A 71,668-nucleotide genomic window follows, 5' to 3' on the forward strand; every position below is an offset into this window, starting at 1 on the left:
ATTAAACACACACGCGCGCGCGCACACACACGCGCACACACACACATATACAAACATACACACAGTCATACACACACACGTACACACACACACCGTCTCACACACACACACACACACACAAACACACACACACGCACACACACCGTCACACACACACACACCGTCACACACACACACACACCGTCACACACACACAAACACACACACACACACACACACACACACACACATACACAAACACAAACATACATACAGTCATACACACACACACACACACCTGCTGCTCTGGTCGATCAAACCCAGTGAACACGATTCCACGCCGCACTTTTGCCAACTCTCACTTCCATACATTCCTTTAATGAAAACCACGTGCCCTGGAGATCCAATAATGGTCAAGATGTGTGTGGGCTCTCTTATATACAATATACAATAGACAATAGACAGTAGACAATAGGTATAGGAGTAGGCCATTCGACCCTTCGAGCCAGCACCGCCATTCAATGTGATCATGGCTGATCATCCACAATCAGTACCCCGTTCTTGCCCTCTCCCCATACCCCCTATCTCCCCTATCATTGAATTCTATCTAACTATCTATTGAAAGCATCCAGAGAATTGGCCTCCACTGCCTTCTGAGGCAGAGAATTCCATAGATTTACAACACTGAGTGAAATTATTTTCCTCATCTTCGTTCTAAATGGCCTACCCTTTATTCTTAAACTGTTGCCCCTGGTTCTGGACTCCCCCAACATTAGGAACATGTTGGATATTAATCAGAGATTTTTGCAATTTTATCGATTTTTGCGATTTTTGTTATTCATCAAAAATAACAGATAGCTCTGCGCAGATGCAAAACCTTTTGCAGGAATGTAACCTCCCTGGTTTGAATGTGAGTGACTGGGCGCAGAAATAACTATGAAAGACGTTGAAGAGACCATTAAATCCATGAAAAATGGGAAGACTCCTGGCCCTGACGGCTTAAATAATGAATTTTATAAAAAATGTAGTGATTTGATCTCTCCACGTTTGCAAACTGTATATAGTTACGCCTTTAAACAACAGAGATTACCACAAACTCTGACTGAATCAACAATAATACTTATTCCTAAAAAAGATAAGGATTCTCAAGACCCTGGTTCGTATAGAGCGATAGCTCTTTTAAATACTGATCAGAAAATATTAGCGAAAATCTTAGCTCATAGATTAAGTCTAGTTATAGATAAATTGATACACCCCGATCAATCAGGCTTTATAGCTAAACGATATTCATTTTTCAATTTGAGACGCTTGTTCAATATAATATATTCAAATAGACTATTGAACGAAGATTTAGCAATCATTTCGCTAGATGCTGAAAAAGCATTTGATCAAGTAGAATGGCCCTATCTTTTCTCAGTGATGGAAAAATTTCAATTAGGTGAAAATGTTTGTTCATGGGTGAAACTTTTATACACATCCCCAACAGCCAGAATATTAACTAATCAAATGCTGTCATCCAAATTTCATTTATTTAGGGGTTGTAGACAAGGATGCCCACTATCTACGCTTCTAATTGCCCTCGTTATAGAACCACTTGCTGAGAGTATTAGATCAAATTCAGATATTCATGGTTATAACACTAAACATACAACCAATAAAATTTCTTTATATGCGGATGATGTATTAATATACATTACAAAGCCAGAAATTAGCATTCCGAATTTATTAAATCTCATAATTCAATTTGGTCATTTTCAGGTTATAGAATTAACTGGTACAAAAGTGAAATTATGCCAATAATGGAGCATAATCCGGCCATACTTCAACAATTTCCTTTTAAAATTGCCTATGAAAAGTTTAAATATCTTGGAATTTACGTGACTAGGAAATATACCACACACACACACACACACACACACACACACACACACACACACACACACAGATATTGTAAGAAAATAACTGCAGATGCTGGTACAAATCAAAGGTATTTATTCACAAAATGCTGGAGTAACTCACCAGATCAGGCAGCATCTCAGGAGAGAAGGAATGGGTGAGTTTTCGGGTCGAGACCCTTAAGAAGTGTCTGCTGAGTTAATAAACACACACAGATGTTAGTCGATAGTCTATCTCCTGTGATGGAGACGGTGTGATCAAGAAATGGTGTGAGTGTGTGTGAACTGTGTGTTTCTGTGAAGTGTGTGTGTGTGGGTGTGGGTGTCTGTGTGAAGTGTGTGTGTGTGAGTGTGAAGTGTGTGTGTGTGTGAGTGTGAAGTGTGAAAATGGACAAGGGAGAGCCAGTGGATCCAGTGCACCTGGACTTTCAGAAACCCATTGATAAGGATTAGTGGGCAAGATTAGAGCACATGGTATTGGGGGTAAGGTGCTGACATGGATAGAAATTTGGTTGGCAGACAGGAAACAAAGAGTCGGGATTAACGGGTCCCTTTCAGAATGACAGGCAGTGACTAGTGGGGTACCGCAAGGCTCGGTGCTGGGACCGCAGCTATTTACAATATACATTAATGACTTAAGCACGGGGCAAATAGCAAATGCTACTTTTGCTACTATGTTAATCCGGCCCTGTCCTGGGGTCAGATTGTCATCTCAGCTTCACCCCGTAACACTGGCACATTGTTAACATCCCGCTTTCCGCTTCAATCTTTCAAGGTCAGTTTATTGCCACATGAACCAATTAAGTTCCAATGAAATTCGGAATAGTCGCTTCCCAACCGTTTGGTCAATAGTCTGAAAATACTTCAGCTTCACAACAGGTGGTATTTCATTCCAGTTTGATCAAACCGTATATTCCATTACAAAAATGTCCACGTTGCCTGCAGGAGAGCGAGGAGCCGCGGAGATCTGGGCTTGTGCTCAGCTTCTGCCTTGCTGACGTTCTCCGGGCGTCTCCGAGTCGCTCTTTTATCTCTCAACGCACAAACATACGTGACTGCAGGGTGTGTGTTAACAGTAATTGGAATGGCATATGTTACGTGATGCTATTAGCAAACACAAAACTAGCTGATAGAACTACACACAGATTACATGGAGCACATTGAACTATTGTTAATCCGACTTTACTGGACTTTACCTTCCTCTAAACGTTATTCCTTTATCATGTAGAAGAGAAAAAGACTAGTTAAGACAAATGTAGGTCCCTTGCAGTCGGAAACAGGTGAATTGATCATAGGGAACAAGGAGATGGCAGACCAATTGAACAACTACTTTGGTTCTGTCTTCACTAAGGAAGACATAAACAATCTACCGGAAAGAGCAGGGGACCAGGGGTCTAATGAGATGGAGGAACTGAGGGTAATCCAGGTTAGTCGGGAAGTGGTGTTAGGTAAATTAAATGGATTAAAGACCGATAAATCCCCAGGGCCAGATAGGCTGCATCCCAGAGGGCTTAAGGAAGTAGCCCCAGAAATAGTGGATGCATTAGTGATAATTTTTCAAAACTCTTTAGATTCTGGAGTACTTCCCGAGGATTGGAGGGTAGCTAATGTAACCCCACTTTTTAAAAAGGGAGGGAGAGAGAAAACGGGGAATTATAGGCCAGTTAGCCTAACATCGGTAGTGGGGAAAATGCTAGAGTCAGTTATTAAATATGTGACTTGGACAGGTTGTGTGAGTGGGCGGATGCATGGCAGATGCAGTTTAATGTAGATAAGTTTGAGGTTATCCACTTTGGTGGTAAGAATAGGAAGGCAGATTATTATCTGAATGGTGTCAAGTTAGGAAAAGGGGACGCACAGCGTGATCTGGGTGTCTTAGTGCATCAGTCACTGAAAGGAAGCATGCAGGTACAGCAGGCAGTGAAGAAAGCCAATGGAATGTTGGCCTTCATAACAAGAGGAGTTGAGTATAGGAGCAAAGAGGTCCTTCTGCAGTTGTACAGGGCCCTAGTGAGACCACACCTGGAGTACTGTGTGCAGTTTTGATCTCCAAATTTGAGGAAGGATATTCTTGCTATTGAGGGCGTGCAGCGTAGGTTTACTAGGTTAATTCCCGGAATGGCGGGACTGTCATATGTTGAAAGACTGGAGCGACTAGGCTTGTATACACTGGAATTTAGAAGGATGAGAGGAGATCTTATCGAAACGTATAAGATTATTAAGGGGTTGGACACGTTAGAGGCAGGAAACATGTTCCCAATGTTGGGGGAGTCCAGAACAAGGGGCCACAGTTTAAGAATAAGGGGTAGGACATTTAGAACTGAGATGAGGAAAAACTTTTTCAGTCAGAGAGTTGTGAATCTGTGGAATTCTCTGCCTCAGAAGGCAGTGGATGCCAATTCTCTGAATGCATTCAAGAGAGAGCTAGATGGAGCTCTTAAGGATAGCGGAATCAGGGGGTATGGGGAGAAGGCAGGAACGGGGTACTGATTGAGAATGATCAGCCATGATCACATTGAATGGCGGTGCTGGCTCGAAGGGCCGAATGGCCTCCTTCTGCACCTATTGTCTATTGTCTATAGTCGCTCCAGTCTTTCAACATACGGCAGTCCCGCCATTCCGGGAATTAACCTAGTAAACCTAGCAGCTAGCTGGATCAGAGATAATAAGTAAACCAGATTGACGGCTAAAAATCATGAGACAAGAAAGGGTACTTTTCCACCCAAACACAAGGGAGAATAGTTTAATGATTAAGAGGGAACAGAATGTTGAAAAGTGAACGCCAAAAATCATTTTAAAATGTAATATCTCCATGATGAGGTTTGTAAGAAGGAACTACAGATGCAGGTTTAAACCGAAGATAGACCCAAGAAGCTGGAGTAACTCAGCGGGACAGGCAACATCTCTGGAGAGAAGGAATGGGTGACGTTCGGGAATGATCCAGACCCGAAATGTCTCCCATTCCTTCTCTCCAGAGATCCTGCCTGTCCCGTTGAGTTACTCCAGCTTCTTGTGTCTATCCCAAGATGAGGTGCTCCATACCAGGACATCCGAGATGTCCTCATTCTTTAGGGAACGGGGATTCCCCTCTTCCATTAGAGCTGAAGCCCTCACTCGTGACTCTTCGATACCCTGCAGCCCCGCTCTTGCTCCCATTCCCCCAAGTCGCAACCGTGTCCCCCTTGTCCTCACCTTCCACCCCATCAGCCGTCGCAAACAACACATAACCCTCCGGCATTTTCCCCACCTCCAATGAGATCGCACTACGAGCCACATCTTCCCATCCCCGCTACGCTTTGATTCAAACAGTGACCGTTTCCCCCACAACTCCCTGGTTAACTCGTCCCTTCCCACCCAAACTACTCCCTCCCCGGGTACCTTCCCCTGTGGGATGTCTATGGACCCTGAATTGTCGGCCTCCCCATCAGGGCCTTGGCGTTGGCTGCAGCGAGCTCCAGTGCGACCCTCAGCACCGACCCCTGCAGTCTGGAGCGGGCCAGGGAACAGCCTTCAATAGCCACAAGGCCCCCAATTATAGGGGTGCATATGCGGAAGGTCAGGGTCACCCCCCATCCATCTCAAGTGTGTCTGCCTTTTGACCCCTGGTTGAGGTGGGATGGACTGTTGGCAGTCAGGTGTTACCTTGCTGTGAGGGTTAGGGTTATTATTGTCACGCGGCCCGAGGTACAGTGAAAAGCTGACTTTTCCGTGCTGACAAAACAGGTCAGATATACCACACGTGGAAAATAGTTCAAACTGAAGTACAACAGGTAGAGCAGACGGGGCTATTACCGGCACCTGTACCAACTGACATCAGTGTGAAGAAGGGTCTCGACCCGAAACGTCACCCATTCCTTCTCTCCAGAGATGCTGCCTGACCCGCTGAGTTACTCCAGCATTTTGTGATCAAAATGTGCACCGGCATCTGCAGTTATTTTCCTACACAACTGCAGTGAATACTCTGTTACGCTGAAGATAGACACGAACTGCTGGAGTAACTCAGCGGGACAGGCAGCATCTGTGGAGAAGGAATTGGTGATGTTTCGGGTCGAGACATTTCTTCCTTCGCTACTGCGCTGTCTTCAAACTCTGCGTCAGTGAGAGTTGCAGTGCCGCCCCCTTCTCGGAAAAGGCTGGGTTTCACTTTCAGTCGAGCTGTTTGTTCCACGACACGTTCCCGCAGTGAGCGAGGCGGCGCTGAAACAGCCTGATCCCGGATCGGGACGGCAGCGCAGTCGGTGAGTTGCAAGGTGCCCCGCCATCAGGTGAGTGTGTGGGCCCCGCTGCCGCTCCCCTCCCGCCCCGCTGATCGCCCCGCTCCTGGTCGCTGCGTTGGCCCGTGTTGCTGATTCGCATTGCTCAGTGCTGGGGGGGGGGAGGTGAGAGGCGGTTGATAGTCTAATTTCATACAGAGAAATGTGAGGTGTTGCGTTTTGGAAAATCTAACATGGGCAGGACCTACACAGTGAATGGTGGGGCTCTGGGGAATCTTGGAGTGCAGGTACATAGTTCCTTGAAGGTGGAGTCGCAGGTAGATAAGGTGATCAGAAAGGCTTTTAGCGCATTGGCCTTCATCATTCAGCGTGTTGAGTATAGACGTGGGGAGGTCTTGTTGCAGTCATATAAGATGTTGGCGAGGCCACATTCAGAGTATTGTGTTCAGTTCTTGGCACGTTGTTACAGGATAGACGTCAAGTTGGAAAGGGTACAGAGAAGATTTACGAGGATGTTGCCAGTACTCGAGGGTGTGAGCTATAGAGAGGGGTTGAGTCGGCTGGCACTCTATTCCTTGGAGCACAGGAGGATGAGGGTGATCTTATTGAGGTGTATAAAATCATGAAAGGAATAGATTGGATAGACACAGAGTCTCTTGCCCAGAGTAGGGGAATCAGGAACCAGAGAATATAGGTTTAATGTGAAGGGGGAAAGATTTAATAGGAATCTGAGGGGTAACCTTTTAACAGCAAGGGTGGTCGAGGGTGTATGGAATGAGCTACATAGAAGGTAGTTGAGGCAGGGACTACTGCAACAGGTATATGGATAGTCTAAGAAGTACCTGCAGTTGCTGGTTTAAACCGCAGATAGACACAAAAAGCTGGAGTAACTCAGCGGGACAGGCAGCATCTCTGGAGAGAAGGAATGGGTGACGTTTTGGGTCTGAAGAAGGGTCTCGACCCGAAACGTCACCCATTCCTTCTCTCCAAAGATGCTGCATGTCCCGCTGCGTTACTCCAGCATTTTATGTTTATCTTAGGTACATGGATAGGACAGGTTTAGGGGATATGGGCGAAACGCAGGCCGGTGGGACCTGTGTAGATAGGACATGTTGGTCAATGTGGGCAAGTTGGGCCGAAAGGCCAGATTCCATACTGGATGACTTTAAGACTATGACTATCAACCTTTCCTATCCATGTATTTTAAATGCAGTTATAGTGCCTGCCTCAACGACCTCCTCTGGCAACTCGTTCCATGCACCCACCGCCCTCTGTGTGGAAAAAGTTGCCCTTCAGGTTCCTATTAAATCTTTTCCCTCTCACCTTGAACCTACGTCCTCTGGGTTTTGATTTTCCTACTCTGGGTAAAGTTGTGCAGTTACCGTATCTATTCCTCGCGTGACTGTGTACACCTGGAGAAGATCACCTCTCGTCATCCTGCTCTCCAAGGAGTAAACTAGCCTTCCCCAACCACTCCCGGTAGCTCAGGCCCTTTAGGCCTGGCAACAATCTCATGAATCTTAACAGCGCGTTTCCCAGATTATGTCCTTATTTGTGCGTCTATCCCCCGAGGAATAACATGGCCCAGTCAGTCCTGTCCAAGTACTTCAGCGCGGCGGATGTGAGGAGCCTGCAGACCGAGTACAGTAACGGAGAGCTGGTGTCAGTGATGCTGCGGATAAAGAGGGCGGAGGATCCGGGCAATGTGCCGATAAGCATCGCAGTGTTGGGAGAGGGGGGGTCCGGCAAATCCACCTTCATCAACGCCATGAGGGGTGTTCGCAGTGTTGACCAGGGAGCGGCTCCGGTGGGGGGCTATGAAGCCGGCGTGAAGCCAGTGGGATATCCCTATACTCCTCTGTCCAATGTCCAGCTCTGGGACCTGCCCGCATCCAACTCACTCGGCTTTGAGATGAGCCGTTACCTGCAGCAGGTGCAGTTTGAAAGCTATGACTTTTACATCATCGTGTCCCAGTCCCGCTTCAGAGAGAGTGACGGGGAGCTCAGCAAAAAGGTCCAACAACAGGGGAAAGGCTTCTACTACATCCGCTCCAAGATCGACAACGACGCCTATTCCATGCAGATGCAGGGCACTGACTTCGGGGAAGGACAGCGACAGATCCGCCAGGATTGTCTCAACAACTTCCACCGGGTCGTCGTTGAGCCGCCGGCCATGTTCATGATCTCCGGGTTGGAGGTGACAGGATATGATTTCCCCAAATTACAATCTGCCCTCGCCAGTGATATCCAGAAGATAAAATCAACCGCCTTCCGCCTGGCAACGCCAAGGATGATGCAGGAGCTACAAAGGCCCAGACGCCAGATGCTGATGTGGTGCATCGTGCTCTGGGCCTTGCTCGCCGGGGCACTGGGAGTGTTGCAACTGCCGACCTTTCCTCTCCTCACTGCCGCTCTGTGCGTGGTGTCCGGGTGGATGTATCTCCGGAGACAGCTGGGCGTCAGTGAGCGGGAGCTGGCAACGCTGTCCGGGGCCGTGGCCAAGCCCGTGTCAGTGCTGAAAGCCGACATGGACCGGCCTTTGCCTCGCAAACTTCACCTATTGGTTCCAAAGGCGTTGTTGTTCATTGTCATTGTGGCCCTGACTGTAGTTGGGTTCACGGGCACCTTCCCCCCAGTGCTGCTCATTGTCTGTGGCGCAGTGTCCTCTCTTGCTTTTACCTTGCTGGTTCTGATGGATTGTCTGGATGACCGGTTGCAATCTGTACGGAACCTGACAGGTGCGCTCTTCGACGAGACGGTGGTGACGGTGTTTCGGTCGGTGGCTCTCAGTACAGCTTGATCACGGGTAAGAGTGCATTATCCTGGCAGGGCCAACACTAGTGTGTTCTGGCGCTCTATCCCACAGCTTCACACTTTGTAAAGTATAACCATTCACAATCACTTTCACAATCATACTTTATTAGCCAAGTATGTTTTGCAACATACGAGTAATTTCATTTCACGTAGAAATAGCTGCGTGTGAACTATTAGAAACATAGAAACAAAGAAAATAGGCGCAGGAGGAGGCCATTCGGCCCTTCGAGCCAGCACCGTCATTCATTGGGTGATCGTCCACAATCAATAACCCGTGCCTGCCTTCTCCCCATATCCTTTGATTCCACTTTTGATTCTTTGATTCCTTTGATTCCACTAGCCCCAGGAGCTCTATCCAACACTCTCTGAAATCCATCCAGTGATTTGGCCTCCACTGCCCTCTGTGACAGAGAATTCCACAAATTCACAAATCTCTGGGTGAAAAAGTACCTTCTCACCTCAGTTTTAAATGGCCTCCTCTTTATTCTTAGACTGTGGTCCTGGTTCTGGACTCCCCAACATTGGGAACATTTTTCCTGCTTCTAGCTTGTCCAGCCCTTTTTATACATTTATATGTTTCTATAAGATCCCCTCTCATCCTTCTAAACTTCAGTGAATACAAGCCTAGTCTTTTCAATCTTTCCTCATGTGACAGTCCCGCCATCCCAGAGATCAACCATGTGAACCTACACTGCACTGCCTCAATTACAAGGAGGTCCTTCCTCACATTAGGAGACCAAAATTGTACACAATACTCCAGATGTGGTCTTACTGCAGAATAACCTCTTTACTCCTATACTGAAATCCTCTTGTTATGAAGGCCAACATGCCATTAAGCTTTCTTCACTGCCTGCTGCACCTGTACCTCACTTTCAGTGACTGGTGTAGAAGGACACCCAGGTCTCGCTGCACCTCCCCCTTACCAAACCTAACATCATTGTGATAATAATCTGCCTCCTTGCTTTTGCCGCCAAAGTGGATAACCTCACATTTATCTATATTATACTGCATCTGCCACACATCTGCCCACTCACCCAACCTGTCCAGGTCACCCTGCAACCTCCTAACATCCTCTTCACAGTTCACACTGCCACCCAGCTTTGTGTCAACCGCAAACTTGCTAGTGTTGCTTCTAATTCTCTCTTCCAAATCATTAATATATATGGTAAACAGTTGCGGCCCCAACACCGAGCCTTGCGGCACTCCACTCGCCACTGCCTGCCATTTTCAAAAGGACCCGTTTACTCCTACTCTTTGCTTCCTGTCTGCCAACCAATTTTCTGTCCATGTCAACACCCTACCCCCAATACCATGTGCTCTAATTTTCCTCACCAATCTCCCGTGTGGGACCTTATCAAAGGCTTTCTGAGTCTAGATACACTACATCCACTTGCTCCCCTTCATCCATTTTACTTGTCACATCCTCAAAACATTCCAGAAGATTAGTCAAGCATGATTTCCATTTCATAAATCCATGCTGACTTTGACTTATCCCTTTACCGCTAACCAAATGCACAGTTATCACCTCTTTAATAATTGACTCCAACATCTTCCCCACCACCGATGTCAGACTAACTAGTCTGTAATTCCCCGTTTTCTCTCTCGCTCCTTTCTTGAAAAGTGTAATAACATTAGCTATCCTCCAATCCACAGGAACTGATCCTAAATCTATTGAACATTGGAAAATGATCACCAATGCGTCCATTATTTCTAGAGCCACCTCCCTGAGAACCCTGGGACGCAGACCATCAGGCCCAGGGGAACATCAACCTTCAGACGCATCAGTCTACCCAATACTATTTCTCGCCAAATGCAAATTTCTTTCAGTTCCTCTACCCCCTAGATCCTCTGTCCTCTAGTACCTCTGGGAGACTGTTTGTGTCTTCCTTAGTGAAGACAGATCCGAAGTATCTGTTCAACTCTTCTGCCATTTCCTTGGTACCCATAATAATTTCACCCGTGTCTGCCTTTAAGGGACCCACATTTGACTTTGCTACTCTTTTTCTTGTAACATATCGAAAGAAGCTTTTACTGTCCTTCTTTATATTCTTGGCCTCGTACTTCATCTTTTCAGCCCATATTGCCCGTTTTGTTACCTTCTGTTGTCCTATGAAAGTTTCTCCTTCTCAAATTGCAGATTAAAACTAATCATGTTATGATCACTACCTCCAAGTGGTTCCTTTACCTCGAGTTCTCTTATCAAATCTGGTTCATTGGACAACACTAAATCCACAATTGCCTTTCGTCTGGTAGGCTCCATTACAAGCTGCTCTAATCATCTATCTCGGAGGCACTCAACAAACTCTCTTTCTTGGGGACCAGAACCAACCTGATTTTCCCAGTCTAGCTGCATATTGGTAATGCTCGATATCTCACTCCCATTCACCGCTACCTGCTGCTCCGTGACACGGGCTATTCTAGGCTTCACCCTCTGCTGGAACATTTGCCGAAATTAAATGGCCCGAGGTATGTCTTAATTGAACACACGGGTACCTGTGGTCGGTAGAACTCTGTGCTCCACGGTTTACCACGAGTGATTTCCAAGAGCTGTACCCCAATGTATGTTCATTTTCATTGTTTGCTCTTCTAAATACATACATTTCATCTTACATCTCAGTGTTGTCATCTGTTGAATCCAGCGGCTTCTATTAACCTCCAACATCCCTTCCACCATGTTCAACTATCCCGCTCTGTCCCCAGCGATCAGGTGGGGGATGAGGGAAAGGTGGGTCCCAACAGGAAAGGGCCCCGGAAGAGGGCTGAGACGGGACCGTCTACGTGCAGCGCCAGATGTGGCCCGGAGCCCGGGATGACCTTCTGTGAACGGTGTCCAAAAACATCTGACCACATCAGTGACTGGTCACTTTCAGTAGCGGGCGCAGTGACTGGCGTTGGGACCGCTGGTGATCCAGTGAGACAAAGTCTGATACTGACCAGTCCCCCTTCCCCGGCTGCAGTCACTGCCCCAGTGGTCAACCTGCTGAGATCTCTGGCCATTGACCAGTGCTCCTATCTCTGACTACAGTGCCCGCGTGGCTGGCCGTTCCAACCTTGCAGGTAAGACCCGCTGTCCTAAACAACTGCACCTCTACCTTTCCCTTTCACACTTGCACACGTTCCTTTCTTTCTCATGTGTTGGTGTCTGTATCTGATAAAATCTTTACACTTTAATTGTGAATTACGTCCAAAATGGTTAAAAATCACCTCCTCTAGTTGCAGTGTGTGTGGTTATGTGGGAAGGTAGAACAGTACAGGAATAGGCCCTTCGGCCCACCATGGCTGCACGGATATTGATGCTGATCCAACTCATTCCATCCATTGAGTCATGGAGTCATACAGTGTGGAAACAAACACGTCCGCCCAACTTCAGTCGTTGAACACCTCCGCTCAGTCCGCCTTAACCTACCTGATGTCCCGGTTGCTCAGTACTTTAACTCCCCCTCCCATTCCCAATCTGACCTTTCTGTCCTGGGCCTCCTACATTGTCAGAGTGAGGCCCAGCACAAATCAAAAGTGTCAGTGTTGCAGTTGAACAAAGGGAACAATGAAGGCATGAGAGAGGAGCTGGGCAAGGTGGACTGGAAAAGGATCCCAGCGGGTATGACAGTAGAATTTCTGGGCATAATCCAGAAGATGCACGATCATTTCATTCCAAAGAGGAAGAAAGATTCTAAAGGGGGTAAGAGGCAACCGTTGCGGACAAGGGAAGCTAGGGATGGAATTTTAAAAAAAAGAAAAGGTGTATAACATAGTATACTGGACTCGCCGAATGTCCCTATCCGGCTATCTAGCAAGCTAAACAATTGATCCAATAAAGACCAGGAGAGATGAGCTGTCGTTTGATGCTTTACTGAATTCAAATGTGAAACTGTAAATTTTTAGGCACAAAAAGAAATAACATAGGGTTTAGTTACATTATACGTTTAGTATAGGAACATATAAAGATGATGTCACTAAACATAATTACTTACAGACATTGCGTCTAACAAACTCTGTGAGGAAGGATGGCAGCAGATTACACACAAGTGAATTACACTGTCTACACCATGAGGTTATCCCTTTCCGAGCTGCACTTCCTGTTTATGACAGCTTCCTGTCTATTAGGGGATTAAACTTAAAGCTGCTGTTCCAGAACTTCCAGCAGTTAACAAGAATGCATTTAAACAAAATACAGTCCAGTACACATAGCAAAGAGTAGTGGGAAGCCAGAGGATTGGTAAACTTTCAAGGAACAACAGAATGCAACAAAAAAGGCAATACATGGTGAAAGGATGAAGTACGAGGGTAAGCTCGCCAAGAATACAAAGAAGGATAGTAAAAGCTTATTTAGGTATGTTATGAGAAAATGATTGGTAAAGCCAAATGTGGGTCCCTTGAAGGCAGAAACAGGTGAAATTAATATGGAGAACAAGGAAATGGCAGAAGAGTTGCACAGGTACTTTAGTTCTGTCTTCATTAAGGAAGACACAAGCAATCTCCCAGATGTACTCGAGGACAGAAGATCTAGGGAGACAGAGGAACTGAAATAAATTTGCATTAGACGAGACCATCAGGCACTGGGGATCTATCAGCCTTCAGTCCCATCTGGGTAGACTGATGGGACTGAAGGCTGATAAATCCCCAGGGTCTGATGGTCTGTATCCCAGGGTACTCAAGGAGGTGGCTCTAGAAATCGTGGACGCATTAGTGATCATTTCCCAATGTTCTATAGATTCAGGATCCTGTGGATTGGAGGGTAGCTAATGTTATCCCACTTTTCAACAAAGGGGCGAGAGAGAAAACGAGGAATTATAGACCAGTTACCCTGACATCGGTGGTGGGGAAGATGCTGGAGTCAATTATTAAAGAAGGAATAACGGTGCATTTGGATACTGGTAAAGGGTTTGGTCCAAGTTAGCCTGGATTTATGAAGGGGAAATCCTGCTTGACTAATCTTCTGGAATTTTTTGAGGATGTGATAATTAAAATGGATGAAGGAGAGCCAGTGGATGTAGTGTATCTGGACTTTTGGAAAGCCTTTGATATGGTCCCACACAGGATATTAGTGGGTAAAATTAGAGTACATGGTATTGGGATGGGGTTTTGACATGGATAGAGAATTGGTTGACAGACAGGAAACAAAGAGTAGGAATAAACGGGTCCCTGTCAGAATGGCAGGCAGTGGCGAGTGGAGTGCGGCAAAGCTCGGTACTGGAGCCACTGCTTTTTACAGTATACATTAATGATTTAGATCGAAGATATTTATTCACAAAATGCTGGAATAACTCAGCAGGTCAGGCAGCATCTCAGGAGAGAAGGAATGGGTGAAGTTTCGGGTCGAGACCCTTCTTCAGTCTCGACCCGAAACGTCACCCATTCCTTCTCTCCTGAGATGCTGCCTGACCTGCTGAGTTACTCCAGCATTTTGTGAATAAATACCTTCGATTTGTACCAGCATCCGCAGTTATTTTCTTACACGTAATGATTTAGATGATGGAATTAAAAGTAACACGAGCAAATTTGCAGATGACACAAAGCTGGGACGCAGTGTGAGTTACGAAGAGGATGTTAGGAGTTTACTGGGTGACCTGGACAGGTTGAGAGAGTGGGCAGATGCGTGGCAGATGCAGTATGATGTAGATAAATGTGAGGTTATCCACTTTGGTGGCAAGAACAAGGAGGCAGATTATTATCTCAATGGTTTATTCACAAAATGCTGGAGTAACTCAGCAGGTCAGGCAGCATCTCGGGAGAGAAGGAATGCGTGACTTTTCGGGTCGAGACCCTTCATCAGACTGATGTTAGGGGAGCGGGACAAAGGAAGGATATAGGTGGAGACAGGAGATAGAGGGAGATCTGGGAAGGAGGAGGGGAAGGGAGGGACAGAGGAACTATCTAAAGTTGGGGAAGTCGACGTTCATACCACTGGGCTGCAAACTGCCCAGGCGAAATATGACGTGCTGTTCCTCCAATTTCCGGTGGGCCTCACAATGGCACTGGAGGAGGCCCATGACAGAAAGGTCAGACTGGGAATGGGAGGGGGAGTTGAAGTGCTCGGCCACCGGGAGATCAGTTTTGTTAATGCGGACCGAGCGCAGGTGTTCAGCGAAGCGATCGCCGTGCCTGCGCTTGGTTTCGCCGATGTAAATAAGTTGACATCTAGAGCAGCAGATGCAATAGATGAGGTTGGAGGAGGTGCAGGTGAACCATGGTCTCACCTGGAAAGACTGTTTGGGTCCTTGGATGGAGTTGAGGGGGAGGTAAAGGGACAGGTTTTGCATCTCGTGCGGTTGCAGGGGAAAGTGCCTGGGGTTGGGGTGGTTTTGGTAGGAAGGCACGAGTGGATCAGGGAGTTATGGAGGGAACGGTCTCTGCGGAACGCAGAGAGGGGAGGGGGTGGGAAGATATGGCCAGTGGTGGGGTCCCGTTGTAGGTGACGGAAATGTTGGTGGATGATATGTTGGATCCGCTGGCTGGTGGGGTGGAAGGTGAGAACGAGGGGGATTATGTCCTTGTTGCGAGTGGGGGGATGGGGAGCAAGAGCGGAGCTGCGGGATGTAGAAGAGACCCTAGTGAGAGCCTGATCTATAATGGAGGAGGGGAAGCCCCGTTTCCTGAAGAACGAGGACATCTCGGAAGCCCTAGTGTGAAACACCTCATCCCGGGCGCAGATGCGGCGTAGACGGAGGAATTGGGAGTAGGGGATAGACTTTTTGCAGGGGACCGGGTGGGAAGAAGTGTAGTCCAGATAGCTGTGCCAGTCAGTGGGTTTATTGTAAATGTCCGTCACCAATCTGTCTCCTGTGATGGAGATGGTGAGGTCCAGAAACGGGAGGGAGATGTCGGAGATAGTCCAGGTATATTTAAGGGCAGGATGGAAATGGTGTCTCAATGGTGTCAGGTTAGGAAAAAGGGAAGTGCAACAATACCTGGGTGTCCTTGTCCACCCCTCACTGAAAGTAAGCGTGCAGGTACAGCAGGCAGTGAAGAAAGCTAATGGCATGTTGGCCTTCATATTGAGAAGATTTCAGTGTAAGAGTAAAGAGGCCCTTCTGCAGTTGTACAAGGCCCTGGTGAGACCACATCTGGAGTATTGTGTGCCGGTTTGATCTCCTAATTTGAGGAAGGACATCCTTGCTATTGAGGCAGTGCAGCGTAGGTTCACGAGGTTAATCCCCAGGATGGCAGGACTGTCATACGGGGAAAGATTGGAAAAACTGGGCTTGTATTCACTGGAATTTGGAAGGATTAAAGGGGATCTTATAGAAATGTATAAAATTATAAAAGGACTGGACAAGCTAGATACAGGAAACATTTTCCCAAGTTGGGGGAGTCCAGAACCAGGGGGCACAGTCTAAAAATAAAGGGGAGTCCATTTAAAACTGAGATGAGAAAAAAACGTTTTCACTCAGAGATATGTGAATTTGTGGAATTCTCTACCACAGAAGGCGGTGGAGGCCAATTCACTGGATGACTTAAAAAGAGAGTTAAATAGAGCTCTAGGGGCTAGTGGAATCAAGGGTTATGGGGAGAAGGCAGGCACGGGTTACTGATTGTGGATGATCAGCCATGATCACAATGAATGGCGGTGCTGGCTCGAAGGGCCAAATGGCCTTCTCCTGCACCTATTTTCTATGTTTCTATCAAATGGGCTGAATACTTGCTCACGTTTTTTGAGATTTGGAACTTGGGGGGATTCTGTCCTGTTCCAGAGAGGGTCTATTGTACACATGTGTGGTTTGATTTGGCTAGATACATGTAGAGCAAGCTTTTTCATTCTAACATTGTACACGTGTCAATAACATACCATTGAACGGCGATTGATCCATTCTGGCCGCGTGAGCGCATGCCTTTCATTGTAGACACATTGTAGACATAATGTGAGAAAGTATTCAGCCCACCTGGTGATCACCGTGGAATATAAACGCTGGGCTGAGAAAGTGGTCACTGCCCTTCTGTTGAAGATCATCCCACGGGGCTGTTGGGGATCCATGGTGTAGAGGAAGAAAGGTGATGTATTTCCAAATGGAGACTTGGTGGGGGAGGTGTAAGGGTGATGTGTCCCGGTCACTCTGTGAACCCGAGTTTATTTGCCGACGTTGCGACCGACATTCGAAATGCTGATCACACCGCAATTAAATTAATTCGAATAAAGAAATACAGATGCTGGTTTATACCAAAGGCAGACACAAATGCTGGAGTAACTCAGCGGGTCAACGCTGGAGAACACGGACTGGCGACATTACCCGTCGGAATCCTTCTTCATACTGATTTTAGGTGCGACGGGGGGGGGGGGGGGGGAGCTGAGTAGTGGGAGATGGGGAGGTGAGGCATGGGGGGTGAGGGGTAGGGGGATAGGGGGTGGGTGGAGGGATGGGGTGAGGGGGTGTGAGGGGTGGGGGATTGGGAGGTGAGGGGATGGAGGGTGAGGGGATGGAGGGTGAGGGGTGGAGGGATGGGGGGTGGGGACATGGGATGGGAGGTGTGGGGAGATGGGGTGTGACGGGTGGTGGAATGGGGTGAGGGGTGGAGGGTGGGGGGATGGGGTGAGGGGATTGGGAGGTGGGGTGATGGGGGGGTGAGGGGTGGGGGTTGGGGGTGAGGTGGAGGGATGGGGGGAGAATTCTGGGGGAGAGAAGCGGCAGGACCATGCATGGACGGTAATAGTGAACACCGGCGAGGTGGTTATTGGACAGGAAGATTGTTGGACAAAGGCCAGGGATGCGGGTGTGAGCCCCAGAGATTAAGAGTTTCGACTGTTAAGATCAGGGAGAGGAACGTTGAGAATTATGTATTAATTGTAAACGTTTCAATGGGGGTCGGGGTGGGGCTGCGGGAGGGGGATGCGAGGTCAGTCACGTTCCCAGGGAGGAGGGGGGGGGGGGGGAGAGGGGAAAGAAGGGGGTGAATTAAATTAATTCACGCCCGGGGAGCTGGTGGGGGCAGCAGGGACAAGTTGGCCGCTTTACAAAGAGCCTCCCATATAACCATATAACAATTACAGCACGGAAACAGTCCCGTTCGGCCCTACCAGTCCACGCCGACCACTTTCTCTGACCTAGTCTCATCTACCTGCTCTCAGACCATAACCCTCCGATCCCCTCCCATCCATATACCTATCCAATTTACTCTTAATTAATAAAATCGAGCCTGCCTCCACCACTTCCACCGGAAGCCCATTCCACACAGCCACCACCCTCTGAGTAAAGAAGTTGCCCCTCATGTTACCCCTAAACTTTTGTCCCTTAATTCTGAAGCTATTTTCCCCTTGTTGGAATCTTCCCCACTCTCAAAGGGAAAAGCCTACCCACGTCAACTCTGTCCGTCCCTCTTAAAATTTTAAAAATCTCTATCAAGTCCCCCCTCAACCTTCTACGCTCCAAAGAATAAAGACCCAACCTGTTCAACCTCTCTCTGTAGCTTAAGTGCTGAAACCCAGGCAACATTCTAGTAAATCTCCTCTGTACCCTCTCCATTTTGTCGACATCCTTCCTATAATTTGGCGACCAGAACTGCACACCATACCCCAGATTCGGCCTCACCAATGCCCTGTACAATTTCAACATTACGTCCCAACTTCTATACTCGATGCTCTGATTTATAAAGGCAAGCATACCAAACGCCTTCTTCACCACCCTATCCACATGAGATTCCACCTTCAGGGAACAATGCACAGTTATTCCCAGATCCCTCTGTTCCACTGCATTCCTCAATTCCCTACCATTTACCCTGTACGTCCTATTTTGATTTGTCCTACCAAAATGCAGCACCTCACACTTATCAGCATTAAACTCCATCTGCCATCTTTCAGCCCACCCTTCCAAAAGGCCCAAGTCTCTCTGTAGACTTTGAAAATCTACTTCATTATTAACTACACCCGCAGAGAAACTGGACAGGAAACCATTGAATGTAATGCCAACGAGGACTTTATTGCTTAGCTCTCCCAATTCAAGAAAAATCCAATGTTTAGAGGAATCACTGCGAATACAACATCAACTGGCTTTACAATTACGGTGCCGCGCCTCTGCGTGGATGCAGTTTTGTTCCACTTGTCCACTGGTATACATGTCCACTGGTACACTTGTCCACTGGTACACTTGTCCTCTGGTACACATGTCCATGGGTACACATGTCCACTGGTACACACGTCCACTGTATCCTCATGGATAATATTGCAAGCGTGTCTACAGGTTAATCGTTGCTGTGGTCACCTGGTTGCATCGGGCCTCACCACTGCATCACATTTCACGCCTCCTTATTTTATTTACTTTTTTTCCTCATATATTCGACGATTATTCAGTTTTTCTGGTACCGTTAAGATCTAATTTAAATGTCACGATATAATATTTATTTGCTGAAATAAGCGCTCTACTGATAGATCATGATTCTGTTACCGCTCTGCTAAAGGATCAGACTATTTCTGTGCTAACTTGTGTGAAATGATTAAATCTGCTCTAGAACAGTAGATTATAACACAATTAGTTCCACACGACGCTGCGATGCTACAATGCTTCCCGGCTGCTGATTCGGGTGCAATCATCTCTGTTATGTTGTTCTGGTGCTGCTGGATTATGCTGCAAATAGCTCATTACTATTAATTAACATTTTGGTTGGCATCTGCCTTCAGATTCGAGTTTCCGCACATTCGTGGATTCATCTTCGAATATCTTGTCACTATTAGAATTTACTGCACTTGTCTCCGCCGCGTGATGTTTATCGCCGTTATCTCTATGCGATTAGATCAAAGTTTATTCGTCTTCAAGAGATTCCCCCTCAGTAAGATTTGCCCTGTCACGCCAACACAATTCCCTCCGCACCGCCGCGCTCGGTTTAACCTGTTCCCAAACACGCGGCCTGGGGGCCGGAACCAGCCGAGTGAAGATCGTTCCCCGCTCCGTGGCCGTTGAGGTCCGACTGGACAAACCGTCCGACTGGACAACCCTGAATGGTTTCATTATTTAACATTTTTTAACCACCCTTCGTCTTTGGTCGATATCTTCTCTGTCAGCCGAAGTGTAAACTGAGCGGACAGTGTTCAATAAAGTCACCTGCAGTTAATAACAGAGATTGTTGTGAAAGCTCATCAGGTTATGGAGCGTCTGTGGAGGGGAAATTCTCTCTGCTTCCCTCTCACGAGGACTGGCGGCCCTGAGTGGATTTTTCCGTGTTACTTTTTATTGTTGTTTTCCAGCTCCGGACACAAGTGGGAAATAACATTTGGGGAGAAATTGGAGGAAGTTTCACAAAAATTAGAGAAATTAACGTCTGGCAAAATCACTTTGAAAGGGGCGATGCTGTTTGTGAAACGGTGAAAGATTTACAATCCATAATTAGATGTCCATCGGATGGTAAACTCAGACTGTGGCCGAATCTCTGGGACCCGTGGGGTTTAATAAATATTTCATGTAAATTCTGTCATTGATTAGATTAAAAAACAACCATGGTTCACTGTATTTTTACGCTGTGAACTGCTCCCGGTGTGTTATAGTTTGGGAGGCATCTGTACATGAACTGGACTGCCAGTAACCTTTAGAATTTGTGAAGACCAGGCTCGGTAATCTGAGGTTGACGCTCAGAGTTCATTGGAGATGGGGAGTAACTTGCTTCCACTCGGGTTCTGTGTTTGCGCGGTGGCTGATGAGATGAATGTGGGTCCCGCGGACTGTACCTCAGGTGGCGTTTGATGTGCAGGTGGCTAGTTTGTGAAGTGGCGACTTCTGTATTTCAGTTGGCTTCATGTTCCCAGTCGCATCCCGAATTATCGCCACTTTCATCAGTCACGGGCCAGGAATTCCGGTGACAGTCTTAAAGTTTTGATCAGAGAGGGGTTGGGAACATTATAAATTGTTTGCTCTGTCTCTGTGACGATCGTCCGTGGTAATTCGGCTCAGCGGAGAGCGGCTGCTTCGGGATTTTAGTGTCAGGTGACGAGTCCAAAGAAGCGTCTCCACCCGAAACGTCACCATTCCTTCTCTCCACAGTTGCCGCCTGTCCCGCTGAGTTACTCTAGCATTTTGTGTCTATGTCAGGTGACTAAATGTTATTGTTCTCTGTGCTGGAGAGGGAGCTTGGGGGAGGTCATTAACATTGGTGACTAATATTGGATTGAACACCTGCAAATGTTACTCGCACATTTAACAGACGAGGACAAATTGTGAACACAGGCCTCCCGACTAAACATCTAACTTTGGCAAGATGTTGGAGTCTAGAATCAAGAAAGAAATATCCATCCAGGGGAGGTTTGTTTAGTTTAGTTTAGAGAGACAGCGCGGAAACATGCGCTTCGGCCACTGATTCCACGCAGACCACCGATCACCCAAAACGCAGCCCACTGGGTTCGGAAGATCGTCATCTAGTGCAAGACTGAAGAAGTTAGATCTGTATTCAATTGGAGATTGGAAGAAGGGGCCGTCTGTTTGAACATTTGAGACCCTTGGATGTATGACTCGATGTTGATGTGGTTTCATTGGCGAGAGCTTGTTGAACGCGGCGGCAACGGCACACTGAGTCTCGCTGGGAGAGTTATCTTCTGTTCTGCGGCGGGTTGCTGCGCTTAAGGTGCCTGCAGTGAATTGGTTGTGAAGATTACAGCAGTGACAACAGCTTCTAAAATAATTCATCAGGTGTGGAATAATTTGGAACTTAATGAAGATGTGGAAGATTATATTTATTTTCCATTCGCGGATCCACGATGACGCAGCAACTCAGGAGCGGATTCTTTATTGCGGATGACTTGGATCAGTGGGAAATGCGACTTTCACCACTCTCTGGGCATTCTCCACAACTTCATCCAGTGCGTTGGTCAGCAGCTTGGAAGTCATTCCAAATGACGATACCGCCCCGATGATGGAGCCAATGATCGGTATTGTGCTGAGGGCCATTTCCGTCGTTGAAACAGCAACAACAGTGGAACGCAGCAACATTTGTTTCACAAACTCCTTATTTAGTTTACCCACCAGAGGGGTTGTCACTTCTGCTTTCAGACATTCCATAGGTTTATTTGCGATATTGGCCAGCCTCTGAAGGGCGGCATCATCCAGGCCGAAACTTGTGCGGAAATCCAGTAATGCAGTAACCATTATCCCGAGGTCAACGGCGACAGACAACCCAATAATAGGCACCGCTCCCACCGCTCCTGAAGCTGTTGCAAACATCCAGATAACTTTCATCAGCTGGGCTCGTTTCTGCTCCACAATCTGCAGTGTTGTGCTTGGAAGTGACATCAATAAAATAGTTTTCTTTATTTCGTCGAGATTATTTACAAGCGTTTCCTTTAACTGAGGAAAATCATGGTCATTTAAGTGTAAGCTTGATATCAGGAAAATAATGGGATCTGAAATCCCCGCTGCCGTCAAACCGCGACTTATGTTTTGTTTCACCTCAGCAAGTTTCTCATTTCTGTCATAATCTATACGTTGTGGTATGAACGAATTGAGATCGCTGTCAATTTTGCTTCGTACGAAGTAGAACTTCTTCTCCAAGTTTTTAATCTCCTTGGCGATATTTGCATCATTTTCGGTGAATCGATAGTGTGAGATTATTATGAAAAAGTCGTATGTAGTAAACTCCATTTTTTTCACGTAATCCTTCATTGAAAACTTTAATGTTCCAACTCCCGGCAGGTCCCAGAAGCAAACATTGGGGAAGTCGGGATGTTTGTATGGAGTTGGCACCATTGTGGTTTGCTTGAACCCGATTTCAGCTGCGCCCACATCGCAGCCGCGCAGCCCCCTCATGGCGTTGATGAAGGTGGATTTACCCGTACCCGAATTTCCTGTCACAGCGATGTTAAGCTTTGCATTTTTCATATCGTTCAATTTCTTCACGATCTGTGTCGCAAACTTGCTCAGCCCATCCTTCTCATAAGTAGCCTTCAGCTCATTGATTTCTCGCCGGCTGAAGTATCCAGATTCTGATGATGAAGCCATTGTGTCTCTGCGGAAAGAACACATTGCATTTCTAATACATCTCCCAATGTGTATTTCATGAGACACGGATCGAAAACTGCAGTCACATATTGGTGATCAAAACATCTCTCTCTCTCTCTCCCGACCCCCCACACTCACTCTCTCTCTCTCTCTCTCTCTCTCTCTCTCTCTCTCTCTCTCTCTCTCTCTCTCTCTCTTTTTCCTTTTTTTTTCTTTCAATGACTTTATTCAGCACAAACACATGATACATCACATCCAAACCACAATCAGAGGTTACAAAACATCAAGTAATCATTATAATACAACGTTGCCTTCATTATTTATAATGCTCTCAACCCCCCGCGGTGACCAGCGTTCACGGAAGGTCCAGAGTCCCCGTGGACACCGCGTGTTCCCTCTCTAGGGTCACGCGCGCACGGACATAGGCCCGGAAGAGGGGGAGGCAGCCCACTCTGGCAAGACCATCGACCGCCCGCTGCCTGGACCCACGAATGGCCATCTTGGCCAGGCCCAAGAGCAAACCGACAGGGAAATCCCACCCTCCTGACCGGCCCTCCCCTCTCCCAGCCCCGAGCCCAAACACCAGGATCGTAGGACTGAAATGCAGCCAAAACTTGGGGAGCAACCCCTTCAGATACTCATACAGGGGCAGCAACCTCACACACTCCATGTACATGTGGAACACGGACTCTTCCTCGCCGCAGAAAATACAGGCGAGTGTAAAAATTGATTACACACAACGGCTCTGTGCAACACTTTCCACCCCAGGTCCCCGATGTAAAGGGGGAGGACTCCCTTGTAGAGAGACCTCCACTGGGGACCACCCCCGCCATCAGGTGGCAACACGGATCGCCAAGGCGTATCCGGATGGAAGACGAAGGCGAGGAGGTGCAGAGTGTGCAGGAGCATCCTATACAGTAAACGTCTGCCTGCATCACGGAACGGCATGCTGGGCATCTGGGAGAGGCGGCTCAAGTTGTGTGGGGCCGGCTCCCGGGGAATATTCCTGAGCCTGGGCCCGATGAGCAGTTCCGGCGGAGCGGGGGGTAAGCTCGGCCGGAATCACTCCAAGCACACAGCGCTCCCCGACACCCACCGCAACAGCGTGAGGACCGGCCCCCCCCCACAGCCACAACACCCCCCTCCCCCTGAGGAGCAACGCGCTGACTGAAGATGACTAAATTCCTCACTCTCAACACATCGCGGTAAAAGCTTGGCATGTCCCGCGTGGCGTGTCGACTGATGCCCGCCACCAGGAGCCGCCAAACCCCCCTTAGGCACTGGCCCTGGCGGAAAAAATACGTGGCCAGAGCGTGCCACCTGGGAGGGTGCTCCGCGTACACGTACCTCCGCAGAGTCCTGAGACGGAGAGCCGCCACCTGGGTACGCACGCATACCAAGGACTGTCCACCCTCCTCCAGCGGGAGACTCAGGACTGCTGCTGAGACCCAGTTTTTCCTCCCTCCCCAAAAGAATTCCACTAACCTCTTCTGTACAGCATTTACAAAGGTAGAGGGCGGGACAAGAGTGGCCAGCCGGTACCATAACATTGAGGCCACCAGCTGGTTTATGACCAGCACCCTACCCTGGAAAGAAATAACCCTAAGCAAGCCTGACCAGCGTCCCAGCCGGGCGACGACTTTCGTCTCTAGCTCCTGCCAGTTCGCCGGCCAAGCATCTTCAGTGGGACTCAGGTAGATCCCCAGGTAGAGGAGGTGCGTGGTGCTCCACGCATAATCCTTCATCTCCTCCGGCAGGGAGTCCACCTGCCACTGGCCCACTAGATGTCCGGAACACTTACTCAAGTTGATCCTAGCGGACGAAGCAGCTGAGAAAACCTGCTGGCATTCACGCATCCTCCGCAGGTCAACAGGATAAGTAAACGTAAGAAGAACATCATCGGCATAGGCCGAGAGAACCACCTCCACCCCCGGTCCTGGTAGAACCAGGCCTGCCAACCGCCTCCGAAGAAGACACAGGAATGGCTCCACACAGACCGAGTACAACTGACCAGACATGGGGCACCGCTTTAAGATTGTTCATTTTCTTCGTGGCCTTCTTCCCCCTCTGCACCTGCGATTTCCCCCCCCCTCCTCCCTGCCCTCCCCCCCCCATCCTCCTCGACCTCCCCCTGCGCCTCTCCGTCAAGCTCCGCAGCAGGTACAGGACGTGGGGGCCGGGGGGCAGTGCTGCCCTGGGTCACCGAGGTGGAACCGGCAGCCCTGGGTGGGCCAGCAGTTTTTTCCTGGGCTGCAGCATTGGGATTTCTCGCAGCACCCCGGCCATTGGGACAATCCCTGTGGAAGTGCCCGAACTCTTTACACGCATGACACCATGCTTCCCCCCAACTCCAATACACGCGGTATTGGAGCCCCGCATTCTTCACGACAAAGCTTCCCTCCGCGCCCAACCCCAATCCTACTTCCATGGACACCCGCCTCTTAAAAGTATAGCTCCTTCTGAGACGAGTGCTGCTGTGCCAGGACTGCTTAAGCCCAGTCACCCTGGACCGCACCTCCCCAATCTGTGCCAGGTGTGGGCCAAGGAGCGCATCCCGGATGAAAGTGGGAAAGTTGCGCAGGAGAACCGGTCGCACGGTGGACACCCATGGTTCCACCGGTACAAAGGTCCCTCCCACTGTAAGCCCCTTCTCCAAAGCTAGGGCCACATCCTGCTGTTCCTTTAGGATGAACTGACATTTACCCCATCCAACCTCAGCAGAGGCAATCTCGTCCTTCTGGAAGAGATCAAACAGACTCTCCTCTAATTCCTCCTTGGACCACCGGTCCCCGGTTTGGACCGTGATCCCGTACTCGAGCCCCCCCAAGTTGACATAGGGCTCCTCCTCGAGTGGCTCCGGAGCCGCAGCCGAAGCCACAGCTGCGTAGCTCCGACCCCGAGCCCGAGCCGCTGCCATCCTGACAGGGGTACAGAACAACACCCGAAACAACAGCAGTCCTCGCTCAAGAACGATCTCAGAGTCAGTCTCAGCCTAAAGAGCAGCATAAGCAGTTCTCTCCAGTCGAGCAAGGGAACACGCCCACGCTTATCCTCACCGCCGAGTGCAGCTTTTGGGGCTTTCTGAGGCCTTTCGAGCCCCTCCGGAATCTGCCAGATTTTGAAAACTACCTTCTCTTTGTTGAGCCCGAAGTCCCAGTCCGGGCACAATGGTATGGAAGCTGGATTGTGGAGCTAGAATCGACACAAGCACCACATCTTCCCAACTCCCAGTCTCCAGGGACGATTGGCAATCCGCCAGCCACTGCCGCTCCCACAGCACTGCAGACAAGCGCTGGAGTTCCTCACTAAATGGAGAAATCCTTCGACAAAGGAAAGTTTCCCAAGTCCAACGTTCAGTCAAACTTCGAACTCCCACTGCCTCTGTCCCTCTTCCTTCAACACAATCTTTAAAGGTTGCTTCAATCCTCTCAGCCGCCGGAGCAGAGAGCAACACAACCTCTCTCTCTCTCTCTCTCTCTTTTTATTTTATATTTTTTCCTTTTCAATGACTTTATTCATCAAAAACACATGATACATCACATCAAAACCACAATCAGAGGTTACAAAACATCAAGTAATCATTATAATACAATGTTGCCTTCATTATTTACAATGCTCTCAACCCCCCGCGGTGACCAGCGTTCACGGAAGGCCTCCAGATTCCCCGTGGACACCGCGTGTTCTCTCTCTAGAGTCACGCGCGCACGTACGTAGGCCCGGAAGAGGGGGAGGCAGCCGACTCTGGCAAGACAATCGACCGCCTGCTGCCTGGACCCGCGAATGGCCATCTTGGCCAGGCCAAGGTGCAAACCGACAGGGAAATCCCACCCTCCCGACCGGCCCTCCCCACTCCCAGCCCCGAGCCCAAACACCAGGATCGTAGGACTGAAATGCAGCCAAAACTTGAGGAGCAACCCCTTCAGATACTCATACAGGGGCAGCAACCTTACACACTCCAAGTACACGTGGAACCCCACACACTCCATGTACACGTGGAACCCCACACACTCCATGTACATGTGGACCCCACACACTCCATGTACATGTGGAACACGGACTCTTCCTCGCTGCAGAAAATACAAGCGGCCGGCGAGTCCATGAACCGGCTCAAAAATGTATTACAAACCACGGCTCTGTGCAACACTCTCCACCCCAGGTCCCCGATGTAAAGGGGGAGGACTCCCTTGTAGAGAGACCTCCACTGGGGACCACCCCCGCCATCAGGTGGCAACACGGATCGCCAAGGCGTATCCAGACGGAAGACGAAGGCGAGGAGGTGCAGAGTGTGCAGGAGCATCCTATACAGTAAACGTCTGCCTGCATCAAGGAACGGCACGCTGGGCATCTGGGAGAGGCGGCTCAAGTTGTGTGGGGCCGGCTCCCGGGGAATATTCCGGAGCCTGGGCCCGATGAGCAGTTCCGGCAGAGCGGCGGTAAGCTCGGCCAGAATCACTCCAAGCACAAGCCGCTCCCCGACACCCACCGCGACAGGGTGAGGACCGGCCCCCCTCACAGCCATAACACCCCCCTCCCCCTGAGGAGCAACGCGCTGACTGAAGATGACCAGATTCCTCACTCCTAACACATCGCGGTAAAAGCTTGGCATGTCCCGTGTGGCGGGTCGACTGATGCCCGCCACCGGGAGCCGCCAAACCCCCCTTAGGAAATGGCCCTGGCGGAAAAAATACATGGCCAGAGCGTGCCACCTGGGAGGGTGCTCCGCGTTCATGTACCTCCGCAGAGACCTGAGATGGAGAGCCGCCACCTGGGTACGCACGCATACCAAGGACTCGCCACCCTCCTCCAACGGGAGACACAGGACTGCTGCAGAGACCCAGTGTTTCCTCCCTCCACAAAAACTTTATAATCTGTACAGAGGAGAGAGACTGGGTGCCAGTTCTTCAACAGGCGGAGTTCGCCCTCCTTGGGTAGCAGGACAACGACTGCCCTGCGCCACGAGAGGGGCATCTCCCCGGTCGCCAGGCTCTCCCCCAGAACCTTCATGTAATCACCCCCCAGGACATCCCAAAAGGCTCTAACAAACTCAACCGTCAGCCCATCCAGCCCAGGGGACTTGCCCCTCCTGAGCTGGTGCAGGGCACGTGTCACCTCCTCCAATGATAAGGGGTCATCAAGCTGTTCAAACACCCCTCTATCTATAGTCGGTAGCCCCTCCCACAGAACCCGCTGAGCCTCCCCGCTGAAACCATCCGCGGAGAACAGAGTTCCATAAAAGGACCGAACTAACGCACTAATCCCCTCTGGGTCTGTGACCGAGGAGCCTTCATCTGCGAGCAGCTCGACGAGCTGTTTACGGGCTCCTCGCCCTTTCTCCAGAGAGAGAAAGAAAGGTGAAGCCCGGTCCAGATCGTGCAGCATCTGGACTCGCGACCTCATGTAAGCACCTCGGGACCGCTCAAGCTGCAGGTCCCTCAGCGCTTCCTTCCTCTCCTGAAACTCTCCCCACTCACAGGAGTCCTCACCGTCCCGACCCAAGCGAGACTATGCGTCGAGTAACTCCTTCTCGAGTCGCTCGACCGCCGCGTCCCGCCTTCTGGTCGACCCTCCCGTGTAGTCCTGACAGAAAAGACGGATGTAAGCTTTCCCCACATCCCAACACTGCTTAAGGGAAGGGAAGCCCCTCTGCCTCTCTCTCCACTTCACCCAGAACCGCCTGAAACACTCCCGGAATCGGCGACCCTCCAGCAGCTGGTTATTAAAGTGCCAGTACGCGGACCCAGCCCATGTGCACGCTGGAATAAAGTCCACTCGCACCAGGCAGTGGTCCAAACACGGCACCGTCCGCATAGAGGCTGCCGAGACCCGGGAGACATACGCTCTGGAGATGTACACACGGTCGATACGGGAACCAGCCCCCTCAGACCTCCGCAAAAACGCATTGGAATCAGGGTGGAGATTCCGCCACGCATCAACCAGCTCGAAAGATTCAATCACACCTCTCAACTTCTTCACCACTGCAGGGGCACACTGAATACCAGAGCGATCTCACGCCTCAAGGGTACAATTAATATCCCCCCCAAGGAAGACACACTCTCCGCAATCTATAGTGCTCAGCAGAGCAGTCACCTCCTGAAGTAAACGTGCCTGCATCGTGCCGGTGCTGGGGACGTACACGTTAATGAAATGTAACGGCACGCCATCCAGGATCACGGCCAGATAGAGCAAACGGCCTGGCACAACTTCCTGCACCTTCACAATCTCTGGCTGGAAAGTCGGGGCCAACAGGAAAGCCAACCCACTTGACTTTGTACTGAGGTGGCTCATGTAGACTCCCCCCTCCCACTCCAGGACCCAGGTGGGCTCGTCACTAACAACAGTGTGCGTCTCTTGCAGAAAGCTCACTGCATACTTCCCCTCTCTGAGGACCGATTGATGGTGAAATCTACGAAGGTCCCCCCTTCCGCAGTTTATATTTAGGCTAACTACTGTGAACTTGAAGACACACTAGGCTTATTCCTCACGCTCCTTGTGGGAGTGACGCCCCTCTCTTTTAGGAGCTTCAAAAACTCCCCGAATTGGCGATTATCACAAGCACCTAGAGCATTATCCTTACTGTGAAGGATAGCACTAAGTGTCCGGATAGTTCCCCCCAGGTCTGGCCACCGTTCGGCAGCTTCTCGGACTTTGCTCCTACTGCGATGATGTTCATTCAAAAACTCTCGAATCTCAAAGATGCCGGCCGCTCGAGACACAGCACTGGAGTCCTGGCATTCTGCCAACCCACTGACACCTGAAGCAACATCTTCCCCCTCCCTGCACTCAAGGTCATGGTCCAGGTTCGGCCGACTGCCGCTGGCTGCCAGCTCGCTCTCTTCACTGTGTAAGCTGGCTCCAACACACCCCCCCCCCCCCCCTCCGGCATGATCCCACCCCCGGGATCAATGTCGAGGGAGAGTCCTGACGCCTCCAACAGCGATGAGCCGGCCAGTGAATGGCCAGGCTCCTGCACACTCTCCCCGCCCTCTACAACTGGGCCTGGGGATGAACAAACACAAGGTGCCCCCAGGGCCCGCGGTCCACCTTCACCCCCGGAATCCGACTGAGAGACACGACCTGCAACAGCCCCGTCCCCCTCCGCATCCAGGGAACCCACTCCCCCAGCATCACCCAGAGAGTCTCCATCCTCCACCACCAGGGGAATACCCTCACTGGGGCCCACTGAAGGAGCCAGTGTTTCTGGACTCTCCCCTACTTCCTCAGCCTGTGGGGCAGCACACCCCTCAGTCACTCTCGTAGCTCTAATGAGGAGCACAGGCTGGGAAACCACCCCTACAGCCGAGACCCCCCCTTCGTGTTGTCCCTCCTCGTCCTCCATCCCAGGGGACACATTCCCAGGGCAGTCAACCTCAACATCTGGTGAGATATCACCCTCAGAAGGCCCCTGGGACGAAGGTGCAATCTCCGGCCCAGAGGACACTAGTCGTGGATCACCATCCTCGACCGGAGTGGAGGGTCTCGAGGTAGGCATCCCCCTGGCCTTATGCCCAGGGCCATCCTCTTCCTCGTTAGACTCATGCCTCCTCTTTAACCCCACGTTGTGCGGTGGTTCGGTGACCTCCATAAAGGAGGAGTCCTCCACCTCCACACCGCCAGCTTCCTCTCTTTCATCCCTTTGTTCGGCCACCGCAGATCCCAAATGGAACTCTCCCGCCCCCTCCCGTACCTCCTCAGCTCCATGCTGAGCCCAGCCACGTGCCCCCTGGACCTCTCCGGGCCCAACAGGCACCCTTTGGGTGGGCTCAGATATGGGCGTGGGCCCATCCGTTTGCGATTGTCTCGCTTTAAGATTGTTCATTTTCCTCGTGGCCTTCCTCCCCATCTGCACCTGCCGTTCCCCCCCCCTCCCTCCTCCTCGCCCTCCCCCTCCCCCTCCCCCTGCACCTCTCCGCCAAGCTCCGCCGCAGGTACAGGACGTGGGGGTCGGGGGGCAGTGCTGCCCTGGGCCGCCAAGGTGGAACCGGCAGCCCCGGGTGGGCCAGCAGTGTTTTCCTGGGCTGCAGCGTTGGGATTTCTCGCAGCACCCCGGCCATTGGGACAAACCCTGCGGAAGTGCCCGAACTCTTTACACGCATGACACCGTGCTTCCCCCCAACTCCAATACACGCGGTATTGGAGCCCCGCATTCTTGACGACAAAGCTTCCCTCCGCGCCCAAGCCCAATCCTACTTCCATGGACACCCGCCTCTTAAAAATATAGCTCCTTTGGAGACGAGTGCTGCTGCGCCAGGACTACTTAAGCCAAGTCAGCCTGGATCTTTTCTCTCTCTCTCTCTCTCTCTCTCTCTCTCTCTCTCTCCCTCTCTCCCTCTCTCTCTCTCTCTCTCTCTCCCTCCCTCCCTCTCTCTCTCTCTCTCTCTCTCTCTCTCCCTCCCTCCCTCCCTCCTCTCTCTCTCTCTCTCTCTCTCTCTCCCTCCCTCCCTCCCCCTCCTCTCTCTCTCTCTCCCTCCCTCCCTCCCTCCTCTCTCTCCCCCCCTCCTCCCTCTCTCTCTCTCTCTCAAGAAACGGTAACTCTCTCTCTCTCTCTCTCTCTCTCAAGAAACGGTAAGAGTGTGTGTGTGTGTGTGTGAATTGCGTGAGTGTGTGCGAGTGTGATGTCAGTTTGTGTGTGTATGTGGGCAGTGTGACTGTGTGTTTTGGGTCACTGGCAATGGACTGAATACATCACGGGGGGGGGAGGGGAGGGGGGACAATTTGGACACGCTTCTAACTGCGTTATTTCTGCATAAACTGCGATCACGAAGTGGAAATAAAACTGCAACCGAGAAAACAAATATTTCCGAGAAAGGAAGGGGGTTTCCTTTACCCACAAGCAAGGTTTAGCAAGATAAAAGCAAATGACACGCTCATTCACACAGACATTCACCCCCACACACACACACACACACACAAACTCTCACACACACATACTCTCTCACAGACACACAGACAGACACACACACGTACACACGTACACATAAACACACACACACAACTGCTGCCCTGGTCGATCAAACCCAGTGAACACGATTCCAAGCAGCACTTTTGCCAACTCTCTCCTCAATTCATCCCGTTAATGAAAACCAAGTGCACTGGAGATGTGAAATAAAAATAACATCAAACGCTGGAAACGTTCAGCAGCCCAGGCAGCCAATGGATCCTGGAGCTGAAACACTCAACTCAGATTTCATAACTTAGAGCTAGACGCAAAAAGCTGGAGTGACTCAGCGGGACAGACATCATCTCTGGAGGGAGATAACTCAGAAACTGATGACAGATTCTCTCCGCAGCTGCTGCCTGTCTCACTGAGTGTTTGGAACAGTTTCCAGTGACGCTGCTCCAATCTCCGATTGTACATGAATGCACGAAGTTTGTGTATGAATACTCGAAGTATAAGAAGTAAAGTAGAATGCCACCTCAGTTAGAGGTTGGTAGATATGACATTGTGGGGATTACAGATACGTGGCTGCAGGAGGATCGGGCCTGGGAACTTAATATTCAGGGTTATACATCCTATAGAAAGGACAGGCAGGTGGGCAGAGGAGGTGGGGTAGCTCTGTTGGTGAGTATTGGAATTCAGTCCCTTGCGAGGGAAGACATTGGGACTGATGAGGTAGAGTCACTGGATTGAGTTGAAGAATTGTAAAGGCAAGACACTAATTGGTGTTAACTACAGACCCCCAAATAGTAGCCCGGATGTAGGGTGTAAGCTGCAGCAGGAGTTAAAACTGGCATGTAACAAAGGTAATGCCACTGTGGTGATGGGGGATTTCAATATGCAGGTAGACTGGGAAAATCAGGTTGGTTCTGGGCCCCAAGAAAGAGAGTTTGTAGAGTGCCTCCGAGATGGATTCTTAGAGCAGCCTGTAATGGAGCCTAACAGAGAAAAGGCAATTCTGGATTTAGTGTTGTCCAATGAACCAGATTTGATAAGAGAACTCAAGGTAAAGGAACCGCTTGGAGGTAGTGACCATAATACGATTAGTTTTAATCTCTAATTTGAGAAGGAGAAGGTTAAATCGGAAGTGTCAGTGTTATAGTTGAACAAAGGGGACTATGAAGGCATGAGAGAGGAGCTGGCCAAGGTAGAATGGAGAGGGATCCTAGCATGATTGAAGGTGGAACAGCAATGGCAGGAATTTCTGGGCATAATCCGGAAGATGCAGGATGATTTCATTCCAAAGAGGAAGAAAGATTCCAAGGGGAGTAGGAGGCAACCGTGGCTGACAAGGGAAATTAGGGATGGAATAAAACTAAAAGAAAAGATGTATAACACAGCAAAGAGTAGCAGGAAGCCAGAGGATTGGGAAACTTTCAAAGGACAACAGAAGGTAACAAAACGGGCATACGGGCTGAAAAGATGAAGTACGAGGGGAAGCTGGCCAAGAATATAAAGAAGGACAGTAAAAGCTTCTTTAGATATGTTAAGAGAAAAAGAGTAGCCCCAAGGAAGGGGAAATCATGCTTGACTAATCTTCTGGAATTCTTTGAGGATGCAACTAGGAAAATTGACAGGGGAGAGCCGGTGGATGTGGTGTACCTTGACTTTCAGAAAGCCTTTGACAAGGTTCCACATAGGAGATTAGTGGGCAAAATTAGAGCACATGGCATTGGAGGTAGGGTACTGACATGGATAGAAAATTGGTTGACAGACAGAAAGCAAAGAGTGGGGATAAATGGGTCCCTTTCAGAATGGCAGGCAGTAACTAGTGGGGTACCGCGAGGCTTGGTGCTGGGACCACAGCTATTTACAATATACATTAATGATTTGGATGAAGGGATTAAAAGTACCATTAGCAAATTTGCAGATGATACAAAGATGGGTGATAGTGTGAACTGTGAGGAAGATGCTATGAGGTTGCAGGGTGACTTGGACAGGTTGTGTGAGTGGGCGGATGCATGGCAGATGCAGCTTAATGTGGATAAGTGTGAGGTTATCCACTTTGGTGGTAAGAATAGGAAGACTGACCATTATCTGAATGGTGTCAAGTTAGGAAAAGGGGATGTACAACGAGATCTGGGTGTCCTAGTGCATCAGTCACTGAAAGGAAGAATGCAGGTACAGCAGGCAGTGAAGAAAGCCAATGGAATGTTGGCCTTCATAACGAGAGGAGTTGAGTATAGGAGCAAAGAGGTCCTTCTGCAGTTGTACAGGGCCCTAGTGAGACCGCACCTGGAGTACTGTGTGTAGTTTTGGTCTCCAAATTTGAGGAAGGATATTCTTGCTATTGAGGGCGTGCAGCGTAGGTTTACTAGGTTAATTCCCGGAATGGCGGGACTGTCATATGTTGAAAGACTGGAGCGACTAAGCTTTTATACACTGGAATTTAGGATGAGAGATCTTATCGAAACGTATAAGATTATTAAGGGATTGGACACGTTAGAGGCAGGAAACATATTCCCAATGTTGGGGGAGTCCAGAACAAGGGGCCACAGTTTAAGAATAAGGGGTAGGCCATTTAGAACTGAGATGAGGAAAAACTTTTTCAGTCAGAGAGTTGTGAATCTGTGGAATTTTCTGCCTCAGAAGGCAGTGGAGGCCAATTCTCTGAATGCATTCAAGAGAGAGCTAGATAGAGCTCTTAAGGATAGCGGAGTCAGGGGGTACGGGGAGAAGGCAGGAACGGGATTGAGAATGATCAGCCATGATCACATTGAATGGCGGTGCTGGCTCGAAGGGCCAAATGGCCTCCTCCTGCACATATTGTCTATTGTCTATTGTCAAATGTGGGTCCCTTGAAGGCAGACACGGGTGAAATTATTATGGGTAACAAGGAAATGGCAGAAGAGTTGAACAGGTACTTCGAATCTGTCTTCACTCAGGAAGACACAAACAATCTCCCAGATGTACTGGAGGACAGAGGATCTAGGGGGGTAGAGGAACTGAAATAAATTTTCATTAGGTGAGAAATGGTATTGGGTAGACTAATGGTACTGAAGGATGATAAATCTCCTGGGCCTGATGGTCTGCATCCCAGGGTTCTCAAGGAGGTGGCTCTGGAAATAGTGGATGCATTTGTGATCATTTTCCAATGTTCAATAGATTCAGGATCAGTTCCTGTGGATTGGAGGATACCTAATGTTATCCCACTTTTCAAGAAAGGAGCGAGAGAGAAAAACACTAGCAGGTTTGCGGATGACACAAAGCTGGGTGGCAGTGTAAACTGTGAAGAGGATGTTAGGAGGTTGCAGGGTGACCTGGGCAGGTTGAGTGAGTGGGCAGATGCGTGGCAGGATGCAGTATAATATAGATAAATGTGAGGTTATCCACTTTGGCGGCAGAAACAAGGAGGTAGATTATTATCTCAATGGAGTTAGGTTAGGTAAGGGGAAGGTGCAGCGAGACCTGAGTGTCCTTGTACACCAGTCACTGAAAGTTGGCGTGCAGGTACAGCAGGCAGTGAAGAAAGCTAATGGAATGTTGGCCTTCCTAACAAGAGGATTTCAGTATAGGAGTAAAGAGGTTCTTCTGCAGTTGTATAGGCCCCTGGTAAGACCACATATCATATCATCATATCATATATATACAGCCGGAGTATTGTATATTGTGTATACATATGGAGTATTGTGTACAATTTTGGTCTCCTAATTTGAGGAAGGACATCCTTATAATTGAGGCCTTAGCAGCGTAGGTTCACGAGATGGATCCCTGGGTTGGCGGGACTGCACGGTGGCGCAGCGGTAGAGTTGTTGCTTTACAGCGAATGCAGCGCTGGAGACAGGTTCGATCCTGACTACGGGTACTATACTGTACGGAGTTTGTACGTTCTCCCCGTGACCTGCGTGGGTTTTCTCCGAGATCTTCGGTTTCCTCCCACACTCCAAAGACGTACAGGTTTGTAGGTTAATTGGCTGGGCAAATGTAAAAATTGTCCCTAGTGGGTGTAGGATAGTGTTAATGTGCGGGGATCGCTGGGCGGCGCGGACCCAGTGGGCCGAAGGGCCTGTTTCTGCGCTGTATCTCTAAAAAAAACATATGAGGAATTCTTGAAAAGACTAGGATTTTTTCACTGGGCTTTAAAAGATGAGAGGAGATCTTATAGAAACATATAAAATTATAAAAGGACTGGACAAGCTAGATGCAGGAAAAATGTTCCCAATGCTGGGCGAGTCCAGAACCAGGGGCCACAGTCTTAGAATAAAGGGGAGGCCATTTAAAACTGAGGTGAGAAAAAACTTTTTCACCCAGAGAGTTGTGAATTTGTGGAATTCTCTGCCACAGAGGGCAGTGGAGGTCAAATCACTGGATGGATTTAAGAGAGAGTTAGATAGAGCTCTCGGGGCTAGTGGAATCAAGGGATATGGGGAGAAGGCAGGCACGGGTTACTGATTGGGGACGATCAGCCATGATCACAATGAACGACGGTGAGACCGAATGGCCTCCTCCTGAACCTATTTTCTATTCTGGTCCTTACTTACTTCGGTTCAGAAGGAGACTCCGTCAGTGAACGTCCACTGTGGTCACTACTCCAGTCCGCTGTGGTCGCCGCTCCAGTCCGCTGTGGTCACTACTCCAGTCCGCTGTGGTCGCCGCTCCAGTCCGCTGTGGTCACTACTCCAGTCCGCTGTGGTCGCCGCTCCAGTCCGCTGTGGTCGCCGCTCCAGTCCGCTGTGGTCGCCGCTCCAGTCCGCTGTGGTCACTACTCCAGTCCGCTGTGGTCGCTGCTCCAGTCCGCTGTGGTCGCCGCTCCAGTCCACTGTGGTCACTACTCCAGTCCGCTGTGGTCGCCGCTCCAGTCCACTGTGGTCACTACTCCAGTCCGCTGTGGTCGCCGCTCCAGTCCGCTGTGGTCGCCGCTCCAGTCCGCTGTGGTCGCCGCTCCAGTCCGCTGTGTGCCTGCACTTTCCCTCCCCCCATGTCAAGTACTTGGATGGATTGCTGCACCTTATCCAATAAGGCTCAAGGTGTGTGTGGGCTCACTTGTTGCCGAGTGATTTAACTCTTTACCCGTCGGCGCGACCCAGGACAGTGCAGAAACAGAGACCGCTTGGCGACAATTATACCGACAATGAGAAAACCCACGCAGGTCACAGGGAGAATCTGTACAGACAGCACCCATAGTCGGGATTGAACCCGGGTCTCTGGCGCTGCAGGTGCTGTCAGGCTGTAACTCTACCTCCCAGTCTGGGGTCACCGACAATGGACTGAATACATCACGAGGGAAAAACAAGACAGACACAAAATGCTGGAGTACCTCATCGGGACAGGGAGCATCTCTGGATAGAAGCAATGGTTGACGTTTCGGGTCAGAGGAGAGGGAGATACATAGATGAGGAAGTGTAAGGTGTGAAAACGAGACAAAGTGGATGCAGGTGAAGGAAAATGTAGAATAGAATCATTGTTAGTTGGGAGAAGGGAACAACAAAGCAAACAGAGATAAAATCTAGTCGGAGACAGAGACTGTGAGGAGGAAGGGATGGATAGAGAGGGGAAGCCAGGGGTCCTTGAGGTTATGTTCATACCGCTGTGGTGTAATCTGCCCAAGTGAAATATGAGGGACAGTTCCTCCAATTTGCACTGGGCCTCACTCTAATAATGGAGGAGGCCCAGGACAGGAAGGGCAGTGTGGGAATGGGAGGGGGAGTTAAAGTGCTGAGCAACCAGGAGATCAGGTTGGTTTAGGTGGTCTGGGCGGAGGTGTCAATGAAACGATGTTGGAGGAGGTGCAAGTGACCCTCTGCCTCACCTGAAAAGTCTGTCAGGGTCCTTGGATGGAGTCGAGGGAGCAGGTATAGGGACAGGTGTTGCATCTCCTGCGGTTGCATGGGAAAATACCTTGGGAGGGGGTGGTTTGGGTGGGAAGGGGCGAGTTGGCCAGGGAGTTGTGGAGGGAACGGTCTCTGCGGAAAGCGGAAAGTAGTGGGGATGGGGAGATGTGGCAGGTAGTGGGATCCCGTTGGAGGTGGTGAAAATGCCGGAGGATTATGTGCTGGATGCGACGGCTGATGGGGTGGAAGGTGAGGACAAGGGGGACTCTGTCCCTGTTGTGACTGGGGAAGGGGGAGCAAGGGGAGAGCTGCAGGGTACCGAGGAGACACGAGTGAGGGCCTCATCTATGATGGGAGAGGGGAACCCCCATTCCCTAAAGAATGAGGACATCTCCAATGACCTGATATGGAGCACCTCATCTTGGGCACAGATGCGGCGTAGACGGAGGAATTGGGAGTGGGGGATAGAGTCTTTACGGGAAGCAGCGTGAGAGAAGTGTAGTCTAGATAGTTGTGGGGGTCAGTGGGTTTATTATAGATGTCAGTCGATAGTCTATCTCCTGTGATGGAGGCGGTGTGATCAAGAAACGCTGTGTGTGTGTGTGTGTGCGCGCGTGCGTGCATGTTTGTGTGAAGTGTGTGTGAGTGTGATGAGTGAGTGAAGTATGAGTGTGAAGTGTGAGTCGTGTGAGTGTGAAATGTGAGTGTGAAGTGTGCATGTGACGTGTGCCTGTGAAGTGTGCGTGTGAAATGTGCGTGTGAAGTGTACGTGTGAAGTGTGAAGTGTGTGTGTGTGTGTTTGGGGTCACTGCCAATGGACTGAATACATCACGGGGGGGGACGACAATTTGGAGACGTTTCTAATCGTGATAATGCCACGTAAACTGCAACCTCGGAGTGAATGCGAAACTGCAACCGAGAAAACAAATATTGCCGAGAAAGGGTGTTTCCTTGACACACAAGCAAGATTTATGGACAATAAACAACACGCAATAGGTGCAGGAGTAGGCCATTCGGCCCTTCGAGCCAACACCACAATTCAATGCGATCATGGCTGATCATTCACAATCAGTACCCCGTTCCTGCCTTCTCCCCATACCCCCTGACTCCGCTAACCTTAAGAGCTCTATCTAGCTCTCTCTTAAAAGCATCCAAAGAATTGGCCTCCACTGCCTTCTTAGGTAGAGAATTCCACAGATTTACAAATCTCTGACTGAATTTTTTTTTCCTTATCTCTGTTCTAAATGGCCTACCCCTTATTCTTAAACTGTGGCCCATGGTTCTGGACTCCCCCAACATTGGGATCATGTTTCCTGCCTCTAAAGTGTCCAATCCCTTAATAATCTTACATGTTTCAATAAGATCCCCTCTCATCCTTCTAAATTCCAGTATATACAAGCCTAGTCGCTCCTGTCTTTCAACATACGACAGTCCCGCCATTCCGGGAATTAACTTGGTAAACCTACGCTGTACGCCCTCAATAGCAAGAATGTCCTTCCTTAAATTTGGAGACCAAAACTGCACACAGTACTCCAGGTGCGGTCTCACTAGGGCACTGTACAACTGCAGAAGGACCTCTTTGCTCCTGTACTCAACTCCTCTTGTCATAAAGGTCAACATGCCATTAGCTTTTTTCACTGCCTGCTGTACCTGCATGTTAACTTTAAGTGACTGATGAACAAGGACACCCAGAGTGGGGGGGGGGGGGGTATTTGGACACGCATCTAACTGCGGTATTGCCACATAAACTGCGACCTCGCAGTGAAAACGAAACTGCAACCGAAAAAAACAAATATTTCCGAGAAAGGTGTTTACTTTACACGCAAGCAAGGTGTAGCAAGATAAAAACTGACATAGTCACACACACTCTCTCTCTCTCACACGCACACACAACTGCTGCCCTAGTCGATCAAACCCAGTGAACACGAAACACAGTCTCCGGGAAGCACGCATCTTTATCGGATACCATTTGCTTTCTCTGCTGCAGGTTAATTTCCACTCGAACATCACAGTTTATGTGGAACAAAAAACGGGAATATCGCAATTAGAAACGTGCCCAAAATGTGCCCCCCCCCCTATTCCCCCGTGTTGTATTCAGTCCATTGCCAGTGACAGCAAACACACACACTCACACACACACACACGTACACACACACACACGTACACACACTCACACACACCTGCTGCCCTGGTCGATCAACCCCAGTGAACACGATTCCAAGCCGCACTTTTGCCAACTCTCACTTCAATTCATCCCGTTAATGAAAACCAAGTGCACTGGAGACGTGAAATAAAAATAACATCAAACGCTGGAAACGTTCAGCAGCCCAGGCAGCCAATGGACCCTGGAGCTGAAACACTCAACTCAGATTTGATAACTTAGAGATAGACACAAAAAGCTGGAGTAACTCAGCGGGACAGACAGCATCTCTGGAGGGAGATAACTCAGAAACGGATGACAGATTCTCTCCGCGGCTGCTGCCTGTTTCACTGAGTGTTTGAACAGTTTCCAGTGCCGCTGCTCCGGTTCTAGTCCTTACCTACTTCGGTTCAGGAGGAGACTCCGTCAGTGAACGTCCGCCGGCTACTCCAGTCCGCTGTGGTCGCCGCTCCAGTGCGCTGTCAATACTTGTTCCTCTGTCCCTCTCTCCCCCTCCCCCTGCCCAGTTTACCCACTGTCTTCCTGTCTCCACCCATATCCTTTCTTGGTCCCGCCCCCGACATCAGTCTAAAGAAGGGTCTCGACCCGAAACGTCACCTATTCCTTCTCTCCAGAGATGCTTCCTGACCCGCTGTGTTACTGCAGCATTTTGTGATGCCTTCGTGTCAAGTACTTGGATGGATTGCTTCACATTATCAATAAGGCTCAAGATGTGTGTGTGCCGAGTGACTTTACACTTTACCCACCGGCGCGACTCAGCCCCTCAGACCCGGGGCAGTGTGGAAACAGAGACCGCTAGGCGACAATTATACCGACAATGAGAAACCCACGCAGGTCACAGGGAGAATCTGTCCAGACACCACCCGTAGTCGGGATCGAACCCGGGTCTCTGGCGCTGCAGGCGTCTGTAAGGCTGTAACTCTGCGGCTGCGCACATTATATAAACAAGCCCAGTCTGGGGTCACCGGCAATGGACTGAATACATCACGGGGGGAAAACAAGACAGACACAAAATGCTGGAGTAACTCAGCGGGACAGGGAGCATCTCTGGATAGAAGCAATAGGTGACGTTTCGGGTCAATACCCTTCAGAATGAAGTCAGGGGAGAGGGAGTCCACATAGATTCAAACCTCGGCTTCAAAACCAACATTGGCTATCCTCCAGTCCACAAGAACTGACCCAGAGTCGAGAGAACATTGGGGCCACCTCCTTGAGTACTCTGCGATGCAGACCATCAGGCCCTGGGGATTTATCTGCCTTCAGTCCCAACAGTTTACCTAACACCAGTTCCTGACTAACGTGTTGTTAGCTTGGAGAAGGGAACAACAAAGCAAACAGAGATAAAATGTAGTCGGAGACACAAACAGCAGAACTGGGAAAGGGAAGGGATGGCGAGAGAGAGAGAGCAAGGGTTACTTGAAGTTAGAGGTCAATGTTCGTACCACTGGGGTGCAAGCTGCCCAGGTGAAATATGAGGTGCAGTTCCTCCAATTTGCGCTGGGTCTCCCTCTGGTAATGGAGGAGGCCCAGGATAGAGAGGTCAGTGTGGGATTGCGAGGGGGAATTAAAGCGTTTAGCAACCGGCAGATCAGGTAGGTTTAGGCAGACTGGGCGGAGGTGTTCTGTGAAACGATCGCCGAGCCTTTGCTTGGTGTCGCCGATATATAGGAGTCCACACCTGAAACAGCAGATACAGGAGACGAGGTTGGAGAAGGAGCAAGTGAACCTCTGCCTCACATGAAAGGACTGTCAGGGTCCTTGGATGGAGTCGAGGGAGCAGGTAAATGGACGGGTGTTGCATCTCCTGCGGTTGCAGGAGAAATACCTGGGGAGGGGGTGGTTTAGGTGGGAAGGGGCGAGTTCACCAGGGAGTTGCGGAGGGAACGGTCCCTGCAGAAAGTGGAAAGTAGTGGGGATGGGGAGATGTGGTGAGTAGTGGGATCCCGTTGGAGGTGGTGAAAATGCCGGAGGATTATGTGCTGGATGTGACGGCTGATGGGGTGGAAGGTGAGGACAAGGGGGACTCTGTCCCTGTTGTGACTGGGGGAGGGGGAGCAAGGGCAGAGCTGCAGGGTACCGAGGAGACAGGCGTGAGGTGTGATGTGTGTGTGTGTGTGTGTGTGTGTGTGTGTATGTGTGTGTGTGTGTGAGTGTGTGTATGCGTGTGTGTGTGTGCGTTTAGGGTCAAGGGCATTGGACTGAATACATCACGGGGGTGGGGGGCAATTTGGACACGTTTGTAACCACGATATTGTCGTCTTTTGTTCCACATAAACTGCGACCCTGGAGCAGAAACGAAACTGCAGCCGAGAAAACAAATGCTTTCCGAGAAAGGAAGGGTGTTACCCGGAAACCGTGCACCCACAAGCAAGATTTGGCGAGACAAAATCAAAGAACTGCAGATGCAAGTTGATATCAAAGATAGACAGGGAATGCTGGAGTAACTCAGCGGGTCAGGCAGCATCTGTGGAGAACATGGAGAGTTGACGTTTCACAGAGTGCTGGAGTAACTCAGTGGGTCAGTCAGCATCTGTGGGGCAGAAGGATGGATGACGTTTCGGGGGGGTGAGAACGTTCTTCAGATTGAAAGTATGGGGTGGGGGTGGGGGGGGGGAGAGGTGATGAGTTGGAGGCGAGTAAAGCCCAGGACTAAACAGGGCTGGCAGCAAATGACCTCAGGCAGGACGGTGCCTGGCCAGTGAGGGCCCATTGCTGGCCAGTGAGGGCCCATTGCCGGCCAGTGAGGGCCCATTGCCGGCCAATGCGGGCCCATTGCCGGCCAGTGCGGGCCCATTGCCGGCCAGTGCGGGCCCATTGCCGGCCAGTGCGGGCCCATTGCCGGCCAGTGTGGGCCCATTGCCGGCCAGTGTGGGCCCATTGCCGGCCAGTGTGGGCCCATTGCTGGCCAGTGTGGGCCCATTGCCGGCCAGTGAGGGCCCATTGCTCGCCAGTGAGGGTTTGCTCTCTGGAGAGATACAATGGGGTGAACTGTGGATCTGGTTAAATGACGAGGGTGGAGGAAGACGGGAGTTTTAGTAGAAGTTAATTTTAAAGTCTGAAGCAGTCTGGAGAAGGGTCTCAACCTGAAACTTCACCCATTCCTTCTCCCCAGAGTTCCTGCCTGTCCTACTGAGTTACTGCAGCATTTTGTGTAGGAACATAACTGCAGATTCTGGTACAAATCGAGGGTATCACAAAATGCTGGAGTAACTCAGCGGGTCAGGCAGCATCTCGGAAAGAAGGAATGGGTGACGTCTTGGGTCGAGACCCTTCTTCAGACTAAAATTCAGTCTGAAATGCAGCATTTTGTGTCTATGTGAACTGTGCAAGTTGCCAGCCTTCGTTTTAGACAGTGGCTTCAGACAGTGACTTAGAAACATAGAAATATAGAAAATAGGTGCAGGAGTAGGCCATTTGACCGTTCGAGCCTGCACCGCCATTCAATATGATCATGGCTGATCATCCAGCTCAGTAGCCTGTACCTGCCTTCTCTCCATACCCCCTGATCCCTTTAGCAAATAGGGCCACATCTAACTCCCTCTTAAATATAGCCAATGAACTGGCCTCAACTACCTTCTGTGGCAGAGAATTCCACAGATTCACCACTCTCTGTGTGAAGAAATGTTTTCTCATCTCGGTCCTAAAAGACTTTCCCCTTATTCTTAAGCTGTGACCCCTGGTTCTGGACTTCCCCAACATCAGGAACAATCTTCCCGCATCTAGCCTCTCCAACCCCTTAAGAATTTTATATGTTTCTATATGATCCCCCCTCAGTCTTCTAAATTCCAGCGAGTACAAGCCTAGTCTATCCAGTCTTTCCTCATATGAAAGTCCCGCCATCCCAGGGATCAATCTGGTGAACCTTCTCTGTACTCCCTCTAAGGCAAGAACGTCTTTCCTCAGGAGGTGACATCTGATCCAGGGCCCGCAGGGACCCACCTGGAGGTCCGGCGAGCAGACCGGCCGCGGGAGGGAGGGAGTGCATGGCCTGGACGGAGGAGTGGGCCATTGGAGGCCCTGCAGCAGCCTGGGGCTCAGTTAGACCGGGCCCTGCTGGAGGCCCTGCAGCAGCCTGGGGCTCAGTTAGACCGGGCCCTGCTGGAGGCCCTGCAGCAGCCTGGAGCTCCAATAGACCGGGCCCCGCTGGAAGCCCTGCAGCAGCCTGGGACTTCATTAGACCGGGCCCTGCTGGAGGCTGTGCAGCAGCCTGGGACTTCATTAGACCGGGCCCTGCTGGAGGCCCTGCAGCAGCCTGGGGCTCAGTTAGACCAGACACTGCTGGAGGCCCTGCAGCAGCCTGGGGCTCAGTTAGACCAGGCACTGCTGGAGGCCCTGCAGCAGCCTGGGTCTCAGTTAGACCAGGCACGGCTGGAGGCCCTGCAGCAGCCTGGGTCTCAGTTAGACCGGGCACTGATGGAGGCCCTGTAGCAGCCTGGGGCTCGGCTGGACGGGCTGCCGCTCCAAGAGGCTGAGAGCGTGGACCGCACGTGACCTACAGCGGTGGAGCAGCGGGACAACAGACCTTCATGTGACATTTAATTCTCCCGTCTAAATCGTTAATATGTATTGTAAATAGCTGCGGTCCCAGCACCGAGCCTTGTAGCACCCCACTAATCACTGCCTGCCATTCTGAAAAGGACCCGTTAATTCCTACTCTTTGTTTCCTGTCTGCCAACCAGGTTTCTATCCATGTGTAAGAAGGAACTGCAGATGCTGGTTTAAAACGAAATAGACACAAAAAGCTGGAGTAACACAGCGGGACAGGCAGCATATGTGGAGAGAAGTAATGGGTGATGATTCGGGTCGAGACCCTTCTTCAGACATGTCAATACCCTACCCCCATGTGCTCTAACTTTGCACACTAATCTCTTGTGTGGGACCTTGGCAAAGGCTTCTTGAAAGTCCAGATACACCACATCCACTGGCTCTCCCTTCTCCATTCCACTGGTTACATCCTCAAAAAATTCCAGCTTAGTCAAGCATGATTTTTCCTTCATAAATCCATGTTGACTTTAACCGATCCCGTCACTGCTTTCCAAATGAGCTGCTATTACATCTTTAAAAATTGACTCAAGCAACTTCCCCACTACCGATGTCAGGCTAACAGGTCCATAATTCCCTGTTTCCCCTCTCCGTCCTTTCCTAAAAAGTGGAGTTACATTGGCTGCCCTCCAATCCACAGGAACTGATCCAGAGTCGAGAGAACATTGGACAATGATCACCAATGCTCCCATGATTTATAGGGCCACCTCCTTGAATACTCTGGGATGCAGTCCATCAGGCCCTGGGGATTTATCTGCCTTCAATCCCAACAGTTTACCAAACACCATTTCCTGACTGATGTGGGTTCTCTTCAGTTCCTCCATCCCGCTAGATCATCGGTCCCCTAATACAACTGTTATACACTTGTACTGGATCTGAGATGCATATCTATGATGTATCTAAGTGTTTATGTTTGGTGGTACTTGTACTGAACTGTATACAACAATAATTTACACTGTACCTCAGTACATGTGACCAATGAAGTACCATACCACACCATGCTACAATATCGCGTTCTTATATCATGAACGCGTCGTGTACCGTTGGTACGATAACAACATTAAAAGAACACCTGGACAAGTACCTGGGTAGGAAAGGTTGAGAGGGATATGGTCCAAACACTGGCAGGTGGAACTAGCGGAAATGGGACGTCATGGTCGGCATGGACATGTTGGGCCGAAGGGCCTGTTCCCATGCTGTGTGACTCCATGACCCATCTGGCGATGAGGAAAAGTGAGGGGGAATAGCTGGCTGATGAATGGACTGTCCCTTACACCAGGCAATCTCCTTCCCTGCTTCTCCGGGGCAGTGGCACAGCTCCACCCACCCCATTCCAGCTCCTCTCATTCCAGCTGAGCTCACCGATCCAGCCTTCATCCCCATTCTCCTCTGGCCAGAGCCAGCCTGAGAGTGGCAGAGTTACACAGCACCACTACAGTTAATAAGTTTTGCTCCTCTCTCGGACGGGAGTTACAGATTCGAGGCCACGCACACCTTTCTTCCAGTGGCCTCTCCTCCCCACCCTGCCTAACCAGAAGCGTTACGCCCAGAAACGTCACCTATCCATGTTCTCCAGAGATGCTGGATCATTGGGACCTCTTCTGTGGGAAGTATGACCTGTACAAAAAGGACGGGTTGCATCTGAACCCGAGGGGAACCAATATCCTGGCGGGGAGATTTGCTAAAATAACTGCGGAGACTTTAAACTAGTACGGTTGGGGGGAGGGACTCAAACACAGATAGCTAATAGGCAGTGTGTGAGGCAGGAGGCAGAAAAGGGAAACACTCAGACCCAATATGTAGGAGAGAAAGAAGGGAAAATAAATAAACTGAGAATAAGAAATGATGGGTCCCTTAAATGTGTATATTTTAATGCTAGGAGCATTGTAAGAAAGGTGGATGAGCTTAGAGCCTGGATTGACATCTGGAAGTATGATGTTGTGGCGATCAGTGAAACATGGTTGCAGGAGGGTTGCGATTGGCAATTAAATATTCCAGGATTTCATTGTTTCAGATGTGATAGAATCGGAGGGGCAAGAGGTGGGGGTGTTGCATTGCTTGTCAGGGAGGATATCACAGCAGTGCTTTGGCAGGACAGACTAGAAGGCTCGATTAAGGAGGCTGTTTGGGTGGAACTCAGAAATGAGAAAGGTTTAGCAACACTTATAGGGGTGTATTATAGACCGCCAAATAGGGAACGAGAATTGGAAGAGCAAATATGTAAGGAGATAGCAGATATTAGTAGTAAGCACAAAGTGGTGATTGTGGGTGATTTCAATTTTCCGTATATAGACTGGGAATCACATTCTGTTAAAGGGCTGGATGGTTTGGAGTTTGTAAAATGTGTGCAGGATAGTTTTTTGCAGCAATACGTAGAGGTGCCTACCAGAGAAGGGGCAGTGTTGGACCTCCTGTTAGGAAATGAGATGGGTCAGGTGACGGAGGTATGTGTTGAGGAGCACTTTGGGTCTAGTGATCATAATGCCATTAGTTTCAATATCATTATGGAGAAGGTCAAATCTGGACCAAGGGTTGAGATTTTGGATTGGAGAAAGGCTAATTTTGAGGAGATGAGAAAGGATTTAAAAGGAGTGAAATGGAAATTGTTGTTTTATGAAAAGGATATAATAGAGAAATGGAGGATATTTAAAGGTGAAATTTTGAGAGTACAGAGTCTTTATGTCCCTGTTCGGTGGAAAGGAAAGAATAATAATTTGAAAGAGCCGTGGTTTTCCGGGGAAATTGGACACTTGGTTCGGAAAAAGAGGGAGATATACAATAAATATAAGCGGCAGGGAGTAAATGAGGTTCTTGAGGAATATAAAGAATGTAAAAGGAATCTTAAAAAGGAAATTAGAAAAGCGAAAAAAAGATATGAGGCTGCTTTGGCAAGTAATGTAAAAGTAAACCCCAAGGGGTTCTACAGATATGTCAATAGCAAAAGGATAGTGAGGGATAAAATTGGTCCATTAGAGAGTCAGAGTGGACAGCTATGTGCTGAGCCGGAAGAAATGGGGGAGATATTAAACAATTTCTTTTCTTCGGTATTTACCGAGGAGAAGGATATTGAATTATGTGAGGTAAGCGAAACAAGTAGAGTAGTGATGGAAATTAGGAGGATTAAAGAAGAGGAGGTACGGACACTTTTGAAGAATATAAAAGTGGATAAGTCTCCAGGTCCTGATAGGATATTCCCTAGGACATTGAGGGAAGTTAGTGCAGAAATAGCAGGGGCTATGACGGAAATATTTCAAACGTCATTCGAAACAGGGATGGTGCCGGAAGATTGGCGCATTGCGCATGTTGTGCCTTTGTTTAAAAAAGGTTCTAAAAGTAAACCTAGCAATTATAGACCTATTAGTTTGACGTCTGTGGTGGGAAAATTAATGGAAAAGATACTTAGGGACAATATATATAATTATTTGGATAATCAAGGCCTGATTAGAAACAGTCAACATGGATTTGTGCCTGGAAGGTCATGTTTGACTAATCTTCTTGAATTTTTTGAAGAGGTTACCAGGGAAATTGATCAGGGCAAGGCTGTGGATGTTGTCTATATGGACTTCAGTAAGGCATTTGACAAGGTTCCACATGGAAGGTTGATTAAGAAGGTTAAATCGTTGGGTATTAATAGTGAGGTTGCAAGATGGATTCAACAATGGCTGAATAGGAGATACCAGAGGGTAACGGTTGACAATTGTATGTCAGGTTGGAGGCCAGTGTCTAGTGGAGTGCCCCAAGGATCTGTGTTGGGTCCACTGTTGTTTGTCATTTACATTAATGATCTGGATGATGGTGTGGCAAATTGGATTAGTAAATATGCAGATGATACTAAGATAGGTGGAGTAGTTGATAGTGAGGTAGATTTTCAAAGTCTACAGAGAGACTTGGGCCTTTTGGAAGGGTGGGCTGAAAGATGGCAGATGGAGTTTAATGCTGATAAGTGTGAGGTGCTGCATTTTGGTAGGACAAATCAAAATAGGACGTACAGGGTAAATGGTAGGGAATTGAGGAATGCAGTGGAACAGAGGGATCTGGGAATAACTGTGCATTGTTCCCTGAAGGTGGAATCTCATGTGGATAGGGTGGTGAAGAAGGCGTTTGGTATGCTTGCCTTTATAAATCAGAGCATCGAGTATAGAAGTTGGGATGTAATGTTGAAATTGTACAGGGCATTGGTGAGGCCAAATCTGGAGTATGGTGTGCAGTTCTGGTCGCCAAATTATAGGAAGGATGTCGACAAAATGGAGAGGGTACAGAGGAGATTTACTAGAATGTTGCCTGGGTTTCAGCACTTAGGCTACAGATAGAGGTTGAACAGGTTGGGTCTTTATTCTTTGGAGCGTAGAAGGTTGAGGGGGGACTTGATAGAGGTTTTTAAAATTTTGAGAGGGACGGACAGAGTTGACGTGGGTAGGCTTTTCCCTTTGAGAGTGGGGAAGATTCCAACAAGGGGACATAGCTTCAGAATTGAGGGACAAAGGTTTAGGGGTAACATGAGGGGGAACTTCTTTACTCAGAGGGTTGTGGCTGTATGGAATGGGCTTCCGGTGGAAGTGGTGGAGGCTGGCTCGATTTTATAATTTAGGAGTAAATTGGATAGGTATATGGATAGGAGGGGATTGGAGGGTTATGGTCTGAGTGCAGGTAGATGAGACTAGGTCAGGGAGAATGGTCGGCGTGGACTGGTAGGGCCGGACAGGCCTGTTTCCATGCTGTAGTTGTTATATGTTATGCTGCCAGATCCGCTGAGTTACTCCAGCACTCTGTGAAATGTCACCTATCCATGTTCTCCAGAGATGCTTCATGACCCGCTGAGTTACTCCAGCACTCTGTGAAACATCACCTATCCATGTTCTCCACAGATGCTGCCTGACCTGCTGAGTTACTCCAGCATTTTGTGTCTTTCCTTAGTTTCAGATGTTGGATGCCAATGGCCATGGAATCGAAATAAGATAAAACGCTAGAAACATCGTCTGAACATCTTCCAATCAATATCACCCTCCCATCTATATCCACCCATCACTTGCCAGACTTTGTTCCACCCCCACCTCACTTCCAGCTTTCATGCCCCTATTGCAGATGGTCTGATGGAGCTGAAACATTGCCTTTAGACTTTAGATTTCACAGATGCAGCTTGGAAACAGACCCTTTGGCCCACCGAGTCCACACCACCCAGCGATCACCCACACTCACATTATCCTACACACTAGGGACAATTTACAATTTTTACTGAAGCCTATTAACCTACAAACCTGTAAGTCTTTGGAATGTGGGAGGAACGTAGATCACCCAGAAAAATTCACAGGATGGAACCCGTGTCTCTGGTGCTGTAAGGCAGCAACTCTACTGCTGTACCACTGTGTCGCAAATCAGTGTTGATGTACAGAGGGTGCAGTGCTGGTCACCCCAGTACATGAAGGATGTGGAGGTTTTGGAAAGCGTACAGAGGAGGTTCAACAAAATGGTTGGACTAGGGGTATTGTGCTGCAGTGAGAGGCTGCACGACATGGACTGTTTTCTCTGGAATTTTGTATGTTGAGGCGAGACCTGATAAAATTAGGAGTGGCATAGACAGGGTAGATTGTCAGGAACTTTTTCCCAGGATGGAAATGTCAAATACCAGAGGGCAGTGCTTTAAGGTGAGAAGGTGAAAGTTTAAAGGACACGTGTAGGGCAAGATCTTTTATACAGAAGGTGGTGAATGTGTAGACCATGCAGCCAGGGGTGGTGATTGGGGTACATAATGGCAGTAAGAGACGTTTGGATAGGCACCCGGATATCAGGGAGTGTAGGGATATGGAATATTTGCAGGGGCATAAGAGTTGGTCTTGGCATTATATTTGGCCAAAGGCCTGTTCTCGTGCTGTACTGGTCTATGTTCGATGTTGTATGAACTGTTTTCACTGACTGGTGACTCCTGGGATGCAGCCATTTTCCTGCAGTAGGCTTTGGTTGCCAGGAGGTGGTGCTGTGTGGCAGTGGTGAGTTGTGTAGGATGGTCCATTGCCAACCAGATATTTGGTGTGATGCCCAGTATTTCATACCTTTCAGTGAAAGCGTATCTACTGCACCTCCACCTTTGCATTGTATACACCTTGGTCCAGGAGGGAAAGTCAGATTCAGATTAATTTGTTGTCAAATACACTATGGGATAATGAAATTGCTCGTATTTGTGAAGCTCACGGAGAAACCAACAAATAGTGCAAACTGAAACAGTCCAAATAATACTCAAGTGTAATAACTGAGTGAGGTCGAGCTGCACAACACACAGAGTGTTGGAGTAACTCAGTGGGTCAGGCAGCATCTGTGCAGGGGATGGACAGGTGATATTTTCGGTCGGGGCTCTGACGAATGGTCTCGACCCAAAACGTTACCCATTCCTTCTCTCCGGAGATGCTGCCTGTCCCACTGAATCACTTCATCTTTTTGTGTAGGAAAATAACTGCAGATGCTGGTACAAATCGAAGGTATCACAAAATGTTGGAGTAACTCAGCAGGTCAGTGAGCATCTAGGAGACAAGGAATGGGTAACGTTAGATGCTGCCTGACCTGCTGAGTTGCTCCAGCATTTTGTGATATCTCAGGTTTTTGTGTGTCTCTCTTCTTCAGACTGATAGACAGTGGGCAGAACACTGGAAAAGAGAGGTGTGGACAGGACGAAGCCTGGCAGTCCAGGTAGGTAACTCCTGTCGGTGTGATCAAGGCAGTTACTGAGAAAGAACTTTCTGTAAATGCCACCAAGACTGCTGTAAAATACTAAACAAGAAGTGAATATCACCAACAACCACCAGGATCCATCAAAACCTGAGATTGACACCATTGTTTGTCTTAAGATTGAAACAAAAAGCTGTAGTAACTCAGCGGGACAGGCAGCACGATATTCCTTCTCTCCGGAGATGCTGCCTCTCCCTCTGAGTTACTCCAGCTTTTTGTGTCTATATTCGGTTTAAACCAATAACTGCAGTTCCTTCTTATACCATTGTTTGTCTGTCGACCAGCAAAATGGTGTTGTTCCTGCAGTGGGTCATGATGGCCAGGAGGTGGTGCTGTGTGACAGCGGAAGGTCGGTAGGAATCACCATTGCCTTCCACAGGTCTCACAAAATGCTGGAGTATCTCAGCGGGTCAGGCAGCATCTGTGGAGAGAAGGAATGGGTGATGTTTCGTGTCGAGACCCTTCTTCAGACTTATTGCCTTCCACACGTTTGTGTGATGCCCATTCCTTCTAACCTTTCAATGAAAAAGTCAACCACGACTTGGATTCTCCCTCCAAATGGTTACATGCAGCAGTTCCACGGCTGACCTGTAGACCTCGGGTGTGGAGCAAAGGTCAGATACAGACTAGGATTAGAGGCACAAGAAATTGCAGATGGCGGAATGCTGAGCAACACTCAAAGTGCTGGAGGACGTCAGCAGACCAGTCAATGTCTGTGGCGGGAATGACAGATGAACCTTCGGATCAGGAACCTTCAACAAATTCAGATGTTTATTGCCATAAACACCAGGGTACAATGGAATCCCTCATCTGCACGAAGCTCACATCTGTTCGTCCCATTCCCTGTGTTTACCCCCTTGTCCCTCTAACCCGTTCCCATCCATGTACCCGTCCCATGCAAGTGTCTTTTAAATGCTGTTATATTATCCGCCTCAACTACCTCCTCTGGCAACTCGTTCCATTTATCCACCACACTCTGAGTGAGAAAGTTGCCCATCAGGTTCCCATTAAATCTTGCTGATGATAGCGCCTCGTGTTGATGCTTTTGATGGTGGGGAGGGCAGTGCCCATGATGGACCGGGCTGTGTCCACCACTCCCTGCAACCTCTTGCGTTTCTGTACATTGGGTTTGCCGGACCAGGCCATGATACAGCCAGTCGGGTTACTGTCTCCAGTGACCTGTAGAACTCTTCGAGAGTATCAGTGATATGTCCAATCTCAACTTCTAAGAATGTAGACGCACTGGCGTGCCTTCTTTGTGATTAGGTACAGGTGTTGTGATAAACCTTCTGGAAATCGTATAATCGTCCGCATGCCGTCTGCCTTCTTAACCACTCGTCGGACCAGCTGGCTAACTGTGTAGGAAGGAAAGATAGACACAAAATGCTGGAGTAACTCAGCATATTGACCTCTCTAACGTCAGGCCACGCTTGCATTCCCTCTCTCCACCCCTCCCCCACCCTAATTCTCCGACCAGTTTGACTGTTATTAAACGTGATTACATTTTATCTTTATGGTTCGTTGTCACCTTCCCCTCAGCTAAAATAATCTATTCTAGTTTACTTGAGCTCAGTCCCCTTTGATGTATCGGTTTCACACCTTACCCTTCCATATCTCTGCGTATCTCTCTCCCCTGACACAGTCTGAAGAAGGGTCTCGACCCGATATGTCACCCATTCCTTCTATCCAGAGATGCTGCCAATTCCGCTGAGTTACTCCAGCATTTTGTGTCTATCTTCGGACCGGCCGACCAGCTTTGTGACTCATGCACCAGAACACAGGGATCCGTCCGAACTTCACTCATTTGCAGTCTCCCTCCGTTTAGAGGAACAGCCTTGGGTGAAGACATTTCATTTTGTCTCTGCCCTGAAAACCTGATCCATTACTTGGAGAAGCCCCTCATTCTGGACTCCCCGTCAGGAGAAGCGTCAGCCGGGCTCCCACCCAGTTACACTCCAGATGGGATGTCACTCATTGTGCACCTGAACAAGCGGAGGTCCCCACTCTCTGCCATGCTCTGATGTTTGCAGTGAATCGCACATACGTGATAGAAACATGGACGTTGTTGATCTCTGTATCAACTGCAACACTTGCCATGCACTTTACTGAATTATGTTATACTGGGTCTACTGAACTAAGTTCAGCAAAATGGTTGCTTCACCTTTACCGTGAGCCGAACATCCCACTTCGCCAACATCAAGACAATGGAGCGATCTCACTCATGGTGCGACGGGTCTGACCTCTACATTCATCTCTAGTTCAATTCACAGCCTTATCTTGAAGTATTTCTGCATCAACTGTTCTGCACGTTGACAGTGAGAATAACACTGCTAACGTAAGTAGCTCAAAGTTCACAGACTTCCTGTTGAAACTGCATCCTTCAACATCTTGTGCTTTCAGCTCCTCCTCAGCATTATTGGTCAGTCGTTATTTCGCTGGCATATGCTGCAATGATTTATTTTCTTCCTTGCCTTGGGTAATGGAATACAACTGGTTGGGCAGGCGAGGATTTTATTTCTCAGAGTACAGAAGTTGGGAGGTCATGTTGCAGTTGGAGACGACGTTAGCGAGACCGCATTTAGAATGTTGTGTTCAGTTCTCGGCACCAGGAAAGATACTGCCAAGCTTGAAAGGGTTCAGAGAAGATTTACGAGGATGTTGCCAGGACTAGAGGGTGTGAGCTACAGGGAGAGGTGAATAGGCTGGGACTCTATTCCTTGGAGCGCAGGAGGATGAGGGGTGATCTTATAGAGGTGTATAAAATCATGAGGAATAGACCGGGTAAATGCAGAGTCTCTTGCCCAGAGTAGGTGGATTGAGGACCAGAGGATATAGGTTGAAGGTGAAAGGGAAAAGATTTAATAGGAATCTGAGGGGTAACTTTTTCACACAAAGGGTGGTGGGTGTATGGAACAAGCTGCCTGAGGAGGTAGTTGAGACTGGGACTATGCCAATGTTTAAGAAACAGTTAGACAGGTACATGGATAGGACAGGTTTGGAGGGATATAGGCCAAGCGCAGGCAGGTGCGACTAGTGTAGGTGGGACATGTTGGTCGGTGTGGGCAGGTGGGACTAGTGTAGGTGGGACATGTTGGTCGGTGTGGGCAAGTGGGGTGAAGGGGGCAAGGATGAATGCACAGAGTCTTTTCCCCCAAGAGCTGTGGAGACAAAAATGCGAGGTTTAGAATTAGAACTAGACAGAGACATGGGTTTAGGTGAGAAGGGAAATATTTAGAAACATAGAAAATAGGTGCAGGAGAAGGCCATTTGGCCCTTCGAGGCAGCACCGCCATTCATTGTGGTCAAGGCTGATCATCCACAATCAGTAACCCGTTCCTGCCTTCTCCCCATGTCCTTTCATTCTACTAGTCCACAGAGCTCTATCTAACTCCCTTTTGAATTCATTCAGTAAATTGGCCTCCACTGCCTTCGGTGGCAGAGAATTCCACAAATTCACAACTCTCTGGGTGAAAAAGTTTCTTTCCTCCTCAGTTTTAAATGGCCTCCCCTTTATTCTTAGACTGTGGCCCCTGGTTCTGGACTCCCCCAACATTGGGAACTTTTTTTACTGCATCTAGCTTGTCCAGTCCTTTAATAGATTTATACGTCTCTATAAGATCCCCTCTTATCCTTCTAAACCCCAGTGAATACAAGCCCAGCCTTTCCAATCTTTCCCCCTATGACAGTCCCGTCATCCCAGGGATTAACCTCATGATCCTACGCTGCACTACCTCAATAGCAAAGATGTACTTCCTCAAATAAGGAGAGCAAAACTGCACAATACTCCAGATGTACAGCTACCAGACTTGGAGGGCATCTACAACACACGATGCCTCAGAAAAGCCACCAGCATCCACAAAGACTCTTCACACCCCTGCAACAGTCTGTTCGAACTCCTTCCATCGGGCAGACGATACAAGGCCTTCTATGCCCGCACCTCCAGACTCAGGAACAGCTTCATCCCCAGGGCCATAGCTGCTATGAACCGGTCCTGCTGAGCCGGATGGCCACAACGCATAGATCAACTTGCACTTTACCCTGTCCAAAACTGTTACAACTGTTCGTTTCGTTGGGTTGCTGCTGTCTAAATTACCTAAATTATTGCATCGTATGGGAGGCGCATTCCCAATCTCGTTGTACCCCTGGGTACAATGACAATAAAGATATATTGTATTGTATTGTATTGTATTGTATGTGGTCTCACCAGGGCCCTAAACAACTGCAGAAGGACCTCTTTACTCCTCTACGCAAATCCTTTCGTTATGAAGGCCAACATGCCATTAGCTTTCCTCACTGCCTGCTGTACCTGCATGTTTACTTTCAGTGACTGGTGTACAAGGACACCCAGGTCTCATTGCACTTCCCCTCTACCTAATCTGACACCATTGAGATGATAATCTGCCTCCTTGTTTTTGCCGCCAAAGTGGATAACTTCACATTTATCTACATTATACTGCAATTTACTAGGAACGTGAGGGTAACTTTATCCACAAAGTGGTGTGTACATGGAACAATCTGCCAGAGGAAGTAGTTGAGTCAGGTACATTTAAAAAACATTTGGATAGGTAGATTCTAGGAAAGGTTCAGAGGGATATGAGCAAATGGGACTGGCTTAGATGGGGCATGTTGGTTGGTATAGAGGAGTTGGGCCAAAGGGTTTCTCTTGTGATGTATGCTCCATTGCAGAAGGTGGGTGGCTGAGAAAGCATGGTGTGTGACTAGGTATCACCTCTGCATTTCAACAGCAACACCCCACTGCTAATTGCGCTGAGCATTACTTTTCATTGTAAACATTGGTTGCTTTGCTGAAAGTCGGGCAAATCAGATTATGTTTGATCTCCTCTGTGTACGATTAAGTCATCTGACCTACTTAGAGATGCAAATGAATTAAATCATCGTGGATCAAAATTGAGCACCAAGGTTCACTTTTAATCTGCATTCATTAAATATTCAACCATTTCCCACTCACCTTCCAGCCCACCAGCCTTTGCATTCAGCAGATCCTCCTTCACAATTTCCATCCACCCCAACCACGTTTCACTATCAAACCCATGGTCTCCTCCTCACCTTCGCTCCCTGTGTGTCCCGGCCTCTATTCTTGGGTCACCGGCTACTACTCCCCATCCCACTTCCGCTTGCACCCACAGGTGATTCACACCTGTCTCTTGCACCTCTTCCCTTCCCACCTTGTTTTTCCCGGTGAAGTAACAATTGACTTGAGCTATGTTCATCCACAGGAGTGTTTCTGTGTTTCCTGTTACCTACCGCTTTAATTCACAATCCCCCTCCTGCCTTAGCCGTTCCACCTGTGTCGTCCTGCACTGTTACGGGGTTCCCAGGAAACAACGCCTCACCTTTGGTTGGGCACCTTGCAACCTTCTGGGCTCAGAGTGCAATTCTCCAACGTTAGGTAACTTTCGTTCTGTTTGTATCAGGACTGGGCATCTTTGTAAAGCAGCATCTGCAGTTCCTTCTTACATGTTTTTCAGGCGACTCCTTTGCATTCATTTGTTCAATCTGACCCACCAGAAATGTCCCACTCAACCAGATATACCTCCCCGTTGGATTGCAACCTTGTCGTTGTCGGGGAGCCATTGTGTCTCAGTGACCCCTAGAGCTATGCCAGCGGGAGATTCGTCTCCTGTTAGGGTTTCCCATGCTGGACAGGTCGAAGGGTAGAGACGAGACGAAGAGCGATCCACTAGTCCCCCAGGCTGGGGATTGAGCACATGGCTAACAACCCCGCCTTGTAAAACGAATATGTTACGGAAACAACAGCTGAAGGAATCAACGCAACTGGGCGTGACGGACTTCCAGGGCTATCGACAGACGCTAGGGTGAATGTCAATGGTGAAAGCCGAAAGGGAGCCACTGGCAGGAAGGTGGAAGTTCTGAATGCCAAACATAAGACTAGGATAGGAATAAAAGGAAAAGAGGGAGATCCAAAACTACATGGCGTCGAACTGTAGAGGAGGAAATGAAAACTATGGAATTGACCTGGGGTAGTGTCCAGAAACTAGCCCAGAACAGACAGGAGTGGAGAACCTTCATTGTTGCCCTACATGCCAGGAGGCATAATGGGCAGTAAGTAAATAAGTAACCAGATACACAACACCACCCAGATGTTGACATCATTATAAACCTTCTGTGCATTCCAACACTGCACAGATACGTGGACTATCAGAGAATAATTCGACCAGAAGAGAAAAAAGGTCAAGAGTTCCACGACTTTATTGGTTTTAAGTTGATAAATACATATTTTACAAATGTACACGCGAGTTTGCGGATCAGAGGTTTGGCGATAAGGATCGATTTATGTTAAGCTTCGGGTCCCGACAAATTTTGACATGACTTTCAACTCGACACAAAGGATGCTTGCAACGAGAGAAATGAATCGGAATGCAACGTGACAGCTTTGAAACGAAGCTTCCTCCCAGGGCAGGTTTCAGCTCTGCACACCGCTGCAACACCCCATGAACCGCTCCAGCAGCAACAACGTCTCGGCCTTGCAAAGCTCATCTTGGGGCATCACCAGGGCTGCATCCGGCCCTAAACGCCCACACACACACACACACACACAACATGTTTCCTCGCGATACAGCCGACGGCACATCTCAGCGACGGGCTACATCATGTCTGTAAGAGAGGCAACACAGTTTACTCGTAGCACGCTCCCTAAAAGCCAGGGCAATTAGCAGCGGGGGAGGGCGAGAGTTCACTGCCCTTTATAGACAATAGACAATAGACAATAGGTGCAGGAGTAGGCCATTCAGCCCTTCGAGCCAGCACCGCCATTCAATGCGATCATGGCTGATCACTCAATCAGTACCCCGTTCCTGCCTTCTCCCCATACCCCCTCACTCCGCTATCCTTAAGAGTTCTATCCAGCTCTCTCTTGAAAGCATCCAACGTTAGTCCAGAGATACAACGTGGACACGGTGTCTCCAGAGAGCGGATATTCAGAGAGCGGTGTGTCCATGAGAGCGGTCCTGACCTACCATCTACCACCTCATTGGAGACCCTCAAACTATGTGTAATGGGACTTTCCCTTGCACTGAACGTTATTCTATTCCTCCTGTGTCTGTATACTGTGGACGGCTTGAATGTAATCATGTATAGTTTTTCTGTTGACTGGATAGTTCTCAACAATATAGTGTTTCACTGTATTTCATTCTGTCTTGGTACAAGTGACAAGAAAATAAACTAAACGGGCCCTTCGGCCCACCGAGTCTGCGCCAACCAATGATCGCCACACACTAGTTACATCCTACACACCAGGGGCAATGTACAGAACGCAATCAGCCACAAACCGTAGTTCAGTTCAGTCCCTGCTCGTCTTTGGAGTGTGGGAGGAAACCGGAGCACTGGAGAAAATGCGTGCGGTCACAACTAAGGAGAGCGTACAATAGACAATAGGTGCAGGAGGAGGCCATTCGGCCCTTCGAGCCAGCACCACGATTCAATGTGATCATGGCTGATCATTCTCAATCAGTACCCCGTTCCTGCCTTCTCCCCATACCCCTGACTCCGCTATCCTTAAGAGCTCTATCCAACTCTCTCTTGAATGTATTCAGAGAATTGGCCTCCACTGCCCTCTGAGGCAGAGCATTCCACAGAGTCACATCTCTCTGACTAAAAAAGTTTTTCCTCATCTCTGTTCTAATGGATAGCGGAGTGAGGGGGTATTGGGAGAAGGCAGGAACGGGGTACTGATTGAGAGTGATCAGCCATGATCGCATTGAATGGTGGTGCTGGCTCGAAGGGCTGAATGGCCTACTCCTGCACCTATTGTCTATTGTCTATAAATGGCCTACCCCTTATTCTTAAACTGTGGCCCCTTGTTCTGGACTCCCCCAACATTGGGAACATGTTTCCTGTCTCTAACATGTCCAACCCCTTAATAATCTTATACGTTTCAATAAGATTCCCTCTCATCCTTCTAAATTCCAGTGTATACAAGCCTAGTCGCACCAGTCTTTCAACATATGACAGTCCCGCCATTCCGGGAATTAACATAGTAAACGTACGCTGCACGCCCTCAATAGCAAGAATATCCTTCCTCAAATTTGGAGACCAAAACTGCACACACGCTGTCAGGATCGACCCCAGGTGGGTCAGGCAGCATATGTGGAGAACATGGATAGGTGACGTTTCACAGAGTGCTGGAATAACTCAGCGGGTCAGGCAGCATCTGTGGAGAACACGGATAGGTGACGTTTCACAGAGTGCTGGAGTAACTCAGCGGGTCAGGCAGCATCTATGGAGACAAGGAATGGGTGACGTTTCGGGTCGAGGTTTGTAGGTTAATTGGCCTCTGCAAATTGCCCTCAACGTGCGGGGAGTGGATGTGAATGTGGGATAACATAGAACTAGTGCGAACGGGTGATCGATGGGCAGTGTGGACCTGGTGGGCCGAAAGGCCTGTTTCCATGCTGCATCTCTACTCTAAGCAGCACTAAACTGATCCGCACTTCTCCTTGCTCAAGGATCCTAAATACTTTATTGCCAAGATGCTCGTGTCAAAGTGTAGTTACTGTTATAACGTAGGAAACACTGAACACTATTTATACACAGTCCGCTCCCTCTGAAACAGTGATGTGGTACACCCAGACTGTCTGCTCAGTGACACAAGAAAGCTGGAACCTTGAGCAAAACACTAAGCGCTGGAAGAACTCAGCGGGGAAGGCAGCATCTGTGGAAACTAAACTAGGGAAATGGACAGGACAAAATGAAGTTTCAGGTCTGGACACTCCAGCCTGCTCGGAACACTAAATTATTGCCCGCAACAGGTTATTAAAGGGGAGTGTTATTGCTTTTATCCTGTATCTGTACAATGTGGATGGCTCAATTGTAATCATGTGCAGTCTTTCCGCTGACTGGATACCACGCAACAACAAAGCTTCTCACTCTACCTCGGTATAAGTGACGGGAAACAAAACTGAGCGCAATTGGTCGCCCTTTCTTTCAATATAATCGCAGCTGGTCGCTGCAGATTCTGCCCGATGGGGTCTGGTACTGCTGCTGCTGCTGTGGGTCCTAAACTACCCTGTGACACCAGTCAGAACCAAGCCAGCTTCCTGGCCAATGCGTCTGTGTGAACTGACACGAGTCAAACGGATGGTGTTGGGATGCCAACTTGCCAGCTTGGTGAGCACATTCACAGCTGTGCTTCCTGCAGCAACACACGGCCGCGGCTACAACGCATTCTGATCACCCACAGGCCACTTTTTGTAAACTTATTATTTTTGTAAAAATGGGATATGTGGAAACCACAAACAAGGACATCCCTCATTTCCTCATGAACAACATCGTGACCAGCACAGTGCGACAACTGTATCCATAAGTGATATGAATCGGCCCTTCGGGTCACCATCTACATTTCCCCCATTCTGAATCTGACTCAAGTTGGTGAGATTCTGGGGCACGAGTTATGAATTGAACTCAAAATATACAGTTTGAAAATGCAGTCATAAAGCAAGAACTGATAAAGGGTCTTCAATCTGAAATATCAGCTGCTTCTCTCTCTCTCTCTACAGTTGCTGCCTGACCTGCTGAGTGTTTCCAACATTTTCAGTTTTATTACGGGATAACAGAACGTAACTTTAAACTTTAAAATAATATCTGCAGAGGGAATATCAGAGAGCAACTTAGAAACATAGAAAATAGGTGCATGGGTAGGACATTCGGCCCTTCGAGCCAGCACCGCCATTCAATATGATCATGGCTTCAAATCTACTCTGCAGATTGGAGTAAGGGAAATGGTTCTGCAGTGTTTCTGGGAGAAGGGAATTGCCTTTAAACTTGTTCCTTGGCTGGGCTCTGGGATGCAACCAATCAACAATCAACTCATCCAAGGGAATCAAGGACTAGTCACTGCATGAGGATAGTTAAAAGATCTCTAGAACAACACAAACTCAGAGAAGAGGCAGCATCTGACTTCACTCATTATACCAGAGCCCAGTTAGAGAACACATTTTGCAGAAAGAGGGATAACCAATTGGTAACAGAGATAGTAGATACTTTACTGTTGACGCATCGTAACATATTTTAAATGATTAGGTACCTGCTAATGTCTGATCCAGGTCTGCAATAAAATCCTCCAGCTCTTTTGTGTCTCCAAGTTTGGCTTCAGAAAAAAAAAAAAGGAATTAATTCACGTTGCAAATGCCTTGGAAGATCCTTGGTACAACATCAATTACAACTTCTTATATTTGCATGGCGCTTTTCAGATAAATACATTGCAGGAGGGTAAACAAGCACTAGGTGTCTGGTAGAAATGCACAAAGACTTCCAAAACAGAAACATTAGCTCTTTACCACATGTAGCCCTAGACTCTGCCCATCAGAACACAACTGGTGCCATGTTCCCTGCAACTCAAGCACCGTCCTGACTTACAGATACATCTCAGCGTCATGGAATTCGCTTTCTGACTATGCAGTAGGAGTAACAAGAGTCAAGGGTGTTTAATTGTCATATGTAACAAAAGCAGAACAATGACATTCTTACTTGCAGCAGCATAACAGGCCAGTAAAAACAGTACTCATAGATAACATTAAAAAACAATCAAAACCCCAATATTATTGGGAAATGCCTGACATCCTGAGTAAACATGACACAGATCAGTGCAGGAAAATAACTGCAGATGCTGGTACAAATCGAAGGTATCACAAAATGTTGGAGTAACTCAGCGGGTCAGGCAGCACCTCTGGAGAGAAGGAATGGGTGACCCAAAGGGTCTCGACCCGAAACGTCACCCATTCCTTCGCTCCAGAGATGCTGCCTGACCTGCTGAGTTACTCCAGCATTTTGTGATACCTTCACACAGATCAGTGATTTTTTAAAAAAAGACCAACTCTGAATGAATGATCTGAAAAATGCTGGCACTCCAGCGATGTTTTTGGTGGGACACAGATACGATAGTGGCAGTATCGTAGAGAGGCTGCTAAATAGGCACATGGATATACAGGGCATGGAGGGATATGGATCACGTGCAGGCAGGGGAGATTAGTGTATTTTGGCATCATGTTCAGCAGAGACATTGTGGGCTGAAGGGCCTGGTCCTGTGCTGTGCTGTTCTATACTCTAGATGCAGCAGACGTTACAAGGAGCCCATTGTTCATGAGGGCCACAGACATGAAATTCGTTGCCCTGCGTTTAAGTGGGAGACTAACTTGTGTTTCCGCCACCCCTCCTGCAAAGTCACAACAGCAAAATGGGAGAAGAATATTCCACGCAAGTAGCAAAATCCAGGACTAAGCTGTAAATAACCAGTCTGCAATAGACTAATTCATAAGTGGGGAACATTTCCGTGGACTGTGACCAACATCGCAGTGCCATATGTTGCTGATTCTGGTGAACAAAACAGTTAAACCACTTGACCACACAAGTACATCAGCCACTTTCAGTTTAACGTTCCTCATACAATTTTGGCATCATTAACATTTGCCATTATTCTCCTGTTCTCTGCAAGTATCTGCATTTTCCCAAATATCTTACGATTAGAGGGCATAGCTTTAAAGGCGAGAGGGGCAAGGTTTATAGGAAATGTTGGGGTAAGATTTATTTATTTTTAAACGGGGTGACAGTGACGGGTTTTCACTGTACCTCGATACACGTGACAATAAGCTCAAGTGTAAATGTAACCTGGGTGCCAGGAACACACTGCCAGGGGTGGTGGTGCAGGTCGCTACAATGCTGGTGTTTAAGAGGCTTCTAGATGGGCACATGCATATACAAGGGGGGATATGAACAATTGCAGGTGGATGTTACATCATCTTGGCATCTTGTTCAGTACAGACACTGTGGGCCAAAGGGCTAATTCCCATGTTGTTTTCTCTCTATGTTCTATGGTCTCGGATCCATCAATTGTTGCTGGATCATCTATTTACATCTACATTGCCCGATTTCTTCCCACATTTTAAAAACTACTAGACCAAGTGAACCCATTGGGCCAAAACCTCTCCTGCATTGGTACAGCACCCTCTCCTCCCCTTCCCCCCACTCCATCCCCCTCAACCCCCTTATCCTCCCTCCTCCCTCCCTCCCCTCTCCCTCGGAGATAGATTTAAACTTTAAAATGTGAATAACTTAAAAAATATAACACCAATTTCAATGAAACTTCTTCATTTAGCATCAAAGGGACAACAGTAAATAAGGTGGGCCTAAAATTGTCATGCTATCGTGTACCACTTTGACCGTAGTTCAGGAACAAACAAACGTTTCAGTATATAGATTATGCCGCAATCTGTCCCAACCAAAACCAATTCTTTGGAATGCAGTCGTGCAAACATTAGTCGAGCCACATTCAGAGTATTGTGGACCGTTCTGGTCACCACGTTACAGGTAGGATGTGGAAGCTTTGGAGAGGGCGCAGAAGGTGGTCACTGGGATGTTGTCTGGATTGGACAATATCACCTGCATTGAGAGGTTGGACAAACCTGGATGGTTTTCTCTGGAATGTCAGAGGCTGAGGGGAGGCCCAGTTGAAGTTTATAAAATTATGAGTGGCACAGACAGGATAAATAGACTCTTTTACCCTGGGTGGAAATCGCGAATACAAGAAGGCATTGATTTAGAATGGGAGATGGAAAGTTTAAAGAACATTTGCATTGATTTAGAATGGGAGAGGGAAAGTTTAAAGATGATTTGCAAGGCAAGTTCCTAGTTCAAGCCAGATGAACAGACAGGGAATTAATGGGCAGAGATTATGTGCAGGCAGATAGGAATGGTTTATATTAGCATTATGGACAGCACAGACATCAGGGGCTGAATGGCCTGTCCCAGTGTTTTATGGCTCTGTGCCATAAACTGTTTGGCTGACATAGATTCATAGAATCACACAGCATGGAAACAGGCCCTTTGGCCCAACTTGCCCTCACCGGCCAACATGTCCCATCTACACTAGTCCCACCTGCCTGCGTTTGATCCATATCCCTCCAAACCTGTCAATTCCCCAAAGATGGCCATGTGCACAATTGTGGTAAAAAAAGAAATGCAGATCTGGTTTACAAAACAAAACACAAAGTGCTGGAGTAACTCAGCAGGTCAGGCAGGATCTCTGGAGGACACAGATAGGTGATGTTCCAGGCCAGAACCCATCTTCATCGCTCATGTCTTTTTTTGAACGGTTGTGATTAATGAATCATGATGCCCTCAGTCAATCTGAGGGCTTTGGTTGACTACCTGACTACCAGGTATCAGTGCCTCATGGCCCCACTGAAAGTCATCAAGAGTAACAGTAGGATTAGTCATGCACGGATGTGGAGCCTACCTTTGGTTGTTGCTGTGTCCACGGAGTTCAGCTTCTCAATGCTGCAGCTCAAGCTGCTATCAGCAGATGATGCCGTGCCTGTCAACAGAAAGGGGAGGTCGTTGCTTTGTGCAGCTTTATTTCATGTTCCATGTACACATTAACAGTCACCTCAATCCACAGGGTGATCAACAGCAAGCATGGAGGTCAGAAGTGAGGACAATTATTGGTCTTGCTCCAACGTACACCACAAGCAGGTTCTTCCTCTCAGTTTAATTGGGAGTCAAGGGTTACGGCGAGAAGGCAGGAGATTTGGGTTGAGAGGGAAAGATAGATCAGCCATGATTAATGGTGGAGTAGGCACGAAGGGCCGAATGGCCCAATTCTGTACCTAGATCCTATGAACATGTATTAGCCCTTCTCAATATTGTGTGAGACCAAATGCCAGTAGCATTTCTTGACATCAAGTATCACAATAAAGGTCACAGTGTCCAATACCACAGCCACAATATATGCTGCCTATTCCACGATTGGACATGGAAGACCACTACTCAGAAAATGGAAGAATCAGAGTGAGAATGTTCTCAAAGCTTTCCAAACCACATCCCCCATGACCAATGAGCAGTCAAACTAGAGAAGCAACATCCAGAATTGTACTAAACATCATGGCTCTCCCTGTTGGGAACATAGAACTATAGACAATAGGTGCAGGAGTAGGCCATCCAGCCCTTCGAGCCAGCATCGCCATTCAATATGATATACATATTCATACAGGAGCTAGCTGAAATGGCCAAGGAAGTAGACAACACAAGGTCTGTTACCCACGGTAGGAGAAAATCAAGAACCAGAGGACAGAGGTTTAGGCTGAAAGGAGCAAGATTTAATTGAAATCTGGAGGCATAATATTTTCACTGGTGGTGGTGAGATGGAATGAGCTGTCAGAGGAGGTAGTTGAGGCAGAAACAATAATGGCATTTGAAAGTCACTTGTACAGGCACATGGATAGGAAGGTTTGAGGGATATGTAGCAAATGCAGGCGAATGAGAGTAGCCTAGATGTGGCATGTTGGTTGACATCGATGCGAGGCGCCAAAGAACCTGTTTCCGTGCTGTAGGACCATGACCTACCAACAACCCAGGTCACTCAAAGCCTCGTCTGTGACAGTGTTCAGGCCCAACGTTAGACTCCACATAACTGGAATGGAAGCAACTCATGACCTCAGGGAACGGTCACGAGGAGAGGCAGAGGCAGAAAGAAGATCTACATTGACTGCAGATCATTTTACAATGTCTCAGAGTTGTGGTAAGTAATATGTAATTGGGTTATTTTCCACCATACATATTGAAAGTGAGGATGAGTCATACAGACCGACTGCATCACGAAGTGATACTGACGGGAAACACTCTCAGGGCATATTAACGCCAGACATGGTTTTCCCCTTCTCGAGAAAGGTAATGAAATTAACCTGCTGAGGAACCATGTTGATGACAATAATGTTTAATTAACCCCGGATAAAACAGATGCCTGCCACAAGTTTTTAAACACAAAGTTCAATGCAAGCTGACCCGTTCTCATTTTATCTTAAACATAAAACATAATCACACCATCACCAAAAGTGTCAAAGTAAAGGTCAAATGAGCAGTGGCACAGTGTGTAGGATCCAAATTGTGTCATTTTTATGCAGAACCTAAACCAAGCTCGGGTAATTTTAACTTAATTTGTTAAGGAGGAAATCTAAGACATGGGTGTGTCGTGATTTTAAACTTTACTCGATGATGTCGGCTGGTGGTAAAACTGGGCTAAAATGGTGATGCATCAAATCATAGACACAAAACACTGGAGTAGCTCAACGTGTCAGACAGCATCTCTGGAGAAAAACAATAGGTGACTTTTCGGATCGAGTCCCTTCTTCAGACTATTCATTTTCTCTAAAGGTACATCCTTTTATTCAGAGGCTGTGCAATCTGGTCCTAGACTCTCCCACTATGGAAACATCCTCTCCATGTTCATTCTGTCTAGTCTACGTCTAATAGTTGTGCGGACTGGAATTACAAACTATGAACTCTCTTTAATCAAACTTGAGTGGACTTTATCTTGCACTAAATATTGTACCCTTTATCTGTGCATTGTGGACAGCTTGATGGTAGTTGTGTAGAGTCTCTTCTTTGACTGGATAGCCGCAACAAAAATCTTTTCATTCTACCTCGGAGCATGTGACACTAATCTAAACCTAAACTAAAACTAAGCTGCCATTTGGCCTGTTCTGAAATCAGAACAAAGCTGTCTGAAAAGCAGCCGCAGTGTATGACTCTGCCCCAGTCCCCACGCCCTTCACATGACACAATGGAGTGTTTACTCACCACACTCTGGGTCCTCAATCCCACTGTCCACGACACTCATCGCACCCAGCCGCTTCTGATTCAAATCTTCCGCATATTCAAAGCCAGACTTTGCAGAGCTGGACAGATCGTCGATGACCACGTTGAATTCATTGAGAACAGCATCAAATTCATCCTCGTTCCACACTGAAAGCAATCAGAATTAAATCATGTTCCCACAAGTTACTTGGTAAATGTTAAGCAGTCATGTTGCAAGAACAACACACGAGACCCCAATAAACAGAAGGAGGAGACACCAGGAACTACGGATGCCAAAATATCATGTAGAACACCAAGTGTTGGAGGAACTCAGCAGGCCAGGCTGGATGGAGACAGACACACAATGCTGGAGCAACTCAGGGGGACAAGCAGCATCTCTGGATGGAGACAGACACACAATGCTGGAGCAACTCAATGGGACAAACAGCATCTCTGGATGGAAACAGACACAAAATGCTGGAGCAACTCAGGGGGACAAGCAGCATCTCTGGATGGAAACAGACACACAATGCTGGAGCAACTCAGTGGGACAAGCAGCATCTCTGGATGGAAGTAATGGGTGATGTTTCGGTGGAGACCCTTCTTCAGACTGAGCATCAGATTTACAGAGATAAGGGAGTGCAAGGGATCAAAAGAGATGGAGATCAAGGAAAATGTCGAATAGACCATTGTTAGCTAGGAGAAAGACGTACAGGTATGTAGGTTAATTGGCTGGGTGAATGTAAATGTAAAAATTGTCCCTAGTGGGTGTAAGATAGTGTTAGTGTACGGGGATCGCTGGGCGGCACGGACTTGGTGGGCCGAAAAGGCCTGTTTCCGGCTGTATATATATATATGATGATGTATGATGATGAGAAGGTGACAACAAAGCAAACAGGGATAGAATGTAATCAGGGGGACAGTCAGACTAGTCAGAGAACTGGGAAATGGGAGGGATGGAGGCAGATGGAAAGCAAGAGTTACTTGAAATTAGAGAAGTCAATATTCATACCGCTGGGGTGTAAGCTGCCAAAGCGAAATATGAAGTGTTGTTCCCCAATTTGCGCTGGGTCTCACTCTGACAGGAAGGTCAGTGTGGGAATGGGAGGGGAAGTTAAAGTGTTTAGCAACCGAGAGATCAGGTTGGTTTAGGCGGACTGAGCAGAGGTGTTCATCGAAGATTTTCTATAAGATCCCCTCTCATCCTTCTAAATTCCAGGGAACACAAGCCCACTCACTCCATTATTTCATCATATGTCAGTCCCTCCATCCCGGGATTTAACCTCGTGAATAGGGTTGCCAACTTCCTCACTCCCAAATAAGGGACAAGGTGACATCACCGCCCTGCGCCCCACGTGGCCTCACCCAGCCAGCGGCCACGTGCTCCCGCTCCACCATTGGCGGCCGCCCGGGCCGGGAGATGGGTTGCTCTGCAACCTCCGTTAGGCAGTGCCCAGGCCTACACTGTCCGGGACTACAGCGGCCACTGAGCCGAGAGTGCCCCCCCTACCCCTACCCCCCCAACCCCCACCACCCCCCCCCCCCAACCCCCACCACCCCCCCCCCCCCCCCTCCGGGCCTAATACGGGACAAGGGCGTCCCGCACGGGACAAACCACTTTAGCCCAAAATACGGGACGGTTGGCAACCCTGCTCATGAACCTCCGCTGCACTCCATCAATAGCAAGAACGTACTTTCTCAAATTAAGAGACCAAAACTTCACACAATACTCCAGGTGCGATCTCATCAGGGCCATGTACAACTGCAGTAGAACCTCCTTGCTCCTGAACTCTCATTCTCTCGCAATGAAGGCCAACTGCCTGATCCGCTGAGTTACTCCAGCACTCTGTGAAACGTCACCTATCCATGTTCTCCACAGATGCTGCCTGACCCACTGAGTTACTATCATGCATCATATGTTTTATGGTTCTGAGCTCTGTATTTTCTCCGTAACCCTCAGCAACCTCTTTCCTACATTCTCCCTGCCCTTACTCATTGATTGGGTGGATAATTTGTCCTGTGTTATTTTGTGCCATTTGTCGTAGTGTACTTTGGGACCTCTTTCTATGGTGAAGATGATATTTGAGTTTAAGATGCTCTTTTGATGACAGATGATAAGCCAGATACCAGCTGCAGAACTCACAAATCACTGTTCCTTGGGGCTTGTAATAACAAGGAACTGCAGATGCTTGTTTATACCAGAGAAAAACACTTATGCCAGAATAACTCAGCAGGTCAGGCAGAATCCTGAAGAACGTGGATACGTGACGTTTTGGGTTGGAACCCTTCTTCAGACTGATCTGAAGAAGGGTCCCAGCTCAAAACATCACCTGTCCATGTTCTCCCGGGTTGCTGCCTGACCTGCTGAGTTACTCCAGCACTTTGTGTCTTTCCTTAGGGCTTAATGAAAAAGAGCTTACTTATATTTTACAGTTCCTATTTCTTGCTTTGGGACACAGGAGACCAATTGCAGTGGCTCTGGTTAGATTTCAAAAGATATTCCTGCAACGCCTTTAAGGTTATGGATACCAGTGGTGGAGGGATTTAAATCAGCTCACTTAAATGCTGGAATTGGAAGACAATGGAGCCAGGCTGGATGAAGTTAAGGAGAATAGGACGGCCAAGAGTTTGGGCTGACAAAATGATATAACGGAATCACAGAGGGGGAGCAGTGACAGAGGACGTTGCTGAACTCTCGTCGGGGAGAGAAGGAGAACTTCTCCAAAGTAGACATACCTCGAGGAGATTTTGCAGGGGGGGCATTTAATCAAACAGAGTACAGCGCAGCAGGGGAACAGGCCATTCGGCCCACAATTTTTAAGGCTGAGATAGGTAGATTATTGATTATTGCAGGTGTCAGAGGTTATGGGGAGAAGGCAGGAGAATGGGGTTAGGAAGGGGAGATAGATCAGCCATGATTGAATGGTGGAGTAGACCTGATGGACCGAATGGCCTAATTCTACACCTATCACTTACGAACAATGTCTGTGCCGTACATGACGCCGTTAAACGCGTCTGCTCTGCCTAATCCATAATCCGTGATCCATATCCCTGCATATCCACATGCCTATCCAAAAGCCTCTAAAACGCCACTATGGTATCTGCCTCCACCGCCACCACTGGCAGCGCGTTCCGGGCACCCACCACCCTTTGTGTAAAGAAACACTTGCCACGCACATCTTTCTTTCTTTGGCTTTCTTTGTCCCGGCCCCCCTGACATCAGTTTGAAGAAGGGTCTCGACCCGAAACGCCAGCCATTCCTTCTCTCCGGAGATGCTGCCCGACCCGCTGAGTTACTCCAGCACTCTGTGAAACGTCACCTATCCACGTTCTCCACAGATGCTGCCTGACCCGCTGAGTTACTCCAGCACTCTTTGACACCACGCCCCGCACATCTGCTTTACACTTTGCCCCTCTCATCTTCACGTTCCGCTCTCTTGTCTTTGACATTTACACCCTGGGGGGAGGTTCTGCGCCTATTTATGGGGTCAGCATTTTCCCTGCCGGGCGTAGGCTCGGACTTGCCGCGGATCCCGGGACTGAGCTCGTCTCACCGGCAGCGGGATCCCCGAGCGGGCGCCGGGCACTCTCGGTGGGAGCCGGGACCAGCGAGGCGTGGCTCGGACAACCCGGCGTGTCAGAGCCAGCAGCCCCGGGTTGTCAGGCAGTCTCCCAGCCTCTCCCAGCGGGGACCCGGGTGGGTGGGGGGCTGGCTACCCTCGCCCACTCTCCCACCCCCGCCCACTCACCCCCACCCCCGCCCACTCACCCCCACCCCCGCCCACTCACCCCCACCCCCGCGCCGCCCACACCCCCACCCGGGTCCCAGCCCGCACCCACACCCGCCCAGCGCCCACTCCCCCGATCACTCCGTACCCACTCCCCAATCCCCCCCCCCCGGTCCCAGCGCCCACCTACCCGCGCCCACTTTCCCGCACATTGCCAACCCCCGACCACTATCCCACCCCCGACCACTATCCCACCCCCACCACAGCGCCTTACCCGCTGTGTGCGCCTGTGTTGCGCTCATGGCTGCGACTGTCCGCCGCTCAGCGCTGCGTTGCTTTATCCCCCTCACACTCCCGCCTCCAACCTCCACCCGCCAATCACTGGCCGCACTCGCATGATGGGCATCCCCGCCAACCAATGAGGGCGAAAACCTCCTGCCCAGTGACGTCACTGCGGGGGCACTCCCCTACGTCACGGGATTCCCCGCACCCACCCAATCTCCCGCCCTCTCCCCACGCGTGTCAGCAGCCCAGCGATATTGCATCAAATGCTGGACGCACGCAGCAGTCCAGGGTAACCCAACACTGGACCCAGTCCTTGGAGCGCCGGGCGATGAGGGGTGATCTTACAGCACCAGTCCAGGGCAACCCAACACTGGACCCAGTCCTTGGAGCGCCGGGCGATGAGGGGTGATCTTACAGCACCAGTCCAGGGCAACCCAACACTGGACCCAGTCCTTGGAGCGCCGGGCAATGAGGGGTGATCTTACAGCACTAGTCCAGGGCAACACTCTGACTGAAAAAGTTTTTCCTCATCTCCGTTCTAAATGGCTTACACCTTATTCTTAAATGGTGGCCCCTGGTTCTGGACTCCCCCAACATTGGGAACATGTTTCCTGCCTCTAACGTGCCCAGTCCCTTAATAATCTTATATGTTTCGATAAGATCCCTTCTCATCCTTCTAAATTCCAGTGTATACAAGCCTAGTCACTCCGGTCTTTCAACATACGACAGTCCCGCCATTTCGGGAATTAACCTAGTAAACCTACGCTGCACGCCCTCAATAGCAGGAATATCATATCATATCATATCATATATATATGATATTCCTGAAATTTCACGCAAAGGGTGGTGGGTATATGGTACAATCTGCCAGAGGAGGTAGTTGAGGCAGTTACTATCACTATGTGAAGAAACAGAAGTCAAGCCAAGAGCATTTATGTCTTGAACCCGGAGGTCACGGTTTTCAGGCTCTCCTACCCTTCTTCCCAATGGTAGGTGTAAAATGAGCATGGATGACAGGGTCATGTATTCAAGAGAGAGTTAGATATAGCTCTTAGGGCTAACGGAATCAAGGGACATGGGGAGAAAGCAGGAACAGGGTACCGATTTTCGATGA

General features: G+C 48.9%; 3 protein-coding genes across 4 annotated transcripts; 1 reads left to right on the forward strand and 2 right to left on the reverse strand.

Annotated features, from left to right (window-relative positions):
• The first annotated feature begins 6,023 nt into the window (after nucleotides 1-6,023).
• LOC144600454 (T-cell-specific guanine nucleotide triphosphate-binding protein 2-like) lies at nucleotides 6,024-9,253 on the forward strand. 2 transcript variants are annotated; one of them, XM_078412070.1, is made up of 2 exons: nucleotides 6,024-6,112; nucleotides 7,661-9,253. In XM_078412070.1, the coding sequence occupies exon 2, from the start codon at nucleotides 7,668-7,670 to the stop codon at nucleotides 8,886-8,888; it is 1,221 nt and encodes a 406-aa protein (XP_078268196.1). In that variant the 5' UTR covers nucleotides 6,024-6,112; nucleotides 7,661-7,667; the 3' UTR covers nucleotides 8,889-9,253. The 2 variants fall into 2 exon arrangements, with proteins under 2 accessions (XP_078268196.1, XP_078268195.1); XM_078412069.1 differs by having other exon boundaries at nucleotides 6,028-6,139.
• A 9,648-nt stretch (nucleotides 9,254-18,901) lies between these two features.
• On the reverse strand, nucleotides 18,902-40,137 carry LOC144600455 (interferon-inducible GTPase 5-like). The gene is made up of 2 exons (XM_078412071.1): nucleotides 40,060-40,137; nucleotides 18,902-22,816 (listed from the first exon to the last, which is right to left on the reverse strand). The coding sequence occupies exon 2, from the start codon at nucleotides 22,807-22,809 to the stop codon at nucleotides 21,601-21,603; it is 1,209 nt and encodes a 402-aa protein (XP_078268197.1). The 5' UTR covers nucleotides 22,810-22,816; nucleotides 40,060-40,137; the 3' UTR covers nucleotides 18,902-21,600.
• A 17,027-nt stretch (nucleotides 40,138-57,164) lies between these two features.
• Nucleotides 57,165-70,571, reverse strand: LOC144600456 (regulator of cell cycle RGCC-like). Its single transcript, XM_078412073.1, has 5 exons — nucleotides 70,544-70,571; nucleotides 66,545-66,709; nucleotides 64,206-64,283; nucleotides 60,999-61,061; nucleotides 57,165-57,571 (listed from the first exon to the last, which is right to left on the reverse strand). The coding sequence occupies exons 1-5, from the start codon at nucleotides 70,569-70,571 to the stop codon at nucleotides 57,561-57,563; spliced, it is 345 nt and encodes a 114-aa protein (XP_078268199.1). The 3' UTR covers nucleotides 57,165-57,560.
• Between the last annotated feature and the right edge of the window lie 1,097 nt (nucleotides 70,572-71,668).

Source organism: Rhinoraja longicauda, chromosome 15, assembly GCF_053455715.1.
Source record: "Rhinoraja longicauda isolate Sanriku21f chromosome 15, sRhiLon1.1, whole genome shotgun sequence".
Lineage (NCBI taxonomy): Eukaryota > Metazoa > Chordata > Chondrichthyes > Rajiformes > Arhynchobatidae > Rhinoraja > Rhinoraja longicauda.

Bases quoted from the DNA above. Each gene is read 5' to 3' on its own strand.
- LOC144600454 (XM_078412070.1), top strand. From the start codon at position 7,668: ATGGCCCAGTCAGTCCTGTCCAAGTACTTCAGCGCGGCGGATGTGAGG.
- LOC144600455 (XM_078412071.1), bottom strand. From the start codon at position 22,809: ATGGCTTCATCATCAGAATCTGGATACTTCAGCCGGCGAGAAATCAAT.
- LOC144600456 (XM_078412073.1), bottom strand. From the start codon at position 70,571: ATGAGCGCAACACAGGCGCACACAGCGG. The intron at 66,710-70,543 runs GTAAGGCGCTGT...GATTGCTTTCAG, and splicing joins AACACAGGCGCACACAGCGG to TGTGGAACGAGGATGAATTT. The intron at 61,062-64,205 runs GTAGGCTCCACA...TTTTTTCTGAAG, and splicing joins GGACACAGCAACAACCAAAG to CCAAACTTGGAGACACAAAA.